The 51,302-nt window shown below is 43.7% G+C and overlaps 4 protein-coding genes and 1 pseudogene across 9 annotated transcripts; 1 reads left to right on the forward strand and 4 right to left on the reverse strand.

Annotated features, from left to right (window-relative positions):
- Nucleotides 1-1,960: 1,960 nt before the first annotated feature.
- On the reverse strand, nt 1,961-6,777 carry Polr1h (RNA polymerase I subunit H). Its single transcript, XM_034523939.2, has 5 exons — nt 6,609-6,777; nt 6,380-6,527; nt 6,086-6,186; nt 5,811-5,920; nt 1,961-2,577 (listed from the first exon to the last, which is right to left on the reverse strand). The coding sequence occupies exons 2-5, from the start codon at nt 6,513-6,515 to the stop codon at nt 2,553-2,555; spliced, it is 372 nt and encodes a 123-aa protein (XP_034379830.1). The 5' UTR covers nt 6,516-6,527; nt 6,609-6,777; the 3' UTR covers nt 1,961-2,552.
- An 11-nt stretch (nt 6,778-6,788) lies between these two features.
- LOC117724220 (RNA polymerase I subunit H-like) lies at nt 6,789-13,493 on the forward strand. Of its 6 annotated transcripts, none has more exons than XM_034523929.2 (3): nt 6,789-6,932; nt 12,215-12,290; nt 12,711-13,493. In XM_034523929.2, exons 1-3 carry the CDS (start codon nt 6,913-6,915, stop codon nt 13,467-13,469), a joined length of 855 nt encoding a protein of 284 aa, XP_034379820.1. In that variant the 5' UTR covers nt 6,789-6,912; the 3' UTR covers nt 13,470-13,493. The 6 variants fall into 6 exon arrangements, with proteins under 6 accessions (XP_034379820.1, XP_034379821.1, XP_076772986.1 ...); XM_034523930.2 differs by having other exon boundaries at nt 6,836-6,990; XM_076916871.1 differs by lacking the exon at nt 6,789-6,932 and adding an exon at nt 7,314-7,560.
- Nucleotides 13,494-22,017: 8,524 nt separating this feature from the next.
- Nucleotides 22,018-23,109, reverse strand: LOC117724288 (class I histocompatibility antigen, Gogo-B*0102 alpha chain pseudogene; annotated as a pseudogene).
- Nucleotides 23,110-32,266: 9,157 nt separating this feature from the next.
- On the reverse strand, nt 32,267-34,455 carry LOC117724289 (class I histocompatibility antigen, Gogo-B*0102 alpha chain-like). The gene is made up of 5 exons (XM_076916813.1): nt 34,352-34,455; nt 33,854-34,126; nt 33,392-33,667; nt 32,532-32,807; nt 32,267-32,409 (listed from the first exon to the last, which is right to left on the reverse strand). The coding sequence occupies exons 1-5, from the start codon at nt 34,434-34,436 to the stop codon at nt 32,267-32,269; spliced, it is 1,053 nt and encodes a 350-aa protein (XP_076772928.1). The 5' UTR covers nt 34,437-34,455.
- An 8,009-nt stretch (nt 34,456-42,464) lies between these two features.
- On the reverse strand, nt 42,465-47,133 carry LOC117724218 (saoe class I histocompatibility antigen, A alpha chain-like). Its single transcript, XM_034523928.2, has 5 exons — nt 46,838-47,133; nt 46,347-46,613; nt 45,864-46,142; nt 42,709-42,984; nt 42,465-42,595 (listed from the first exon to the last, which is right to left on the reverse strand). Exons 1-5 carry the CDS (start codon nt 46,908-46,910, stop codon nt 42,465-42,467), a joined length of 1,026 nt encoding a protein of 341 aa, XP_034379819.1. The 5' UTR covers nt 46,911-47,133.
- Nucleotides 47,134-51,302: the final 4,169 nt, after the last annotated feature.

Below are 51,302 nucleotides of genomic sequence, written 5' to 3' on the forward strand. Positions count from 1 at the left end.
TCACTCTGTAGACCAGGCTGGCCTCGAACTCAGAAATCCACCTGCCTCTGCCTCCCAAGTGCTGGGATTAAAGGCGTGCGCCACCACCGCCCGGCCAGTTTTTGTTTTCTTACAATGAGAAACTAGATTTAGATTATATGTATAATATGTGTAAGTGCTTTTTTAAAAAATTGGCCTTGTGATGGTTTACATTTAGGCTTGCTATGTTCGAGAGACCAAACCTGGGGTGGGGGTGGGGGAAGCCTCTAATTTGTAAGCTCCTAATTTGTACAAACTGTATCCTGGCAGCCCACCTATCTTTTATTTACCAGATATTGAAGCCTAATTTTTTTTTTCCCAAACAGGGCTTCTTTGTGTAGCCCTGAACCCTTTTGAAACTCGCTCTGTAAACCAGGCTGATCTCAAGCTTAGAAATTCACCTGTTTATGCCTCCCTGAGTGCTGGGATTAAAGACCACCACCAACACCCAACAATTATTTTTTAAATTATTATTAGGTTTTTTCCTCCTTACCTGCTTTACATCCTGCTCACTGCCTCCCTCCCGGGCACCCCCTCCTGCAATCCTCCCCCCATCCCCTTCTCCTGAGCTGGTGGGGTCCCCCTAGGTATCATCCTCCCCACCCCCACCCGACACCTCAAGTCTCTGGGATGCTAGGTGCTTCCTCTCCCACTGAGGCTAGACAAGGAAGCCCAGCTAGAGGAACCTATTCCACTTATAGGCAACAGCTTTTGGAATTGCCCCTGCTCCAGTTGTTTGGGACCCACATGCTGCACATCTGCTACATATGTGGGGGGAGGCCTAGGTCCAGCCCATGTATGTTCTTTGCTTGGTGGTTCAGATTCTAAGAGCTGTAAGGGTCCAGGTTAGTTGACTCAGTTGGTCTTCCTGAGTTCTTATTCCCTTTGGGGCTCGAAATCCTTCCTCCTATTCTTCTATGAGTCCCCAAGTTCCATCTGTTGTTTGGTTTTGGGTATCTGTATGAGTCAGCAGCTGGGTGAAGCCTCTCAGAGCAAAACATTCACTTGTACTCACTTATAAGTGGATATTAGCCACAAAACAGAGGAATCATGTTACACTCCACAGACCCGAAAATGCTAAACAAGAAGGCCTAAGTGAGGAAGCTTGACTTTCACTTAGAAGGGAGAATAGTCATCAGGCAGATGGAGGGAGGGAACTGGGAAGAAGGGTGAATGGGAAAGGGGTGGAGTCAGGATCTGGTATGGGGAAGGACAGGATATATTGGCTAGATGGCCATGAAAATTAATGGAAATCTGCAACTAACAGAGTTGAGGAGGTGGGGCAGGGGGGATGGCATCTCCAGGACGAGGCAGAGACCTGGGATAAGGGAGGTGCCCAAGAATCAACCTTAGCTGTGATTCACACTATACTGGGGATATGGAATCTGAAGAACCCACCTCTGGTAGCCAGGCCAGAACCCCAGTGGAGCAATAGAGATAACAACTCACCCACAAAACAACTTTCAACCCCAAATTTATCCTGTCTTTAGGAATTGTAAGAGGGGGGATGGAGCAGAGACTAAGGAAATGGCCAATCAATAACCCTGTCCAACTTGAGACCCATCGCACAGGCAAGCACCAATCCCTGACACTATTAACGATACTTTCTTATGCCTGCAGAAAAAAAAAATTCTTAAATTGACTGATTTTATAAAATTTGCTGTTCTGGCAAGATAATAGGCCATAAGACTAACTGCTATTTCTGCTTCTGTAGTCAAGCTTACCTGTTCTGCTCAATGGCTCAGACAACTGCAAAACATATGCTAAAATTAGACTCTGCCTACATGTAGACAGAATATATGTAATCTGGTGGTTTTTAACTTTATAAGCTTTGATGCTGCATCTTGGGAGCACTCTCAGTTGCTGTCCTGGTGCCATGAGTATTTAATAAAGCCTCTTATTAAAATTTATTTATGGTCCTGTTGAATCTATAACAGCCTCATTCCAGACTCCATTATTTTATTATAGTTTTTTTCTTTTTTATAGATATTTCTCTACTTCACCTAACTTTCCTTTGGAATAAGACCGATGGTTGCTTTTTCGTTTTTAGCCATCTTGTTAGGTGGCTCAGGCTGGCTCTGAACTCCTTATGTAGTTCATCTATCAGTGAGGTGCTGGGATTACGGGGCTTATGTCACCAGCCTGACCAGAATAAGAGATTAAGAGTAACACACATAACGTCAAGGTTTCATAGAAAAATAACTTCAGTTAACTCAACAAGGGAAAGGAGTATTCTGGGTCAATGATCTTTTTTTGTTGCTGTTGTTGTTTTTCGAGACAGGGTTTCTCTCTGTAGCCCTGGCTGTCCTGGAACTCACTCTGTAGACCAGGCTGGCCTCGAACCCAGAAATCCACCTGCCTCTGACTCCCAAGTGCTGGGTTTAAAGACGTGCGCCACTGCTGCCGGGTTGGGTTGATGATCTTATTCCGAGAACAAAGCATGGTAACCGGAGGAGACTGAGAAGGCATCAAAGACCAGTATCTTCACTTCCAAGAGGAGGAAAGGATAGTTGCCGAGTTGCCAGAAAAAAGGGTCAAGAATCTTCCTTTTCCTGAAACCTACAGAGGGAGAAGACTCGTTATATTTAACCAAACAGAATATCTAATAACCAATAACTAATATTACTTTGAAGTATGCAAACATTTCCCAGGACAGAAAATCACTAGCCAAGAAACAGAAAAGGCCAAACTGTACGTCATAAAAATTAAAATAATTTTTTTTTTTTTGTAGCTGGACGTGGTGGCACAGATCTTTCTCTCTCTCTCTCTCTCTCTCTCTCTCTCTCTCTCTCTATTTTTTTTTTTTTTTTTTTTTTGGTTTTTTTTTTTTTTTTTGAGACAGGGTTTCTCTGTGTAGCCCTGGCTGTCCTGGAACTCACTCTGTAGACCAGGCTGGCCTCGAACTCAAAAATCCGCCTGCCTCTGCCTCCCAAGTGCTGGGATTAAAGACGTACGCCACCACTGCCCGGCCTGATCTTTCTCAAAGAACCCTATGTGTGCTGGGAATGCTGCATTCACCTAAACTGTAAGAGACTCGGAGTTCAAGTTCTAAAACCAGCACACAGTCAAAAATTACAAAGCAAAAGAGTACCATGAAAAAGTCAGCAGAAACAGACAGTATCAGATCCCCAGAAACAGTGGATATCAGAATCACCACACACAGAGATATTAACATTTTTAATATATTTAACATACATTTAAAGAACAAAAGGAGCATTTTAAATGATTAATGGCAGCTGCAAAGGATCCAGGTTTGGTCATTAGCACTCACATGGTGGTTCACAACCATCTTTTAACTACAGTCCCAGGAATCTAACATCATTTCTGGCCTCTCTGGGTACCAGACATGTATATAGTGCACTTATATACATAAAAAAAAAAAAAAAAAAAAAAAAAAAAAACACCACTCATACACATAAAATAATAAGTGTTAAATGAAATGACTGAAAAATTTAAAATGACAAATGAGCTAACTGTTTGGATGATTCATGAAGTTTGAAAAAATTAGTAATAAATGAGGGGCTGAGGAGATGGATGGCTCAGCTGGCAAAGTGTCTGTTGCACAGACAAGAAAACTTGAGTTTGGATTCCTAGGATCCGTTTAAAAGTAAAAAGCTGGGTGTGGTGGTCCACACGTACAGAATGTGCTCTACTAGATCTGAGAAGCGTGGGACAACGGCAGAATGAATGTCCAAAACGTACTGGGTAACCAGCCTAGCCTGAGCTCCAGGATCAAGAGACTCTGCCTGGTAAGAAAATGTGGAGAACTGGAAGTGATGGCACACATCGTTAATTCTAGCAGTCTGGAGACAGAGGCAGATTGTTATCTAGGAGTTTGATGCCTAGCTGGTCTACAAAGAGTTCTAGGCCAGCCAAGAATATAGTGAAGCCCTGTCTCAAAACAGAAAGAAAAGAAAAGAAAAGAAAAGAGAAAAAAAGAAAAGAGAAGAAAAGAAAAGAGAGAGAAAGAAAGAAAGAAAGAAAGAAAAGAAAGAAAGAAAGAAAGAAAGAAAGGAGAGGTGGAGGGAAGGAGGGAGGGAGGAAAGAAGAGGGAGGGAAGGAAGAAGAAAGAGAAGGAAGAAAGGAAGGCAGGCAGGCAGGCAGGCAGGCAGGCAGGCAAGCAGGCAAGTGAAGGACGGGGAGAGAGAGAAGAAAAGACACTTAATGAAGCAACCCAATGTCTAATTCTGGCCATCATATGTACACTTGCATAAATACATGCATACAGCCACATGAACACAAATATATTACACCTACAACACTCTCACTGCCATAAACACATATAAATTGAAGACAAAATTAATGAGCTGTAAGAAAGACCTGGAGAAATTACTCTGAAGACAATATAAACAGAAATGAGGCCAGGCAGTGGTGGCGCACGCCTTTAAGCCCAGCACTTGGGAGGCAGAGGCAGGCAGATTTCTGAGTTCGAGGCCAGCCTGGTCTACAGAGTGAGTTCCAGGACAGCCAGGACTACACAGAAAAACCCTGTCTCGAAAAACCAAAGGAAAAAAAAAAAAGAAATGGGATGGAAAATAAAGAAGATGAGAGATGTGAAAGTCTAATAAGATATTCGAGGATATGAGAGACAAGCAATATTGGAATGGGATAATGGCTGATGCATTTCCAGACTGGCAAAAGATAAGTCAATTCTCAGCTTGGGAAACCTAAGGGGCTGGGACGTGGCTGAGTTGGTAGAGTGCTTAGAGTGTTTGGAAACAAAGCTCAGAGCTGGAGCCTCAGGACCATGAACAGCGATGGCGGCACACACCTGCCTGTAAGCCTCACATCTGAGAGGTGGAAGCAGGATATGAAGATCAAGAAGAAAAAACAAGTTTAACAACAATTCTAGAGAGAACAAATATTATAAGAGAGCTTGGGGTACAGCTGAGTGCAGAGTACTTCTTTCACACGCCTGAGGCCGTGAATTGTACCCCAGGAGGAAAGACAACAAAAAGCAAAAGCAAAAATACAGAAAGCCACACAATAATGTAGTACTACACAAACCAAGACAAAGAGTGCTCCAGACTATTCAGACCACTATTGCTTTGAATCACGATTATGTTGAGTCTCTCCTTCACAGCGGGAATTTTCAGCATCTTGTACCACTATGCAAAGCAATGCCTACTTCCTGTGTTTTAAATTTTCCTAGTAGTTTTTGTTTTTGTTTTGGTGACAGCCTCTGTTAGCTCAGGCTGGCCTTGAAAGCATCGGCCTTCTTTGGAGGCCCATGTCACCACACCCATCCAGCTTTCTTTTCACACATCTTAAAAGGTTTATATCACAAGAGTAAAGGGGAGCTGTTGAGATAGCTCAACACTCATTCTACAGAGGATCCAAGTTCAGTTCTCAGCACCCACATCCAACGGCTCAGAACTACCTGTAACTCCAGCTCCAGGGATCCAAGCTTTCTGGCATTGGTGGGCACCTGCACATTCAAATATGCACACACAAACACCTACACATAATTTTAAAAAATAAACATCTTTTTAACAAGCCAGATGCAGTGGCACCTGTTCAAATCTCAGTACTCAGGAAACAGAGGCAGGAAATTACTTCAAATCTGAGGTTAACCTGGACTGTATGGTTGAGAGTTCAAAGCTAGCCTGGGTATATAGTGAACTCCTGTCTTGAAAAACACCAAATAAGTAATAAAAATAAAAAGAGCTACAGACACTCCCCCACTCCCCCCCCCCCAATGGACTGGATCAAATGAAATAATACTAGTCTGTCATTGATTTTGTTGTTTTGCAAGCACTGAAAAGGGGCAGAGGGAGGGGAAATAGTCTCACTTGCAGTTGATACAGGTATAGAAGACAGTCTGTCCTTCATCAGCTGAGCGCATCTGTCTGGTGTGGTATGCCATCCCCTCATGACCACATCGAGGGCAGCGCCTATCAACCTAGGAAGAGATATTACAGTTATGGAAATCAAATCATATGTCTCTGCTTCCATACAGAAATCAAACTATTGCACTCGTTGGACATTCTCCTGGAACAGAGTGCAAAACCAGGTCTCCAGAATCACCCTTCCATTGCTCTTTTCGAGCTAGTCCTTATCAACTTACCACTGGTCCCTGGGATTCAGGTCCCTCATCCACAGACATCGGTATGGTAGCCCCCAGTTTGTTGAATACTACTGAGGTCTTCACAACCTTCCCTTCAAAATCTGCACAGGAAGTAACAGAAATAGCAAAAGAGGCATCGAATCCCTGCAACACTCTCCCAGATGAGTCACATCAGTTTTTTTCTCTCCGTCAGTGTCTCACCTCCCTAAGACCAACTAGTGCTGAGGTCACCCCCATCGTGGACCCTTCCGCCCGTACCCTTGGCTGAGTCTAGCTAGCATACCAGCCCCTCACCTCGCACATCGATGGAGAAGCTACAGCGAGGGCATATGACAGTATCCTGAGCTCCAGGCAGCGGCAGGACTGAGCCACAATCTGGGCAGAAATCCAAGTCTGATTGAAAGTTGGAGCAGGGGCGGGCCAGCTCCATGGCGGATGAGACCTGGAAAAGAGGAGTTTATTATTGAGGCACAGGAGTCTGGCCTTTAAGGTTGTTCCCTAAGGCTTCCCAGGCGGGAATTACCTGAGTCCTCCTCCCACTGGGTCCTCTGACAGCAGTGTTTGGAGTGCTAGGCGTCCTGAACCTCAGCTGTTGGGGAACCTTGTGCAGCCGAACATAGGCGGAAAGCTGATAGAGTACAGATCCCAGCTGCGGGCTAGAGCGCCCTATCCCCAAGGCGCCGGGCAACAAGTGCGCTCCGCATGCTAGAGCGTCTTCGGGTCTTGGCGGCCGTTGGGTCGTGACGTCATAATTAATGGCGCACATACTCGAGGCCGCTTAAAGGAGGGAGCCGAACCTCTAGCGGAAGGGCGTTTACGGTGGCACTATGACGTCGACTAAACCAAGGCGAGTAGCCAGTGTTAGGCGACCGCTCCGCACTAATGCTGGACTATTATTTGCTTTGGTAGGGAATCCTACACATAGTAAGGGAAGGGGGCGGGAACGTCCCCCTAAAACTATGATTTTTCCAGAGGAACTGATTTCGCTTGAATTGAGAGAACCGCAACTCTTGGCGGTTCCGGAGACCATTTTTGTTGCTTTTGTTTTCAATTTTGTTCTGTTTTGGTTTTTTGTCCTTTTGCGGCTGCTCAGTGGCCAAAAGCAAAGCTAAGAAGCATTCTTGTGCATTCTTTTAGGCCTTCCTGGCCGTTTGTCCCTCGGCTGCACCAGCTTCCGCGCGTCGGCTTTGGGCAATTTCGAGCACTTAAGTGAGTCAGCTTCGTAAGGCGTGAGGAATGGTGAGGGTGAAGGCAGAAGACACACGAGGCATTTGAGAGGGAGTTAGGGATTTGAAGGTGGTGCAACTGCTGAGACTAGGGCTCTCCTCTCCCTAGGCACTTGCCAGATGAGGGAGCTTAGTCATTAATCAAAAGCGCTTTTTGGATTTACTAGGGATTAGGCTTGGCTTTCACTTGCAGACCATCTTCCACTCCTCTAAGCTCGCGTTCACCTGTGTTTAAATACCTGCTATCCAGTAAGTGAACAATAGGGTAAATATAAAATCGTGTCTTTTCATTCACCAGAAGCCTACAAAATAAGGAAACAGTGTGTTGAAGAAGGACCAGCTTGAAGATAGTGTCCCCAGCCCTCCAGCAGCCAACCTGATTACCATGCTAAGTCTGGTCACATAACTACTTTCTGAAGGACATAAACTGTACTCTTTCATAGAAGAGACCCTCATCTGTCTTTCTGTGCAGTTAGTGTCAGATTAAACCATGGAGAAGTAGTTAAAAACCCTCAGCAAGATGCCAAAGAGGACAGACCTGCTGTTTTACTTAGGGGTGAAACTGTTGTCATTGTGATTCTTAAGCAAAGCTCTGCTGCCGAGACTATGATGGTTGGACGCTCTAAATTTTACCTGTGCCTTCTTTCAAAGTAGAAATTGAAATTAGCACCACTTTTCCTTTAAGGTTTGACATTCTTCAGACATCCACCAAGGTTTGACTGCTACCTTTACTGCACAAGCAGTATAAGGCATGATGTTCCTTTCCCATCAAAAGCTCTGTCTATCCAATACATATTTAGCACCCGTGCAAGGGTTAGAAGCTGAGACCAGACTCTGCATAGTTGAAATCTGTGTTCTCTCTTTAATACAGGTGAACAGTTAGAATATGGAGAAAGTGCACTAGTCAGTGGTTGAGCTGGGGATATAAAGTCTACAGGGCATCCCTCTAGACTCCATGGAGAAAAGGCACATGATTTAATAAAAGGATGCAGCATGTCTGCAGGGTTGAACATGCCTTTATCCTAGCACTAGGGAAGCTGATGCAGGAGGGTTGTGAGTTTGAAGCCATCTTGGGCTACAGAGGAAGAAGGTCCAAGCCAGCCTCAATATGTAGCAAAGTTTTGTTTCTAAAATAAATGTTTATGTGTGTGAGTGCACATGCATGTGCTGCCTGCTGGGATGGACTCCAGGGCTTTGGTAGGTAAACCCTTTACTACTGAATTAAATCCCTAACCCTGAGATAGTTATGAGGGAAAGATGCTTAGCTACTATGTGATAATGGTTAGAATTTTGAGACTTAGGATCATAGTACTATATTGGATGCCTTGTGGAAGAAATGAAAGTATGGGGCTGTAGAAATGGCTGAGTGGTGAAGAGCTCTGATGCTCTCAGAGGATCCTGGTTCATTTTCCAGCATCCATGCCACATGGGTACTCACAGCCATCTATAATTCCAGTTCTGGGAGATGGAATGCCTTCTTTATACCTTCACGGTGGCATGTAAATGGTTCACAAAAATGCACGCAATCAAAACACTCATATACATAAAAATATACATTTTATAAAGAAGAAATGCAAGTGAGGTGGTCATTATTATTTTTTGGAGGCAGGGTCTTATAGCTCAGGTTGACCTAGAACTCATAGTTCTCCTACCTAGCCTCCTAAATGTGATAATAGGTATGAAACCTCCATGTCAAGCTCTAGGATAGTAATTCTTTTAATCTCAAACAATAAGCAAATAATATCTAAGAAGGGCTTGAGAGATGACCTAGTAGTTAAGAGCACTTGTTCCTTTTCTAAGGAACCCAGGTTCAATTCCCACTGGCAGCTATAGCCAGCTATGACTGCTAACGATTGTAACTTCAGTCCCAGAGAATCTGATGCCCTCTTCTGGTTTCTGGGTGACTACATGCATGTGGTACACAGACACATGTGGACAAAACAGCACATTAAAAAGAGAAATAAAAGCAAGCCAGTGGTGGCGCAGCAGCTAAGGTAGCTGCCTGCACAGGGCAAGCCCGTGCCCTTTGCTCTCTCTCTCTCCCGGTTCAAATCCTGCTTACCCCGTGTGACTCTGCCTGAGTTTCATGAAAAGAGAGAGAGAGAGAGAGAGAGAGAGAGAGAGAGAGAGAGAGAGAGAGAAAGAATCTTAAAAGAATGTCTGAGAAGTCAGTGAGACAAAATACTAGGTATTAGAGCTCTCTAATATTACGAAGTTTATCACTTGTAGCTATACATTATAATACACACCTCTAAATGTCAACATCAAAATGTGACTATAGATAATCAATAATCGATCTTTACAAATATTTTTTGGATTTTTAGGATTACTTCTTTAAGTGTTGTCTGAATGTATATGTGTATACCACATGCATGCGTGCCTTGTGCCCATGGAGATCAGAAGGGGGAGTCTGATCCCCTGTTACTGGTGTTACAGATGGTCATGAGCTGTCTGTCATGTGGGTGCTGAGACTTGAACGTAGGTCCTCTGAAGGAGTAGCCAGTGCTCCTAATCACTGAGCCATCTTTCTACCCCAATAGTAATTGATTTCTTAAAAAAAAAAAAAAAAAAAAAAAAAAAAAAAAGTTAAATCTATTCTTGTCTCATATGATACCTCCCAACTGCTGTTTCTTCTCCCTCCTCTCCTCTCAATCCCTCCCCTCTCCCTTCAGAAAAAGGCAGGCCTCCCAGGGATATAAACCAAACATGGCATATCATGTTAAAATAAGACTAGGCAACATCCCCTCATATTAAGTTATTAAGATTGGACAAGGCAACCCAGTAAGAGGAAAAAGGGTCCCAAAATCAGCTAAAGAGTTAGAGATGCTCCTCACCCTATACACATACTGTTAGGTGACTCACAATAACACCTTGGTTATATAACCATATTTGCAGAGAACCTAGGTCAGACCCATACAGGAACCCTCATTGTTGGTTCAGTCTTTGTGAGCCCCGATGAGCCCTGGTTAGTTGATTCTGTGGGCCACTTTCTTGTGGTATCCTTGACCCCTCTGGGTCATCCTCCTCCTCTTCCATATAAGCTTCACTGAGCTCCACCTAATGTTTAGCTGTGGGTCTCTGTATCTGCTCCCATCAGTAGCTGGATGAATGCTCTCTGATGATGATGATACTAGGCTCCAGTCTAAAAGTATATCAAAGTATCATTAGGAATCCTTTCATTGACTTATTTTATTTATTTTGGTTTTGGTTTTTCGAAAGAAGGTCTGTCTGTGTAGTATTGGCTGTTTGGGAACTCGCGTTGTAGACCAGAACTGGCCTTCAATTCACAGAGATGCCTCTGCCTCCAATGTGCTGTAATTAAAGGTACCATCACCACTCAGTGACTTTTAAATTCTTTTTTCAATAGTACTTGGTTCTATCCTAGGTCTTTGGGCTATCCAGCCTCTGGTCTGTTGCCCTCCAGGCATCGTCAGACATGGGCTTTCTCTCCCATGATATGGTTTAAGATTTATGTATATGGGTGTTTTGTCTTCATATACATCTGCACAACAGACGAGGGCATTGGATCCCCTGGGACTACAGTTACAGACAGTTGTGAGCTGCTGTGTGGGTTCTGGGAATTGAACTCAGGGCCCATCAGCCAGTGCCCTTAAGCACTGAGCCATCTCTCCAGCCCCCAATAGTGATTGATTTTTAAGTGAGTTGTAAAAATGAAAACTCCACAGAGGAAGTGACGAAGTGTACTAGGAAGACTTAATAGAGACCAAGGGGCTTTTCTGTAAAGGGTAACTTACCTGTAAAGGGTAGGTAGCTGTTGTTTACTGAGAATTTTCCATGTGATCTGTTTATACTTAAGCCATATTTTTTTTTTATGACCCTAAGAGGCAGGCCCTTTATATCTGTCTTTTACAAATAAGGAAACTGACATGGAGCCGGGCAGTGGTGGCACACACCTTTAATCCCAGCACTTAGGAGGCAGAGGCAGGTGGATTTCTGAGTTCGAGGCCAGCCTAGTCTACAGAGTGAGTTCCAGGACAGTTAGGGCTACACAAAGAAACCCTAACTCTGAAAAACAAACAAACAAACAAACAAACAAACACTTACATGGAAGGTAGCTGGCTTTCCCTGCACCATATGGCTTTCCCTGCACCATATGTTGAGGAAATAGAAGAAGTATGGTTCAGTTTTATTCCTGCCAGTCCTCAAAGTCTTTGCTTTTGACTATAGTTTGAGGGTTTCCAACCTATGTGCTGGACAGCTTCAGTTGCTTAAATGTGACCTCACAGTAAACTGAGCTTTGAGCAGCAATGACTCATAAAAATTTGGTGGTCTTCATTGTGCTGCCATCAGCCTGATAAACAAACTCAGAGGGTCACAAAGCTCTGCAGAGTTTCAGCAGGGAATAGTCTCAAAATGGATTTAGGGTGAAGGATGATTGACCTTGTCAGTCAGGCAAGCAGAGGGCCAGATGATCAAACAGGAATAGAATTTCAGTACAAAACAAAGCAAAGATGTTGTATGTGCTGACAGAGGCACAGAAGGCCTGGCTGGACAAAGTGCAGAAAGACAATGAGCTGGCCAAACGAGAGACTAGAGTTATCTCAGAAGACAAAAAAGGCTTTGAAACTAAACAATCTGGTCTGGGTGCCCTTAAGCCATCCCTCACCAAAGAGCCTATTTCTTTTCTCTGTCCATGCCAAAGAAATGATTCTGAGTGGTTTACATTGAGTCCACAGGAGAGGTATGCTTTTAGTTCATACATAAGAAATGATCATTGTTTTGTTGTTTTTTGTTTTGTGACATGGGAAATGCAATGTTTTCTCAATGGAGAAATGGCCCTTGTTCTTGGCCAAAACATTGAGATCTTTGACTGGGATGATAGGTGAGCAAATATGTGGTATCTTCAACACTCTAATCTACCTTTGCCTTTTTTATCTTTTAGATTAGCTTGGGCAAAAGAATCCAGAGACCCTAGAATTTCAGAAGGTCAACAGTCTCCACTGGAGAAAAAGATCCTGGTAAATAATCTGTATACTCTACAGTTTGGAGCTACTTACAAAAGGGACCCGAGGCTTAAAATTCTTCTGTACAGGTGACCCTTTGAGGCATTACTCAGCTTTCAGTCTTGTAGAGTAAATTATTCCAGACCCATATACTTTAAAAACTAGTTATTTATTGTTGATGGGCACTATATACTTTGAGAACACCCAGGCTTGCCTGGGAGCATGGGGTGTAAAATTTAAACTGTTACTCTAAAGTAAATAAAAGGGGTGGGTGGATGTGTTTTTACCTGCTTTTGACTTTAGAGTTCTGGGATTAAGGTTCATGCTACCACTCCTGGCCCAAGACTCCTTCTTTATAATAGTACTGGGGAAAGCAAACTTCTTTTAAATGTGTTTAAAGGAAAAATTACAAAATTCTGAAACTCACTTTGACAGAGTTGTGGTGGTGTGCATACAACAGCAGCAAGGCACTTGGTAACTCAGAAATGCCACGAGGAGAACAGAGCCCTCTGCAGGGAGCAAGCTCGTTCTCTCGACTACTGGCTCGCAAAAGCAGAGTCGTATTATAATAAAAGAATAATGGACATGATGAAAAAAGACAAAGGTGGTGAAACAAAGACAAAAGTGGAAGAGAAACAACCACCACCACACACAGGGAAACAGAAACAGCATGATTGGGTGCCTGAGAGAGAGAAGAAGCAAATAGAAAGGCACATTCATAGAACAGGCCAGGCCAGAGAATTTAAGGACAAACCCTGGAGACAGCAGCAACTCTTCAGTGAATCTACACTACCCAAAATTATGCTAGAGAAGGATAGCATCCCGAAAGCACAGAAGATAAGACAGGCACGTGAGAGAGAGCTGCTCCAAATTAAAGATCACCAGAAGCGCATGATTCGAGGGAGGGAACTTCTACAGCAAAGGCTCGAAGAAAGAATCTTGAGAAAAAGCCTGAGCCAGATCCCACTTCCTGAGAAACACGTTCGAGTGAAGAAACAGAGAAAAGAGTTTGAGAGGGTAGTTGCATACCCACTTTTCCAGCCATCCAATACTAGTCGGATTAAAGTGGATATTCTTATGGAAAAATCTCAGGATGAAAAGGACTTGAGCACAATTATAAAACCTTTTGGAAGGAGATTCTTAGCTGTACCGCCCTTTTTGAGAACTCAAATAGGAAAAATAAAGGATCTGTAAAGTTTCAGAGCTTTGCTAATGGAACCATGTTTCTTTTTTCTTTCTTTCTTTTTTTGGGGTGTGTGTGTGTTGGTGGCAGGGGGGAGGGGAGTCCTGGCTGTCCTGGAACTCTCGGGCCTCAAACTCAGAGTTCTGCCTGCCTTTATCTCCCAAAGCCTGGGATTAAAGGTGTGCACCCCTACCACCTGGCTGAAAACATGTAAACTTTTTTTTTTTTTTTTTTTTTTTTTTTGGTTTTTCGAGACAGGGTTTCTCTGTGTAGTCCTGGCTGTCCTGATACTCGCTCTGGAACTCAGAAATCCACCTGCCTCTGCCTCCCAAGTGCTGGGATTAAAGGCGTGTGTCACCACTGCCCAGCACATATTTCTTATATGAATCTATTGTTTGTGTTCTGGTTGTCTGGGTTTTTTTTTTTTGTTTGTTTATTTGTTTTTGTTTTAAAGGTTTATTTATTTAATATATATGAGTAGTCTATCTGCAAGTACACATGCCAGAAGAGGGCATCAGATCACATTAAAGATGGTTGTAAGCCACCATGTGGTTGCTGGGAATTGAATTCAGGACCTCTGGAAGGGTAGCACCTACTCTTTACCACTGAGCCATCTCTCCTGCCCTGAGTAGTATGATTTTTATTATATACATACATATTTAGCAAATAGTTGGGCTTGAAAGTTTGCCTATTTTCTAATTTGTATTTGTTTAAATATCCTTTCAAAAGTGTTTAGATTATATTTATTTGTTATGTGTGAGTGGTGTGTATGTGTGCATTGCATCTGTTCATATGTGCATGCATCCATGTGTGCATGTGTGTGCATGCCTCTGTGTGTGTGTGTATGAGTTAATGTGGAGATTAGAAGTGGTCCTTTCCTTCTATCACCTGGGTCCTGGGGATTCAACTTAGGTCATCAGGCTTGGCAGCAAGAACCTTTACTTACTGAATCATTTTTCCAGCCCTGTTAAACATTGCTTCCTTATTTATAAAGTGGGAACAGCTTCTTAAGGGATTTATGGAGAATGAAGAACATTGTAGGACATTATTATGTACTGTTGTTTTGTAGATGTTAGCTCTCCCAGCTGGGAAGACCTAGTAGTTCAATAATGGTGAAGAAGGAATTTTTCTCATTCACCCAGATCTTTGGTTTCTCCTGCTTCCAACATTCAAAGTAATCTTAATAATGTTACTACAGTTCAATATAATTGTGGGAAGTGGCTCCGCACTTGCCATTGCAAGGTGGCACTTGGCATAGGCATTGCTTAAGAGAAAAGACAACTCCATATATGGAGTTTTATGTGCTGAGAGGTGTGGTTACCCGATCACCCCACCTCGCATCATTGAGAATGGCCAATCACCAGTGACTTCATGGCAGCTGCTGATAGGATCAAGGCAATGCTTATAAGGGGCTTCGGGAGCTGGGGAGGAGAAGGGAGAGAGAAGAAGCTCGCTGTACAGGGATAGCTGAATAAACCGCTTGAAGAAGAACACGGTTGTCGTTGCCTTATTCCGCTGGTCGGACATGGGCAGCGACATATAATCTTACACTTTGTTGGTTACTTTGCTACCTTCACTAGAGAAATACCAACCAGGCCATAAAATTCTGACTTGCAACATTTAATTTATTTATTTATATGCAAAGTTTAATTTTGAGACTCTATGTGCTATTCATGTGTTCATTACTGGAGATAAGGGGATGTTATGTGAGATGTTTCCTGGGGAGACATGAATAAATGTCTACTCACCTCAGATGAGGCACCAATAATAGACCAAAAACATCATTTCTACAAAAGAGCAACTTGGTAAACTAGTTAGTTATTTTGGTGACTTACCCAACCATGGATGATCAAAGACAGCTCTGTATCACCAAAAAGTCTACTTAGTATAGGTAATGACTTGTGAAAGCTGAAATCCTGGAGCCTTCTGCAGGGCTTGCAGGTATCAGACATTTCAGAGAGTCTCCATTCTTCAGTTGTAATTGCTTGGGGAGAGTTCTTGTGAATCTTGTAAATTTCAGGAACTTCCTGGATGCTGGGAACCTGCACAAGCCCCAAATAACATTTACCTGACTTGACTTTATGTTATTCTGAGGCCAGAAGCCACAGACCTCTGGTGATTAATACCCATTTGTTAAACAGTAGAGGATTAAGTAAAGAAGTTCTTTGCCCCCTCCCAGGTTCTTTGCAGCCCCACCCTGAGGCTGGGAGTTCACTAAGTCTTTGCTAGCTAAAGAAAGCCACATAAAGAAACAAACTTTGAAAAGAGATTCTAATCTTTATTTCTAAGGGAAAGAAAAAAGGGGGAACTAACTTTCTGTTGATCTTAAGAAACAACCTGACTCTAAAAAATTAACCTGTCTGAGCTCTCTGCTCTGCCCTTCTCTGCTTCCATTCTGCTTCTCTCCTGCTTCTGCTCTTATCGTCATTGTTCCTAGTTCTTGTACTTTTTTAGGATTCATGATCACATGCTATTCCATGCATCTTTTTTCAAATGTTCACAAGTTCAAACATAAATTTGAATCATAAATTGAATAAGAAGTAACAACAGAGATGTTTACATGTGTTTCCATTAAGACTAGTTATCTAACTAAACATGTATTATCTGCCATTATCTCCACAGGTTCATTAAACATTTAAGATGGTAATTTTTATGTCTAAGTTAGCAAGGTTTTGCCAAGGAGCAAATCATCTGCCTAGAGTCTCAATAGTATTGAAGTTTTGTATAGATTCAGTCAATATTTTCTCTTCTGTCCTTGCACCTACAATAATTGTTCATTCCATTTTACTACCTTTAGTTATCAGATAATAGTTTCACATAGCCTAAAAGGAATGTTTTCCTTATCATAAATCCATTTCAACCCTGCTTTCTATCTTAGTGCAATTAGCTCATGGCACACAAAGGTTTACAGAGCCCCGGTTGTACCTTTCATATTACAGAGGGCTCAAATTACTTATATAAACTTGGGGATTCTATGGAATCATTATTAGGAATTGTGAAATCATCAATTTGTCTACATAACATTACTACGAGAGAGTACATCTTCGTTGATCTGCAAAAAGTCTGCCAAATAGGGTGACCTAATCTCCAGGAATTGTTATATTAATTTAATAATGACAGAAAAGGCATATTAGCTCTAAGAATCAATCCTGAGATGAGATTTCTGAAAGCCTTGCAATTCAAAATTATCCATTGCAGACCAAGCAAAATGATGCGTCATCTCCAGAATGTCACTTGTACGCCGTCAGCCTTTCTTGGATGGCTCCTGACACCTGGGACACTGGGACTCTGTTGTATAATTAAGTCTTAATGAACCTCCCTCCAGAATTGAATGTTTTAATTCAGTAGAAACTTCTACCCAGTCCTGAAGAGATGTCCTTGCCCTCGAGTAGTGAAGGGCTCATGGTGTGACTCACCCTACCACTGGGTAGTATGTGGTGAGAGTTATGTACAGGTTTATACAAAGGAAGGACCCTGCCTGAGTGAGCAGGAGGAAGAGGAGAAAGAAGATTGGAGAAGGGTATCTAGGAGACATTATATTTCATCACTTCCTGTCACCCACTTCAGCAGCATATTCTCTTAGCATAGAACATGTCAGGTTTAAGCAAACTGAGCCTTTCACAGAAACATCTTCAGAGCTCATTGCAAACCATGACACGAAGTCAACATGTAGTGAGAATGTATTCACTAAGGTGACTTGCTACCAATTATTTTTCCATTCGATTCCTTTTCTCTGCCCTTTCTTTCTTCCTCCCCCTTTTCTCTTCTTTCTCTCTCTCTCTCTCTCTCTCTCTCTCTCTCTCTCTCTCTCTCTCTCTCTCTCTCTGTTTCAGAGAGGGTCTCTCTATTATGTAACCCTGGCTGTCCTGGAACTCACTAAGCAGACCAGGGTGACCTCAAACTCACAAGACATCCACCTGCCTCTGCCTCCCAAGTGCTGAGATTAAAGGTGTGTGTCATCACACCTTACTTCATTTTCCTTTTTAAACGAGAAATGTATTTATCTTATGCATATGTTTTTTTTGTGTGCATATATGTCTGTGCACCATGTGCATGCTTGGTATCCAGGGAGATTAGAAGCATAAGATCCACTGGAGCTGGAGTTACAGACAGTTGTGAGCCAGCCCATACAGGTGGTTGAAATTGAACTTGGGTCCTCTGGAAGAGTAACCAATGCTCTGAAACAACTCAGTCATCTCCTCAGCCCCACCAATTCATTCTCTTTATTATTACATTAATTTATTTTGTGAGTGTGTGGGGTGTGTGTGTGTGTGTGTGTGATGTCTGTACATGTTAGAGGATAGCATGTGGGAGACACTTCTCTCACCATCAGTTCCAGAGATTAAACTCAAGTCTCCAGCTTGGTAGGAAATGTCGTTACCTGCTGACCCAGCTCACCAGGTCATTTTTTAATACCAAAAGGTTGAGACAGTAGAAAGTCATAGTTGCTGAGTAGAGACCAGAGAAATACAACCTGAGTGTCCTAAAGTTGTACACTTAGTGACACTTCTGATACCCAGGGTCTGCACTGTTTGAATATCACTGGTTCTATCTTGTCTAACAGTACTTGCAGTAATACAAATGTCTTGTATCTGTGTTCTTCAGAAGAGTAGCTTCTTTCTGTATGTGGCCATTGGCCATTTAAGATGTGCCCAGTGTACCCAAGGAACTGAATGTTTAATTTGTTTTTTGGCAGGGTCTCCCTAATTTGGTTGAGTTTAACTTGCCACACGTGGCACTGCCCACCATAAGCAGTACAGCCAGGATAAATACTGTTTCTGCCTTCCGTATGGTGATTCCCCCATCTTCTGTACTTGACACTATCCTCTGGTATAAGAAGTTACTGCTTACTTCACATTAGACTGTTTTCCTTTGCAGTCCTGAGGTTCACTCATCTCTTAAAGAGTGCTATAGACAACTTCTTTAGTTGACTTTGACTGTTGAAGCAGGGATGTAGAATCTCCAAATTAAAAAAAAAAAAAATCCCAGTCCAGATTGACTCTCTGCTGAATTCTGTCAGACATTTACAGAATGACTAAGACAAATGATCCTCAAATTATTTCATAAAATAGAGAAGGAACATCAAGAAACTCATTTTGTGAAACTAGCCAAACTGAATAACTCTAAAATTTATATCCTAATTTCTCTGGTAAACATGGATAAAAAAAATTCTTTAAAAATACCAATAAAGCAAGTTTAACATATATTCCTAAAAATCATATACCATGGCCAAATTTGCCTCATTCTAGGGGCACAAGTATGGTTCAACATATGCCAATCAGCAAAAGTAACACATCAGGCAAACAGACTCAAAGGGAGAAGTCACATGATTATCTCAAACTCAGAAAGGCTCATAATGGAGTTGAATCTGTCCCTGTCCAAGCCAACTCAGTCAACAGAGTCTTGAGGGAGGAAGTGAGAATTAAATAAAAGACAGGGCTGAAGAGATGGCTTAGCTGTTAAGAGCACTGACTGCTCTTCCAGAGGTCCTGAGTTCAGTTCCCAACAACCACATGGTGACTCACAACCATTTGTGATGGGAACTGATGCCCTCTTCTGGTGTGTCTGAAGACAGTGACAGTGCACTTGTAAACATAAAATAAAATTTTTTTTAAAAAAGAAAAGACAATTAGACAACATTATAACATGACACCAGCTAGAGTTGAAGCTAAAGGGGGTTTATTTTTTTTCCAGTCTGCTTTTTTATCATTCTAGGTACACACAAAGAATATGGTCAGTCCAAAGGCATAAACAAAGTAGTCAAGGAACAAACAAGGCATAAACAAAAGTCACATGATTACTGTATTAAGGATCTTAACTGGCAGTGGTGGCGCACGCATTTAATCCCAGCACTTGGGAGGCAGAGGCAGGTGGATTTCTGAGTTCCAGGCCAGCCTGGTCTACAGAGTGACTTTCAGGATAGCCAGGACTATACAGAGAAACCCTGTCTCAAAAAATCAAATAATAATAATAATAATAATAATAATAATAATAATAATAATGTTGTTGTTATTATTATTATTATTATTATTATTATTATTATTATTATTATTATTATTTTATTATTTGGAGCCAGTGTGGCTTCATAGTAAAACTCTGTCATGGGTCAGACTGAAAAGTGGAGCATTACTACACCCTAGGAGCCCTGTGTGCTCTCCCCACTCACAGCCCTTTTCCTCACCCTAGAGACAACTCCTTCTGTTTTATAGCCATTGTTGCCTAGACTTGACAGATCCAAGAACATATTTCTAAATGATATTACTGTTTAAACTTACTTTATCACAATGGAATTTTACTAATGACTGACTTTTTTTCATGTTTTAATTCATCCCTGAAGGTGTGTAGAACTGTATTAATATGCTGCACACTAATTACCTGGTTGGTTTGTGTCATTTGCATTATTCATACTTTTTATTATTTATTTTAATTTTATGTATATGAGTGTTTTGCCTGCATGTATGTATGTGCACCATGTGTGCCCGGTACCCAAATGGGCTAGAAGAGGTCATCAAATCTCCTGGAACTAGAGTTGCAAATGGTCACGAGACACCATATGGTGCTGGGAATTGAACCAAGACATTCTGCAAGAACAGCCAATACTCTTAACTGCTGAACCATCTCTCCAGCCCCTGTTTCTTTTTTTCTTAAAGTTGTATGTAGAAAGCTGCCCTCAGCCTGCTTTAGCTACTCAGTGCCAGCAGCCATGCATCCCCAGCTGCCAAGTATGACACATTTCTACTGTTGACAGGAGCCCTTTATAAAAGTGTAATGTCTATGTAAGGTCTGAGGATACACAAACTTAAGTTGTGAGGGTATAAAAAATGTTTTAAGATATGTAAATGCAAGTTATAAAGGTATCAGAAAGTGTCTTAAAGTGGGTAAATGCAATTGTAAAAGTATAATGGTAGACACTATGCAGGAGAAGCTGTAGTAGGCAAATGAGCTTCCTGGAGACGACTCACCACTTTGCATGGTGGAGACGGCCTATCTCTGTGCACAGCTGCAATGGGTGTATCGTGGAAAGGCGTGGTCTCAGGGCTTTATCCCAGGACTGCTGCTTTCTGCTGCTGATTTGCCTTCTTATGTTCATCATTGCAGTATTCCTCATTTTTCTGGCATAGCATGATTGGGCAAAGAAAGACCTTTTCTGCCTATAATCTGTTATGATGGGTTCCTGGGTATTTGCCCACTCTGTTGGGCAAATTTCCTACAGATCAACATGAAGGTGAACTTTCATGAATGAATGCTGTTTAGATGAATTACTGACTTTACAGAGTTTCTGATTTGATTCAAATACTTTCTAGAAGAAGCTGAGACAGTTAGTTGATAGAAAGTTTAAGGTTAGAGTCAAAAGTAGCATGTGTCTCCTCTTTGTAGAATAGTGACAGCTGCATAGATTAGAAATTTCAGTGAGCTTTCATCTGCCACAAGCACACAAGTTACTCTAGGAAGAAAATTAGTGATCAAGGAAACTAGTGACCTTCATTCTAGGTCAGGTCCAGGGATGAGATCACAGGTACAACACCTTGATAAAGTAAGGAGTGGGTAATTCTATTACAAAAACAACAACAACAACAACAAACCAACCACAGCTTTGAACTTAGAATGAGCTTATGGAGTGAGAGAGCTAAAATTACAGCTTTAAACTTTTAACTAACAATCCTGCTATAACTCCCTTGTATTCTAATGCTAAACATTGGCTCTCAGGATCCCCAGACAACCCCTTACAGCAAGTGTCCTTATGTAAACCCTGCTTGCCTATTTAACTGGTTCATAAAAGGATAGAGACCTGGGATTGGGCAGTAAAGGGAGAAAGGTGGGACTTGAGGATAGAGTGAGGGAGTTGCCAGGAGAGGAGAAGAGAGGTAAAGGAGGCCATTATGGGAGGAAGTGGACAGTGAGCACCTGGCAAGGAAAAGTAGCAAATAACAAGGGACATTATGGCTGAAAAAATAAGTTAGAATAGTTCAAAACCTGGCCAATCTAGGTTTACTGCTTGTAAATAAAATACCTGGATTGTGTGTCTTTTTTAGTAGATAGAATGATTAATTTCATTTACACTCCCACTTGTGTAACATTTTGTCTGTTTTTGAATAAAGTAATATTTTTCTTCCACAGAGAACTTTATCCTGGGGGTGGAGGGGGGAATTTATAAAAACGATAAGACAAAAACCAAAGATGTTCCAGCTTGCTCCTTAGAGTTTTGCTCTATTCATCAATTATGTATATGTGTAATATATACATTTAGATATATTAAATGGTTAGAGCTAAAGTAGTTCAGGCAAAGGAAACCAGTTCCTTGTTCCTAAGGTGTGAGCAGAAATGCAAAGACATTGAATTTGGGGTTCATTTAAGACATGGAATTACAATATTTCTTACTGGATTAAATCTTGACTATAAAATACGTAAAGATGATACCAAAAGTATCTGGTCAGGAAAACCAGGAGCTCCCTTCCAACTCTGGAAGCAAAAGAGAGAGGTAGTATTTCAGCTGGTCCCATTTTCCTCCCTCCTTGGAAGTAAGTTCCCTACTCTGAGTACAGATAGAGGAGTTCCTTTTCAGGCCCTGATACCTGAGCGTTGTAGAGTCTCCTTCCCTATCTCCAAGTGTCTCAGTAGCCACGGAACACACAAGACTTTCAAGAAGTGATTGAAGGTCTCTGCTTCATGAACTGCCTCCCACTGTCGCTGGGTGATCTGAGCCATCCTATCTGCCACAGTCCATGTTCTCAGGTCCGAGTTCAGGCTGATATAATCGTGGCCATCAAAAGCATGTGAATAGTACCCACGGAGGAGGCGTCCGTCTGGCCCCAGGTCGCAACCCAGTAAACACTGGAAAGTGTGAGAGACTGCCACAGGCCAGAAAGTCAGTAACACGCACCCATGGAATTTTCACCTACACTGGAAACCAGCCCTAGGTCCACCATTCTCTTGGGTTCTGGGTCTCTGCAGATCCCGCAGCCTCTGGCCAAACCTAGGGTATGGGACCCTGGATGACTCAGATCAGTCTGTGGAGATGTGAAGAGGTAACTCACCATTTTCGCTCTGGTTATAGACCTGGATTGCGAATCTCAAGTTTTCTCGGGCATTGTGTGAATACCTCACTGCAAACTGTCTCTCAGTCTCCAAATACTCAGGCCCCATCTGCTTCATCCAGGGTCCCCGCACCTGGATCCTCTGAGTAGCTCCATCACTGTCAAAGCGCATAAACTGCATGTAGTCCACATAGCCAACACTGAAGACATGGGAATCTCGAAGACCCGGTTGAGACGCGGTCGTGGTTACCAAATACTTCATGGAGTGTGAACCTGTAGAGAGGACAGAGCGCAGTGAGACCCTCACCTCCTCCTCCTGGGATCTCCGGTGGGTGCTCGGGATGGGAGCGGTTCAGAGCACTGGGCTCCGAAGGTGGGATAAAGAAGGGAGCTAGAGTCTGGCTGGGCGATGAGAAGGAGCTGCTTCTCGGGTGCTGCCCAGAACTACTGGAGCCCATTGCCCTCATTCCTCCAGGCCAAGGCTGTTTCCCTCCAGACCCACACTCACCTGCAAAACTCTGGTTCATAGTCTGGGTCACAGGCAGGAATGCTGAAAGCACCAGGAGGATGGCACGCAGCGCCGGAGCACCCATCCTTGATGTGTGGAAAATCTGGAGAGACTGAGACTTTGTTCCTCTCTGTGGAGTTTATAGTGCTGTGGGTTGTGGGGAGATACCACAGTGACCATGAGTAGTTCTCCAAAATTCCTACATGTACTGGGAGTGAGAATATGGGTCCAGCTGGAAGGACAACTGACAGTGTGTAATCTACCCAGAGGGAATTCTGGGAGAACAAGGGACGTCCCAACCCACAGCTTTCCCGCCACAGACACCTTGAAGACAAAACCTCAGTCTGGGGACTTATGAAAACCCACTTCCTTATGTACTTGGTGCTCTTTGACACATCTACTCTCTCTGAGTCCTGTTAAGGAACTTTGTCCTATGAGATTCTCAATGTTTGGGATTCAGGATCTCTTGCTTGTGTTTACATATGATCAAGGACCTCAAAATGGTATGTGGGTTATATCTAACAACATTTACTGTGTCAAAAACTGACAGTTAAGCAGTTAAAAACTGCAGTTAAAAACAAAAACTGACAGTTAAGTTCCTGGTGGCCAACATCTGTAATCCCAGCATTTAGGAAGCTGTACTACAGCACAAGATTTTACATGAGTTTGAGGCCAACTTAAACTACACTGATATTTTTAAAAGATGTGTGTGTGTGTGTGTGTGTGTGTGTGTGTGTGTGTGTGTGTGTGTGTGTAATATTTTTCTCTCTTTTCCTTTCTTGTCAGACCCCAAAGAGTTTCTTGCCCCCGGGGCAGGGTCTTCAGGGGCAGGGAACCAACTAGTGCTACCAACACCAACCCCATCGTCGACTCCACACTTGCTTCCTTCCTCAGTTTACCCTGCAGTGCTGAAGCTGGCCTTGGACAATATAAGAATGTGATTAAAGAGATATGTAAATACTCAGGCTGGACACAGGAAGGTTTGCAGCTTGGTGGGATTTGTTCTTCTAGCTGGGCTTCCCTGTCTGGCCTCAGTGGGAGAGGATGCACCTAGCCCTGCAGAGACTTGATGTAGCAGGGTGGGAGGATCCGGGTGGTGTGGGGTGGGGACTCTTGCTCAGAGAAGAGGAGAGGGGATGGGGAAGTATTGTAGGAGGGGGTGACTGGGAGGGGGCAATGAGTAGGATGTAAAGAGAATAAGAAAAAATAAAAATAAAAAAGAGATAAGTAAAAATAAAATTATTTCAGATTTCTTTCCTTCTCCATGCTATTGTTGTACTAAGATTTTAAGATTTCAGATTTTAAATTTCCTTTGATTTTTCTAAGTATAGACTTAAAAGTGCCTCTCAATGTGCTAAAAACATCTGTCTAATCTATATACACTCAGTCTTATTGGATGGAGAAAAGTGTTCATGCTTTTGACTCCAAATCATTTTTAGGCCCCCATCCTTTTACTATGACTCAAAGGCAGGAGTCTACTGCCTTTTTTAACAATGTGAAGTTCAGTTCAGATTACAAACAGTGTTATATTAACATGTCTAAAACTCATCTCTTTGTAAACTTAAAAAATTCCTGCAAGCTTCAGAAAATCAACTTGAATCCACCTTTTACAGGTCAAAATACTCCAGATGAGTATTCTCAATAAACAGCCTGTCTCCTCACCTGCCTATTCTGCTCTTTCCTGAGAGTGTGGTCTTTCCCTTTCTCTGGTCTTGGGATTCCCCTCCATCAATTACTAGGACAAGGGGCCTAAAATTTTCAAATGTACAACTTAAGTAAAAAAATTCCCCCTAAACCCCTTAACCTAATATGCATCTGTTCCAGCAAAACACCAGCTCCACGTGTTCCTTCAACATCAGTATTCCGGAGAGCTTCATAGCAGTTAGCCAGGTGGTCCTGCTTCACAGATGCTGCCTTCACTCCCTAGCTCCAGATGGTCCTGCAGAGTCCAGTCAGCAAGCGAAACATCCCGGTCTTCCAGAATGTAGCTAGCTAGCATCCCAGCTTTACTGGGTCCACAAAGATGTCCATGCCCCCAGATAGCAGGAAGCAGTCTAAAGAGCAAGTCCTTCCCATTCCTGCCTCACCAGTCACCCTTCCTATTTCCTCACATTTTATAATAAAAAGGAGGAACTCTAGGAACCAAGTCCATCCCCAGCCCATCTTCAGTAACTCAGAAATACATTTTCATTGTTGGCATGAGTTTCATACCCTTTGTAAAAAACCCATTCCACCATCTTTATCACACTTCTCACTCTTGCACCTGTTCAGAGATGGCCTCCCACACCCCCAATGAATCTCCTGCATGAGGCCTGCTGTGTGATATGTTCTCTGTGGCATTACTTGGCCCTGGTCTGACAAAGTACTTCTCCCCTGAGAAAGTCTAACAGCACAGATAGAGTACTCTGAAGGAACCAGGATTGTCAATCACAGGAGAGCCAGCCTCCACCTCAATCCTCCTGAGCTTTGATATACAGACAGGGTGTGTAGCCAGACAGACTCTGTAGCCCTGGATGTCCTGGAACTCAGTGTGTAGACCAGGCTGGCCTCAAACTCAGAGATTCCCCTGCTTCTGCCTCTAGCATGCACAATCATCATCTGGCTCTTAAAATTAACCCTTTAAAAGAAAAATAAAAAAATAACAAGTAACTGGGCAGTGGTGGCGCAGGCCTTTAATCCCAGCACTTGGGAGGCAAAGGTAGGCGGGTTTCTGAGTTCGGGCCAGCCTGGTCTACAGAGTGAGTTCCAGGACAGCTAGGGCTACACAGAGAAGCCATATCTTGAAAAAATCAACCCCCCCCCCCAAACAAACAAAACAACAACAAAAAAACAACAAAAAAAAACCAATTAACATTTCATGTGGTTTTGGGTCATGTTTGCAGGATTTTCTCATTGCTCACCCACACAAGCCTACTCCTATAGTATTGTTTCATTTCCATTCTATTGTAGGTTTATACCCACAATGAAGAAGGCTGGGCATAGTGACAAACACCTATATACCCAACAGGTAGAGACAAACAGATTACTGGAAGTTCACCGTCAAGTCTAGCACAGGACTACATAGTTCTAAGCCAGCCTGGACTACATACTGAGACTCATATATGTGTGTGGTGGTTTAAATAGGTTTAGCCCCCATCAATCATGTGTCTGAATGCTTGGCCATAGAGAGTTGCACTATCAGGAGGTTTGGCCTTGTTAGAGGAAGTATGTCATGGTGAAGGTGAGCTTTGAGGTCTCCTAAACTCAAGCTCTGCCCAGTGTGCGATCAGAGCCTATTCCTGACTGCCTTTGGATTAAAGTGTAGAACTCTTGGTTCCTCCAGCACCATGTCTGCCTGCACATTGCCATGCTTTCCACGATGATAGTGGACTAAACTTTGAAACTATAAGCTAGCCTCAATTAAATGTTGTCCTTTATAAGCATTGCCTGGGTCAAGGTGTCTCTTCACAGGGATAAAACCCAAACTAAGACAATATGGACCATTAAATCAGATATTACCAAAATTCAGCATAGCACTCTCAAACTTTATAGTCAACTGGAAAAATCTAAAAAGAAATGGACAATTTTCTAGAAATGTGTTCCATGAATACTAAACTAAAAAGAAATAAACAACATAAACAGACATGTTAGGAGTGGTGTTTTTGAAGCAATGATGTGGATTCCAAAATCACTTGTGTCAAGAGGAGACAAAGGGTGTCTGTTTTGCCTACTCCTATTCAATATAGTTCTTGATGTCTTAAGAACATCAACACAAGAGAAAGGAAGAAAAGGGAAACTTGGAAGTAAAGGAGTCAAATGAACTTTATTTGTAAGTGACATGAACCTGTGTTTGAAATCTAAAATAATTTCAGCAAAGTAATAAGACATAAAGCCCCATACAAAAGCCAACAGCTGTTCAGTATACCAACAACAAACATGTATGGAAAACAAATCCAGACATAATTGCTCCAAAAAATACATAAAACTAGACTAAATATCTAGAAATAACTTAAGGGGGTTAAAGATCTACAATAAAGATTTAAAACACCAACTAAAGCTGGGCACTATGGATTACACAGGTAATCCAACACTCAACAGTAAGAAGAAGGAGAATTAATGCAACTTTGGGACCAGCCTGGTTTACATAAGTGAGTTTCAGGCCAGCAAGGCCTACATAGTCAGACCTTGTCTCAAAAATCAAATCAAACCATAAACAAACAAACAAACAAGTCATTGGAAGACATGGAAAGACCTCCTATGCTCATGAATAGGTAAAAATTAATATTGCAAATATGGCTATACTCCTGAAATCAATCTAGAAATTCAATGCAATCCCCAGTGGCATTCTGTAAAGAACTATAAAAAAATTCTAAATATATGGATGTAGAAAAAGGTCCCAACAACCAAAGAGTTCTTAGCAGAAAGAACAATACTAGGAGTGTTAAAATCCTGATTTCAAAATCTATTACAGAGACATAGTTTAAAACAACAAGAAGAAAAATATAAGGCATGGTACTGGCACAGAAGTGGACACAAACCAATGGAATGGAATAGAGAACTCAGATATAATCTATAGCTACAGTGTTATAACCACACTCCAGAACTAGGTGCTCCCCAATCCCCATTTATTGGCCAGCATCCCCGTTATCCCAATGCCCAATGCAGCAAGTTTCCACCTTTGCCATGGTCACATATGTGCATGTTTCATACCTCCCTATGAAGTCCAAGTAATTACTGTGCACTTTCTCTCTCTCCCTTCTTCTCTCTCCTCTTTCTCCTTCTCTTATCCCCACTCAAAGGCAACCTTTTTTGCACACTGCCAATAAATCTCTAAGGTAAGGTCTGTTGCTTGGTGTAATATTTGTGGCATTCTTTGACCCTCTCATCACTGAAAAAAAAAAAACACATACAGTTATCTTATTTTCAACCACAATACATAAAACATACATTGGGAGTGGGTTGGGGTGGAGGGGAGACAAACCTATTCAACAAATGGTGTTGGGAAAACTTGATATCCCCATGTAGAAGATCAAAACTACATTCCCTATCTCTCACCCTGTAGACAAATAAACTCAAAGACCTTAAATGCAACATGAAAGCCTGAAATCTGCTGGATGAAAACCTTAGACCATGACTTTTGGGAAAGGATTCATAGCTGAGGAGATAATACCAAGAGGTGACAAATAAGATTGCATGAAGTTGAAAAGCTTCTGCCAAGCAAAGTAAACCATTAGAGAGTAAAAAGACAGTTTAAGAATAGGAGAGCCAGGCAGTAGTGGTGCATGCTTTTAATCCCAGCACTGGGGAGGCAGAGGCAGGCAGATTTCTGAGTTTGAGGCCAGCCTGGTCTACAGTGTGAGTTCCAGGACAGCAAGGGCTATACAGAGAAACACTGTCTCAAAAAAATAAACAAATACATTTTTTAAAAGGAATAGGAGAAATTGTTACCAGCTATACATCTAAAAGTGTATTAATGTTTACAATGAATAAATAATTCAACAACAACAAACCAAGAGCAAGATGTTGCAGTGCATCTCTAGAAACACAGGAACTGGAAAACAGACACATGAGATTACAGTTCAGCTTCAGAGACTGTGTCTCAAAAACAAATAATAAACTAAATAAAATGAAGGATCATTCTGATTAAGAACAACAAATTGGGAATAAAGCAATTGGAAAGTCATTTATTAGTTACTAGGAAACCAGTTCCTTTTCAGTAAGGTATGAGCAGAAAAAAAGAGTCCAAAGACATTGAACTTGGGGTTCATTTAAAAGATGGACATTACAATATTTCTTACTTAGCCGGGCTGTGTTGGCACACGCCTTTAATCCCAGCACTTGGGAGGCAGAGGCAGGCAGATTTCTGAGTTCTAGGCCAGCCTGGTCAACTGAGTGAGTTCCAGGACAGCCAGGGCTACACAGAGAAACCCTGTCTCGAAAAAAAACCAAAAAAAAAAAAAAAAAACCCAACAACAATATTTCTTACTTAATTAAATATAGACTATAAAATAAGTAAAGGTGATGCCAAAAGTTTAGGACTGTACAAGTAGCAGAATACATTTTCTGTTTGAGGACAGGAACTGCACACAAAGAAAACATGTTGACAACTGAGACAGAAAAGTCTGGTAAAGTTTGGCTGCCTTGTTTGGGCAAGAGAAACTTATTTAGGTGGCAATATTAAATAGTATTTAAGCCAGGCAGTGGTGGCACACGTCTTTAATCCCAGCACTTGGGAGGCAGAAGCAGGCGAATTTCTGAGTTTGAGGCCAGCCTGGTCAGCAGAGTGAGTTCCAGGACAGCCAGGTCTACACAGAGAAACCCTGTCTCGAAAAACAAAAACAAAAACAAAATAGTATTTAAAACCTTGGAGATAAATAAAATCATAAAAGGATTGATTGATTGTAGACAAGAAAGAGAACAGGACTGCATCCTGGCCCTTCCTGTACTCAGTGATCTCATCAGAGCACACAGCTGGAACAGATCCTGCAGCTCAGGGGATCTGTCTACAAGTCCTGTAGACCAGGGAGTCCAAGATTCTCCTATGCACAGGAGTCCATTGACCATCTCAACAAGATTCAGAAAGAAACCAGGCTTGGAGACACAGGCCTTTATTCCCAGTACTCAGGACAGACATAGGCACCTCCTATAATAAGACCTCTCTGAGGTCAAGAACAGCCTGATTGTACTTCCAGTTCCAGGTCGTCAAAGATACATAGTGAGACTGTCTCAAATGAAAAACCAGGGCTGGAGAGATGGCTCAGTGGTTAAGAGCACTGGCTGTTCTTCCAGAGGTCTTGAGTTCAATTCCCAGCAACCACATGGTGGGTCACAGCCATCTGTAATGAGATCTGATGCTCTTTTCTGGTGTGTCTGAAGCCAGTGACAGTATACTTATATAAATAAAATAAATAATATAAAAAATCAAAAACCACAAACAAAACCAAAAAATTTAGGAAGTCTGGAAAAGAGTCAAGATTCTCTGTATAACCAAGTATGTACAGAGGCTGCTGGTGTTCAGATCACAGAACTGCAAGGATGTAAACAAAGATGTCCTGGGTTACGCATCAACCTCACATTTATGAAATGTAATGTAAGTACTTTTGGCTACCAGGTATGGAGATTCATATGTGTTTTTCTAGCATTCTAGAACAGGGAAAGAAGGGCTACAGAGACTCCAAGGCCCATATGGATTTGTGCGACCACTTTCATAATTGTGACACAATACCCAACATGAACAAATTAAAGAAAAGTTTATTGTGGTTCATGGTTTAAGAGGGAACAGTCCATCTGAGCACAAGGCATGATGAGCACATGGCAGCAGCAGGATGTAGCTGGGATTCTTCGGACTTGAGTTGATCAGGAGGCAGAAAGCAGAGATCCTCTTAACTGGCTTTCTCTTGTCCTTTTATCCTTGGGCCCCAACCCAAGAGATGATCTCACTCACATTCAGGGTGGGCCTTCCATTCTCAACTTATCTCTGGAAACAATCGTACAGATGTGACTAGAATTGCATCTCCCAGGAGATTCCAAATCCAGTCAAGTTGACAATGAAGGTTCATCATTACAGCTACATAGTGAGTTCCAAGCCAGCCTGGGGTACAGTGTGGGATGCTGTTAACAAACAATCAAACAAACAGACAGACAAAGTCCGGGGCTACATGCCAAACAGTCTAAATGGGGGAGCTGGAAAGAGTCTTTGGTATTTTAGGACAAGATTGTGGCCACTGATGTTAGTGGTGAGAACAGTATCTGTGATGGAAACAGGTTTTATATGGGCATTACATTTTTGAATCAGTGGTGGGAGTGGGGGTTAGGGATGGGGGTGCAGCTGAGAATGAAAAGGGAGGGAGTTGTCCTGTTGATGGATACATGTTGTCCTCTCTCCCATGAGGTGTAATAATTACATAAGGAGAGTCTGACTGGCTACTATCTGAAAGTTCCCCAGGCTGATGTCTTACTTTGAAGTACAAATAATAGAATCCAAATTCTTATCATTTAAAAAATAAAGGAATTCACTATATTATATTGGAGTGCTGGTGTCCAAGGATAAAAGGAAGAACAGGAGAAAGCCAGATCAGAACAAACACGACCATCAACATCAGTTCTCACATGGGATCCTGGGGCACAGGGATCATTGATCTCCTTACTGACACCCTGGCACTGGTCTCTGTGGCTGGGACAGCTTACATCGAATCTGTGTCAATGTCACCCTTGCCAGATTCATTCTCTGCAGTTCCAGCTTTTTCTTATCACCATGGGCTGGGTCAAAGTCCAGCCGGGTCAAGGTCCAGCATGTGGTCATTCATCTGGTGGAGCTGAGGACTCATGTGGTACCCAGCTGTAGAAATGTTTGGGAAAGTGAAGATGCTCTCTGTTTCCTTCCTATACTCTTACTAGGTGTTTCCCTAGTGTGTAAAGAGAGTCAAGAGCTGGGACAAGATGGTACTGTAAGACTCTGAGGAGCCTTAGCTTACTGGGGATCCCCTGAGGGAACAACACAGAGCTGAGGATCAAAGTAAAATCAAGAGAACTTTTACTGTTCCAGCATGCTGGGGTCATCCTGCATCCAAAAGGAGAGGCGATGACCCAAGGCAGCTAGTTCAGTGGACCTTTACACAGTTTCCAGGGGTAGCATAGAGAAACAGCAGCTAGGCACACTATGATTGGCAGAACAGCCTGACTTTTAAACTGATTGGTCTTTAGGGAATGAGGTGGCAGTGACTTCCTTTGTCTGTGGGTGGTCAGTTGTCCATCCTGTGGAATGTGTCCATGTCCTCTGGGCCTCCCCCACCCACAGGTGGGTCCCCACTCCCTGTGGTCTGAAGAATGTTAATTACCCTCTCTCTTCCAGAGGGACAAGTGTTCCAAAGCTCCTGAGCTGACCTCTTCAGTACAAGGTAGAAATAGAATGACCAAAGTAGATTCCTGGGAAAGTTATCTGAGTAACTCCGCATAAGGCAAGAGAATGACTGGTGGGATTCAGGATGATGATGTCCTAGAGGAATGCCCTCCCCAGAGCCCTGGACTTTACAAAGGACCAGTGCAGCCAGGCATGGTGGCACACACCTTTAATTCTAGTACTCAGGTGGATCTCAAGAGTTTAAGAGCAGTCTGGTCTACAGAGTCAGATCCAGGATAGCCAGAGGTATGTAGAGAGGTCCTGTCTCAATAACAAAGACAACAAAGGGTGCTACACAGAGCCCTAGGTTGGGTAAGCACTCATACATAGCTGCATCTTAATGTAATAAAATGGTCAACAAACACATTTCCATGTGTGGATTCAAATCTACTGAAAACCCTCAGACCCAATCCCTTTCCTACCTGCACTCTTCTTCCTCATCATCACAATGGCAATCAGAGCTCCAACGATGACAACCCCAAGGAGAACTACACCAACAGCTGTTCCAACCACAGGCCAAGGAGGTGGTTCTAGGAAGAGAGAAAGGGGAAGAGAGGGAAGAGTTGAAGGGCCCTAACCCCCAGCTCCTAGCACAGACCCTACTCAGGAGTCTTTCCTTGATAACAGGCTCTGTGCTCAAACTTCTCCTTACCCCATCTCAGGGTGAGGGGCTCAGGCAGCCCCTCATGCTCCACTCGGCATGTGTATTTCTTCTCCTCCCCAGAAGGCACCACCACAGCTGCCCACTTCTGGAAGGTCCCATCCCCTGAAGGCCTGGTCTCCACAGTGTCCATGTCCTGGGTCAGGTCCTCCTCATCCCTCTGCCAGGTCAGGGTGATGTCAGCAGGGTAGAAGCCCAGGGCCCAGCACCTCAGGGTGACATCACCTTCAGGTCTGGGGTGATGGGCCACATGTGCCTTTGGGGGATCTGAAAAAATGGAAAATTCAAGCATTGTGTATTGTTTCGGGGATTTAAGCAATATTCGTGTCTCTGTCCTGGCAATGGACAGGAGAATCAAGGTGAGAAGGGATGCAAACCCCAAACAAGTAGTCTACACTTAGGCATCAGTATAATCTATTCCTTGGGTAAAAATCTAATATTATAGGAAAGCAGTGCAAAGTAGAAAACTCCCAAATTTTCTACCATGAAAAGAGGATATCTGGGAGGAGGGCATAGAGACTCAGCACCACTTAAGTCAGACCTCCAAAGATATTGGGTGTGAGCAGAGAACCTAGCATATGGGAGGCCATAGTTCACAATGGCCTGCAGGTTGAAGGGAGTGGCTATTGGTTATTTCAGGAGTCTTCTATCTTATCCTCCTGAGAGACACTGAACTGTCCTGAAGGAGGGATGAGCCCCGGGACAGTCACTATCTGACATTGGGTCAGGAAAACCAGGAGCTCCCTTCCAACTCTGGAAGCAAAAGAGAGAGGTAGTATTTCAGCTGGTCCCATTTTCCTCCCTCCTTGGAAGTAAGTTCCCTACTCTGAGTACAGATAGAGGCCTGATACCTGAGCGTTGTAGAGTCTCCTTCCCTATCTCCAAGTGTCTCAGTAGCCACTGAACACAAAAGACCTTCAAGAAGTAGCTGAAGGCCTCTGCTACACCATGTGCCTCCCACTGTCGCTGGGTGATCTGAGCCGTCCTGTCTGCCACAGTCCATGTTCTCAGGTCCGAGTTCAGGCTGATATAATCGTGGCCATCAAAAGCATGTGAATAGTACCCACGGAGGAGGCGTCCATCTGGCCCCAGGTCGCAACCCAGTAAACACTGGAAAGTGTGAGAGACTGCCACAGGCCAGAAAGTCAGTAACACGCACCCATGGAATTTTCACCTACACTGGAAACCAGCCCTAGGTCCACCATTCTCTTGGGTTCTGGGTCTCTGCAGATCCCGCAGCCTCTGGCCAAACCTAGGGTCTGGGACCCTGGATGACTCAGATCAGTCTGTGGAGATGTGAAGGGGTCACTCACCATTATCACTCTGGTTATAGACCTGGATTGCGAATCTCAGGTTTTCTTGGGCCCTGTGTGAATGCCTCTCTGAAGCCTTTCTCTCCATTTCTAAATACTCAGGCCCCATCTGCTTCATCCAGGGTCCCCGCGCCTGGATCCTCTGAGTAGCTCCATGACTGTCAAATCGCATAAACTGCATGTAGTCCACATAGCCAACAATGAAGACATGGGAATCTCGAAGACCCGGTCGAGACATGGTAGTGGTTACCAAGTACTTCATGGAGTGTGAACCTGTAGACAGAGCACGGAGAGACCCAGACCTCCTGCGGTCTCCGGTGGGTGCACAGGCTGGTAGGGGTTCAGGGCACCTGGCTCTGAAGGTGGGATGGAGAAGGAAGCTGGAGAGTCTGGCTGGGTGATGAGAAGAGGGACTTCCCTGTTCCTGCCCAGAGCTACCTGCTCCCATCTCCCTCTTTCCTCCAGGCAGAGGCTGTTTCCCTCCAGACCCACACTCACCTGCAAAACTCTTGTTCTTGGTCTGGGTCAGAGGCAGGAATGCTGAAAGCACCAGGAGGATGGCACACAGCGCCAGAGCACCCATCCTTGATGTGTGGAAAATCTGGAGAGACTGAGACTTTGTTCCTCTCTGTAGAGTTTATAGTGCTGTGGGTTGTGGGGAGATATACCACAGTGACTGTGAGTAGTTCTCCAAAATTCCTACATGTACTGGGAGTGAGAACAAGGGTCCAGCTGAAAGGACAGCACAACTGACACAGTTTGTAAGCTACCCAGAGGGAATTCTTGGGGGACAAGGGACTTCCCAACCCATGGCTTTCCCACCACAGACACCTTGAAAACAAAACCTCAGTCTGGGGACTTATGAAAACCCGCTTCCTCCTGTACTTGGTGCTCTCTGACACATCTACTCTCTCAGTCCTGTTAAGGAGCTTTGTCCTATGAGATTCTCAATGTTTGGGATTCAGGATCTCTTGTTTGTGCTCACACATGATCAAGGATCTCAAAATTTCATGTGAGTTATATCTAACAACATTTACTGTGTCAAAAACTGACAGTTAAGCAGTTCCTGGTGGCCAACATCTGTAATCCCAGCATTTAGGAGGCTGTGCTTCCGCAGGAGATTGGACATAAGTTTGAGGCCAACTTAAACTACACTACACTGACATTTTAAGAAGATGTGTGTGTGTGTGTGTGTGTGTGTGTGTGTGTGTGTGTGTGAGAGAGAGAGAGAGAGAGAGAGAGAGAGAGAGAGAAATTTTTCTCTCTTTTTCTTTCTTGTCAGACCCCAAAGAGTTTCTTCCCCAGGCAGGGTCTTCAGGAACAGGGAACCAACTACTGCTACCAACACCAATCCCCAATTGCCGACTCCACACTTGCTTCCTTCCTCAGTTTACCCTGCAGTGCTGAAGCTGGCCTTGGACAGTATAAGAATGTGATTAAAGAGATATGTAAGTACTCGGGCTGGATACAGGCAGGTTTGCAGCTTGGTGGGATTTGTTCTTCTAGCTGGGCTTCCCTGTCTGGCCTCAGTGTACTTTGAGGTACAAATAATAGAATCCAAATTCTTATCATATAAAAAAATAAAGGAATTCAATATATGATATTGGAGTGTTAAAAACTGAAACTGAAGCCTGGAGGTGTTGGCACACTCTGGAGGTGGCAGCACACTCCTTTTAGTCCCAGCTCTTTAAAGTCATGGGCAGGTAGATCTGTGTTTGAGGATCTGTGGTCTAAAGTGAGTTTTAGGACAGCCAGGTACACAGGAAAAAAAACATGTCTGAAAAACCAAAAACCCAACCCACCCAACCTGAAAACACACACACACACACACACACACACACACACACACACACGACAAAATAACAACACCCCCAATCCCCCACCATAGATCTTAGTGGTTGGTCATGACTGATGCCTGTACACCCAGCATTTTGGAGACTGTGCTGAGGCAGGAAGTTTGACCTGACTGTAAGGCCAGTGTGGACTACATGCAACTGACATTTTTAAATTTATTTTTATTTATGTGTATCTGTGTGAGTTTGTGTGAGTGTATACTGAGAATATGAGGATGCCTGTGGAGGCCAGAAGAGGGGGTTAGATTCCCTGAAAGTAGAGTTAGGAGAAATTGTGAACTGGGAGTCCTGGGTGCTGGGAACCAAACTGGGGTCATCTATGAGATTCCAAGGCACTGTTAACCACCTCTCCAGCCCCTGGAAACTCTGTCTAAAAAGACATTTCACAAGTGCAACTTCCTCTTATTCTGCAAGTGAGTGGTGGTGGAGAATGTAATAACTCCTAACTAGTTTTATTTCACAACCTTGATTCATACTGAGCTCCCAACAGACTAGCTCACCATCAAGCACAATACAGTAAATACGGCAAATAAATTCCAGAAGCTTTTTATTTTGGCTTCATGAATCCTATGAAAGTATCTAAGTAACTTCGTGGTTTTATTGAGCTTCAAGAACTACTGCTTTTAGTTGGACTTAGTGATACATGCCTTTATTCGCACCACTTTAAGAGGCTGAGGCAGGGGGCTTGCTGAGACTTAAAGAATAGCATGGGCTTTATAAAAGCTTCTATAGCCCTTTCTGGGTAGGATAAGAATGCAAAATGTCAGGGGATAGTCTATATGACTTTTCAAGAAGGTCAATGGACTTGGAGAACATCAGTGGACTTTTGGGTCCAGAGAACAGGCTGGTGTGTAAACTTCAAAGATTACTCTCTTTGGAACAATGAATGGGACTAAAGCAGATAATGATAGTTGACAAAAGTCTGTCCAGGATGCTGACCAGCCTCCCTCCATAAGAGTCATTTAACAAAACTGAGGGAGAGGACCAGATAGGTGTTTTCTGTTTTTGTGGGTCAGAATATTAGGTTGGTTAGTGGATAGCAGAGTAAAGCCTTTGCCACCAAATCTCTTTACTCAAAATAATCACCCTGCCAGAAACCTGTATTTTGAAGTGGCAGCTTCTAGACTCTGTCACTTCCACTATCTGAAGTTCCTTTTGAAGTTTCACACAGAAGTTGGTAGTGAGAAAAGGAAAATCAAATCAGTAATCAAATGGCAATAAATTTTCAGAGAGAGACAAGAACATACATTAGTATAAGAATAAACAGAAAAGAATAAATCTAAACACACTTCCCCAATACCCACTAAACCAACATCCCATTCTTAATTCAGTCACAAATGGTTTAGCCTTATGCGTACGATGAATATATATCTCCTGTTTTAAGAAATTCAGGTCAAATCTAAGTCTGGAGGCTTATACCTGAAGTTCTAGCCCTTGGAAGGTAAGGTTAGCCACCTGTGCATATGTGCATGGTGTGTGTGTGTGTGTGTGTGTGTGTGTGTGTCTGTGATTGGTGGGGGTAGGGAATCAATGAATGACTCACAAAGACAAAAATTTTTTTTAAGTACTTAAAAGCCTTCTCTTTAGGAGAACTCTATGGGGAAGAAATTAGACAGATCCTGATGCATAATGTTGGGAAATGGCTGTCTACCTCATGGTGCTGCCTGCCTCTAGGGCTTGGGAATTGGCCCTGGCAGTCTATGATCACCTGCAGGGATGGTGCTCCAGTTGTCCGGATACCATTTTTCCAGAAGAACAGCTGGGACAAAATCAACCCTGAGCATTTTAAAGTGAGCTTTGGAGCGCCCTACGGTATCTCATGTTCTAAGTTACAGCAGGTTTTTGCACACTGATGTTTAGATTTAGAATCTTCATGGCTTCATTAAGTTAGAGGTTTCTGAACTATGAGAGCCCGGGCATGACTGGAGCCTTGGGTAAAAGCTATAGAATCCAAACCATAAGTATTGATGAAAATACCAATGGAAATTCACAATATACCTGGGATATCCCAGCTCCTGGCTAATTTTCTCACTTAACAAATCAAAGAGAAATGGCAAGCCAGGGCCTTACGGAATCTAAAAGAAAGACAAACAGGGGATGATCCTTATGAGCTAGGCTTATCAACATGAGAGGATAAAAAGAATCCTGGCACTCCACTATGTTTCTAATTGGTGGATTTGATGTGTGGGCCCATTTTTCATCTTCCTTAACTGAAAAAGATTGGAGTAAGAGGTGAGAAAATGCAATTAGACATCCCGTTGAAAGGGAAATTTTCTGTGTCTGGTGAGAGGCAGTGTTGGGTTTCTAAAGGGAAAGCACTGTTCCTTTCCTAGACAGCACCCATGGTCTGTGGTCAGTGACAATCGCACCTCACGTGTGAATCCCACACTGGATTATACTTCCTGTAAGACGTCATTTTCTCCAGAGTTTTGTTGTTGTTGTTGGGGGTTTTTTTGTTTTGTTTTTCGAGACAGGGTTTCTCTGTGTAGTGCTGGCTGTCCTGGAGCTCAATCTGTAGACCAGGCTGGCTCGAACTCAGAAATCCACCTGCCTTTGCCTCCCAAGTGCTGGGATTAAAGGCATGCGCCACCACTGCCCAGTCCGACCTTGTGATTCTTAAGGATAGACCTTGAATCTAACCTTAAATTACTTTATTAGCGCGCCTAACCCCCACCCCAAAGACCCCAATTCATTCTGTATCATTGGCAAACACCTATGAGAGGCGGAGGCAGAAAGATAAGGAATTCAAGACCATCCTCAACTACATAGTGAGAGCTTGAAGCCAACCTGGGCCAAAACAAATGTGGAGAGCTTTGGATCCGCTTGGCAGGAATCTGACATTGGCCAAGGACAAGGAAATGGACTTCAGGCAGGAATCTGACACTGGGCCATGACAAGGAAGTAAGTTCAAGCAGGAATCTAATTTTAGGCTAAACAGGGAAGTAATTTCAGTCAGGAATCTAAATCTTAGGCTAGAACTTCAGTAGGCTTCAGGCATGAATATGACTGTTGGCTAGGACAGGGAAGTAGGCTCAGATACTTTGGTCGTCCTGATGCACCCTTAGAAACAGTGATCAAGGGAGCTTGTTGCCTTGCTTGTTCCTTGACTGTTTGCATCTATTGTACTGCTAGTTCCTCAACCTAGAACTGACCTAAATACTTGTATGTAATTAAAATGGTATAAAAGCAGGTTTTGGAAAAAATAAACTTGCCTCAGCCTCAGAACTGACTAGGGTCATGCTACAATGTTATCTAATTGTCTTTTTTCTTTTTAATCCTCACTCCTGCGCTGGAGAACCTGTTGACTGACTGAGCTGGCCTGGTCAAACAAAACAAAACACAAAAGGGGGAGCCCAAGAGGTCCTAGCAACAGGACAGCCAGTATGACAGTGGAGCTGAGGGATGACAAAGGAGAGGGTAAGATGAAGGAGACCCAGGTAGAGACTGTACACCAGGCAGGCGGGATCCAAACCAGGAAGGAAGGGGGCTGTGGGACATTTGTCCCCCAGAAAGAACTCTTTTTTTGTTTGTTTTTCGAGACAGGGTTTCTCTGTGTAGCCCTGGCTGTCCTGGAACTCACTCTGTAGACCAGGCTAGCCTCAAACAAGAAAGAACTTTCAATCTTTGTGCCTCAGCCTCCTGGGTGCTAGTCTTACAGACATTTGTCACCAGGCCTGAATCTCATTGAACATATCAAATGAGATCTGGACCCTAGGAAATGAATGTTTGAGACTGGTTTTATAACATGTACAATGTGAACAAAGCATATTTGTTTGTACTGCTATGGCAAAATACCAGGGACTGGTTAGCTCATACAGGACACAAGTTTATTTCTCATAGTTCTAGAGACTGGTAAACCCTAGGTCAAGGCTATGGCTAATTCAGTACCTGGTGAGTGCTCACTTACTGATACATGGACATTGTCTCTTTGCTAAGTCCTCAAATGGGAAATAAGCTCTCTGGTTTCTCTGTTGTGAGAGGACCAATCCCATTCATAAAGGCTCCCTCATCCTGCCCTCATTATTTCCAAAGTCTTTAACCTCAAATACAGTCACATCCAGGATTAGGTTTAAAATGTGAACTTTTGGATATAACCAGTCTGGCAGGGATGCAGATAGTCTAAAGACAATACACCCTTCCTTTCAAACGCGTGGCTGTGAATTAAGGAACCTCCAAGATTTGGAATTGTACCAGGAATCTCACGCTGAGAGACAGACACTGAAACCTGGTGCCAGCCAGAGGAACCTGTCCTCAGAAAAGATATTTCATATACTTCTAATGAAGTGTCCGGTCACCTTGTGATGTGAGACTACAGACCAGACAATGATGGGTTAATGATGAAGCTAGATCACAGCCTGACTATGCATATCTCGTCTTGTGTTTAAACATTGTTCTTATGTGAGTAGTCAGAAGGTAGCCTTGCAAACTGATAGACCTCTGTCCTTCTTATCAGTGTGGCCATATTGAATAAATCTCCTTTCCTCCTCCTGTTTCAAGGTATTTGAATCTTTTAAATACCTTGTTAAACAGTCAGCTGACCATGGCTTGTTAGGGCTATGAGGGGGCACAGGTTCTGACCGTAATTCAGGCCAGGCTAGCCTGAATCCCCAACTCACCAGCCTGGCCACCCTAACCCTAACCCTAGTCCTTGCTTTGTAGACCAGGTTATTAGCTTCGTATTACAGAGATCTGCCTCCAAAAAGTAGGATTAAAGACATGTTTTATAGTGGAGGTTGGTGGGAGGTACAGGGAAGAGGGGAGGGAGGGTTGGGTTGTTTTATGTGAGAAAAGAATAAAGCCAAAAAAGCCAGGCGGTGGTGGCGCACGCCTTTAATCCCAGCACTTGGGAGGCAGAGGCAGGTGGATTTCTGAGTTCGAGGCCAGCCTGGTCTACAGAGTGAGTTCCAGGACAGCCAGGGCTACACAGAGAAACCCTGTCTCAAAAAAAAAAAAAAAAAAAAAAAAAAAAAAAAAAGCATAGAAAGTCTTAACTTTCCTGTATACATGAGTCCCCTGGACATCTCAACAAGATTCAGGGTCTGAGCTGAGATTCTGTATAATAATCTTGGGCTGAGCCTGCTGATGTTCAGACCACACATCTTCAAGAACATAGATCACGGCTGGTAACATTAGTCATTCTAGAAGCAGATTTATCCCCTACACCTGCAATACCAGCACTCAGATGAAGGCAGAAAGATTTATGGGAGTAGACGTTGTATCACTCACTTCTCTCATTAATATATAAACAAAAGAAAACAAAACAAAGTCTGAAAGAAGCAACCTAAGGTAAGAATGGTTTGCTTTGGTTTTTGATTTAAGAAGGTACAGTCCATCCTGGCAGGAGAGGCAAGGTGGAGTTCACGGAGCTGGAACATGTGGCTGGGATGACTCAGTTCTCCATGCACCAGCAGCAGACTGTGGAGATGCTGGCTCTCATCTGGCTTCCTCCTCTTCCTCCCTTGTCTTCAGTCTGGGCCCCTAAATCATAGGTTGGTATCACCCACATACAAACAGCTTTCCTTTCCTCAGTTAATCTCTGGAAACATCAGAGACAGTTCCAGAATTGCAAGTCCCGGGAGATTCTAAATCCAGTCAAGCTGACAATGAAGATTAGCCATCACAGCTAACTAGTGAATTCCAGTCCATGCTGGGGTACAGTGTGAGAACCTGCCAAAAAAGGGGAAGAAAAAAATGTAATACATGGCCTCCCTGCTTTACAGTCTAAGTCAGTGGGGGTCTGGGAAGAGGTATGAGGATTCTGTAACAAGGTTTGAGGCCACTGATGTCAACCATCGGATCAGTACCCACAACAAGGAACAGTCCCAAGTGGGAATACAGTATACAGTATTTTACCCTGACAACATAAGGACATATGGACCTGTCATCAGCCCTGAGTTATTTTCTCTCTCACTGAGTATAGCCTCAGGTACAAGATCCAATAAGCAATTTACATGATGAAAGTCTCTTGCTGGTTGCTATCTGAAAATTCCACAGACTTACAGACACAAATAGTGTAATCTAAATTCTTATCATTTAAACATAACAAAATTTTATATGGGACATTAGAGGCTTATAGATTTTTTTTAATTTTAGAAATATCCAAAACCCCAAGCTTGAGTCTTCATATTCAGGGAAAGAACACAAAAACCAAACAATACCAGGTCCTATGCAAGATACAGGACTTCTGCCACAGTGGAGCCCAGGACTCGGCTGTGCCCAGCTGCAGGACTGTTTAACCAAATGGCAGAGGGACTAGGTTTCTGTTTCCTTCCTAGACTTTCAGTGCTGGCTGGGACTTGAGGTCAAGGGTTGGAAATAAAATGATAAAAATGATAAAGTTAACATCCTTTTCTACCTCTGGAAGGATAAAGGCAGCGAAAAGGATGCAGAGCAATTCGGTTCCAGAGGAAACTCCTGGTCATAGACCTCGGGCTATAATCCAGGGGTGTGGTTGCAGACAGACCTGGAACAGGGTCAGGAAACATGATGAAATGATTTGTACAGGAAAAAAAAAATGGAGTACCCTTCCAGAGGCCTGTTCCTTCCTCCTGGAGACTCTGCCTCAGAGTCGTGTCCACATCAATACATTCCTCAGCGTGAAGCCCCTGTCCTCTATTTCCAGGTGTTCCTTACAGAGTTAGTTTTAAAAATGGTCCTTAAGTGGCTAAAGCACACGAATGAATACACTTTATAGTAACAAAACAGAAGATGGGCACATTTGTATCCAGGGCTTGAAATTTCTCAGTAAGACCCAAATCTCAAACACCATCCTTACCTGTACTCTTCCTCCTCATCACAATGACAGCCACAGCTCCAGTGACCAAAACTCCAAAAAGAACCAGACCAGCAGTGATCCCAGTGATAGGTGTGGTAGGGGAGGGAGGAGGCTCTGAGAGAGAGGCGGGGACGGGAGTATAGATGTGAGGGACATGTTCAAGGTCTGCAGAAGGGCTCCTGCTTTCCCCCAAGGACAGACACTATGCCTACACACACACCCTTTACCCCATTTCAGGATGAGGGGCTCAGGCAGCCCCTCATGCTCCACACGGCATGTGTATCTATGTTCTTCTCCTGAAGGCACCACCACAGCTGCCCACTTCTGGAAGGTTCCATCCCCGGAAGGCCTGGTCTCCACAAGGTCCATGTCCTGGGTCAGGTCCTCCTTATCCCTCTGCCAGGTCAGGATGATGTCAGCAGGGTAAAAGTCCAAGGCCCAGCACCTCAGGGTGACATCACCTTCAAGTGTAGGGTGATGGGTCACATTTGTTTTGGGAGGGTCTGAGGAGAAGAGTCAGAGGAGAACAACCTTCTGTTCTTTCCTATGGACTATATGAGCATTAGTCATGTGATCATTAGTCATGTGATCATTAGTCATGTGATCATCCCCACAGTTGAAAATTTAAACAGCAGCTCTTAAACAGCATGGACTTAAGATGAAGAAACATCTATTCCTTGCATCTATTCCTGATCTGTAATGAGATCAAAATGGAACTGGCACTCACTCTTCAGGGTTAGTACCACTTCATCCCCAAAAAGATGGAGTCACTATTATGCTTTGAATGGAAAATGTTTCCCCATGGCTCAGGTGTTTGATACTTTGTATCTGGTGATGCTAATGATTCTAGTGGAATATTTAGGATGCAGTAGCTGAAGGGAGTTGGTTACTGGGAGGTGGGCCTTGAAAGTTATAAACTTGTCCTCTGCTGCCTGGTTTGCCCAGAGGTGAGCAAGGTTCCAGGTTGAGGCCTTGAGCTACTCCCACCCCTGTGTGCTTCCCTGTGAATTGTTAGTTGATGGTTGGAGAACCGGAGTAAGTTCTTCCTCCCTGAAGGTGCTTCTCTTCAGGTACTTTGTCACAGGGATGAGAGAAGCAACAATACAGTCCTTGAAAGAAGGCGGATCCTGTGGGATCTGGAAATCAGGGAGGCTTCTTCTGCTCCAGACCAATGAGAAAAGGGTGTCTGGTAACTTTCTGGAGAGGCATATGCAACTATCTGTTCATCCCAGATGGGGCACCCATGGCAAATGTCTTAGTACTGTTCAATTGCTGTGACAAGATGCCATGACCAAGGCAAGTTATAAAAGGAAGGGGGCAAGCTAACTAGAAATCTTTTGAAAGCAGGGCAGTGGTGGCGCATGCCTTTAAGCCCAGCACTTGGGAGGCAGAGGCAGACAGATTTCTGAGTTCGAGGCCAGCTTGGTCTACAGTATGAGTTCCAGGACAGCCAGGGCTACACAGAGAAACCCTGTCTAAAAAAAAAAAAAAAAAAAAAAAAAAAAAGAAAAAAGAAAAATCTTTTGAAATCTCAAAGCCCACTGCCAGTGACAAACTCTTCCAACATGGGCACACACCCAATCCTTCACACACAGTCCACTCTGAAAACCAAACATTCAAATATGAGGGGTGGGATGCGAGTGTGTGTGTGTGTGTGTGTGTGTGTGTGTGTGTGTGTACATGTGCAGCACATATTGTATCGCCTCAGACTATGCAGCCTTTGTTTCATAGAGTAAGGAGCAGTGACAGCACTCAATTTCTCTATGTCTACTCAGGTCCCACCTGCATCTGTGCCCCATAGCCTCGAGAGCCCTGTGTATGGGCTGTTCAGTTTTTTAAAAAGCTTTTGTTTCAAGAAGTTCAGAGGCAGAAGACTCCAGATTATCAAGGTTTCCCATACTGAATCATTAGTAAGGTCCCATATGCATGCTGAATCATAGGGTTTTCCTCTGAATTAAAGCTTGGCCTGAGGGGTATTCTGTTACTTTTACTTCACTTTCCTTTTCTTTACTGTCTTATTCTTACCACAGTTTCCAAGTCTTTGGATTCTAGGAGCGCAGATGTAATTTCTACTCTTTCCTTTATGCCTCTTTCCCCTTCCACCCCCCAGTCATAAGAAATGGTAAGCCAGCACCTCAATTCTGACTTTCCCCCTTTCTGTTTACCACTCCAATTTGAAGTTAGCACAAAAAGGTAGCATTTGCATGTCTCTTTCCCCATTGTAATTCCTCCCTTAGGTGGGCAAAGTCTTTCTGGAAAGATGGCTTAGCCCCAGTTGCAAGCCTCAACTGCCCTGCAGCAAAAGTCACACAACTGCTGTCACTGTCTGCTTAGGATCCTGCCCTACAGGTGTTATTTCAGAAATTGCTGTTGGTGTTGGGATAGATCTCATGCCATGTTGAGGAAGACAACCACCCTGGTATTCCCGTATAGGTTATCCATACACCTTCAGATGAAGCAGTCCCAGATGCCAGTCCTATCTTCACGCCAAGGGCAATGCAACTCTTAGCTGCCATTCCACACCACATGGAGAAGAGCCACATCAGTAATTTCCCCCATGGATGGTTTGACTTCAATTTCATGTCTTATATCCCATAGCAAGAACCATGAGACTGATCCTCCCAAGCCCATTTTGGTCCTGCTGTGTTCCCACTCAGGTGCAGTGTTTTACTACTTTCTCTGGAGAGTTATGATAGATATCTATTCACCCCAGAAAGGACTCCAGCGACAACCAAATGAAGGATTCCATCCAAGCCCATTTTTAACATCCAACACTAGTTTGGCAATCCCATAAATGTATTGAAGGTTACTTATAGACACTTGAGTGAGGAGATACTTAATACTCATAAACACCTACAACACTGAAAAGCCCACTCCAGAATGAATGACAACTCACAAAAGCTGCCTCACTGGAGTGTACACACACACACACCCCATTCTGGCTAGCTGTCTCACTGGAGTGTACACACACACACACACACACACACACACCATCCTGGCTATCCTGAAGTTTGCTATGTAGACAAAGCTGGCCTCCAACTCACCCATCTGCCTGCCTCTGCCTCTTCAATGATGAGATTAAAGGCATCGGCCACTACATGCATACCATCAATTAACCTAGTTCCTATAGACACTAGTATCTCTGTAGATCAGGTGTTGTTTGTACTGGATTCCTTGTGATTGGGGAACATAGGAGGGTGTGAATGACTAGAATCTCCAGTGAGGGTAATCACAGCTATTTTGATTTTGAAACAGTGACTACAGCATGTACCTTGCTGAGCCTGGGGGGCAGTATTTCACAATAGGTGGTTTAGGAATCGGTCCTGTTCTCTTTCCTTCTCATAAACTCTGCTGTAGGGCCAGTAGAAGCTACCCCTCATACCTGCACGCTGCAGTATCTCCTTCCCTTTATCCAGGTATTTGAGAAGCCACTTTATACACTTGCCCTCCAAGAAAGACCTCCACGATGTAGCAACACCAGATGCCTCCCACTTGCGCCTGGTGATTTGAGCCTCCACGGTATCCACAGCAACCCAGGAGCGCAGGTCCTCAGACAGAGAGATGTAATCCTGGCAGTCATAAGCGACGTGCTTATATCCACGGAGGAAGCGATGGTCTGGCCCTATGTCACAGCCGAATAGCCACTGGACAGTGTGAGACTCTGTTGAAGCCAAAGAGGTCCTAGGTTAGTCCCACTCACTGCACATAGCTTGCGCGTGAGGTCAAAGCCTATTACAAACTGAAATGAAACCACAGTAAACTTTTGCAGGCTTCTCCAGGGCGGCAGGAACTTGCAGATTTCACCAACCCAAGGTATACCGTAGGAATATGCGGAGACTGTAGACTAGCCTTCGGAGTCACTCACCATTCTCTCTCTGGCTATGGTAGCCGAACAGGGTCCACAGTTCGATTCGGCCAAGTATTAAGATCCCCCTTCCGAGGCGTGTCAACTCCTCCAAATGCTCAGGGTCCTGCGCTAAAAATGGCACCCGCGGCTCCACCCGCTGACTCGCCAAGTCGCTGTTGAAGCTCACGATCTGTGTGTCGTCCACGTAGCCCACGACGGTGAACCGAGGTTTGCGGTAGCCAGGATCGTACAAGGTGGTGGTGAAATACCTCAGGGAGTGTGAGCCTAGGGGTGGTGAGGGGTCAACCTAGGTGGACCTGGGGACAGGTGGACCCGCTGGGAGGAGAGCTAGGACTCCGGACACGGATTGGAGAAGGAAACCTGGCAGGGGCTGCCTAATTCTAGGAGGGGAGGGAGGGTTGCGACGGCCAAGATGTAGCTATCCCAGTGCTGTCGCTAGTCAGCTCCCTCCCTCCTCCTTGCAGAAACGGCTTCACTTTCCACCCCGCACTCACCCGCGTGAGATGGGACCAGGGCAGTCACTAGCAAGAGAAAGAGGGTGCACGGCACCACGGACCTCATCCTCCGTGTTTGGAGAACTTGAAGAGGTTGGGTCTTTGTTCCTCTCTATGGAGTTTTATAGCGTTGTGGGTATGTGGGGACAGATCACCGTGACTCTTAGTGGTTCCACGAAATTACCACATACAACAGAAGTGAGCACGTGGATGTCCAAACATTACTGGGGAAAGGGAGTTCCCATTTGTGGGTTTCTGGCTGTCCTGGACCTCACTCTGTAGACCAGGCTGGCCTCGAACTCAGAAATCCGCCTGCTTCTACCTCCCAAGTGCTGGAATTAAAGGCATGCACCACCACTGCCCGACTTCTTAGAGTGTTCTTGATTTAAAAAAAGAAAGAGAGAGAGAGAGAGAGAGAGAGAGAGAGAGAGAGAGAGAGAGAGAGAGAGAGAGAGAGAGAAATGCCAATAACAAAGCCAGACTCACTCAGAAGGACACTCCAGATCCATTTTATTAGTTGGAGGACGGGTGGGGGTGGAGACAATAGCCCTGGCAAGTCATAATCTTAGCAGGGGCTGTCTGGAGTGACAGAGAGAAGAGTAACACTTTGTGAGTTAGGGTCAGCAATGGAGGAATGTAAACAGCTGTAGAAAGGAGGAAAGAAAAAGGTTAACCTTTTGAGTTATAAATCAGAAAAGCAACAGACTCAGCAGTGAATATCCAGAAGGAACAGGATTGAGGGAGGGACTCCAGGAACGTATTAAGCATATTATCTCATTCAGGACATTATTAGTCCATTATCTCATTCAGGACATTATTAGTCCATTTACTTTGCATGTTTTCAAATGACCAGCTTTCCAGAAGGGCTGTCTGCTGGCCAGGTGATTAACAGGTCTAGTTAGATTAGCTCCTAAAAAGATGGAGTGGGGGGCACTAGTATGTAATATTCTAATCTTTGGTACAGAACAGAATGGATAGTCTCCACCCTGGTCAGATGTGGACATTAGATTCCATTCTTTTGACCAAAAGCAAGTTACCCCCCAAAACCCTACCTTCTCATATGGTAAGTGGATGTGTGTGAAAGGTCGATTCTTAATGACCCCTGAGCCAGGTGATGCTTGTCTAGCTGCCTAACAGCGCCAGACACTCCTGAGAGCTGACGGCTTCTGAGCTAGAGAGATGAACTCTGGGGCCACAAGGGAGCTTAGACAGCTTGAAAGCAAGACCTGAAGGTACTTTGCCTACAACTCCTCCTCCTGCACCTAGACCCCTTTACCACAGTGTCTCCCAGAGTCCTGGTGGAGAGCTGTGTGTGTCAGGAAGTCCCAACATTTTGGTTTCAGGATCTCTGTATGTTCTCACAGATTACTGAGGACCTCAAACAGATTTTATGCAGGGTACATCCATCCATCTTTCTCCGGTTAAAAAGCAAAACAGGCTGGACAGATGGCTCAGCAGTTAGGAGCATGTGTTGAGTTCAGTTCCCAGCTCACAACTGCTCACAGCTGTTAAGTTTCCAACCCAGGACAAATGGCTAAGGTGCCTGTTTAACATACCAAAGTGGAGTGGCCTCCAGATTCTTCCTGCATTCCTTAGTTCCTACAGGCAACAGGGTGTGGCTGGAGCACCCCGACCCCCTCTCCAGCCCAGGGGCTTGGCGCTTCTCCACTCCACCCCACCCCACCCCCAACCCTCTTACAATCCAGGCATTTCCAGGCATTTTGGCTACCTGACTTTTCTGTACCTCTGAGCTTCTGGCTGCTGTTCCTAGTTTTCCTCTTCTCTCCCTTCTCCTCCCCCTCTCCAGACACGGCCCAGCTCAGTCACATCCACTCTGGACTTTTCCAGATGTCTCTGCTTCTAGCTATGTTCTCCCTTTTATCTACAATACATTTTCCCTCACTACACCAAGGAGCAGTCATATCCTTTCCTTTTTATTTCTTCTTTTCATTCAACAGCCACCTATAACTCAAGCTCTAGGGGAATCCCTGCAAAGTCTTTGAATATACTTTGAATAAACTTGACCTCATCTCTCCTGTAAACCCTTCCTGCTCAGTGAGTCTCCTGTCATGTAGCTCTGTTAGATCCACTGAGCAGCCTTCACTTTCTATGTGCTTTGCATGCATGGATGTATGTGTACCACATGAATAAAGTGCCCACAGAAGCCATCAGATCCCCCTGGACTGGTACTACAGATGGTTGTAAGCCACCATGTGGGTGCTTGGCATTGATCCCAAGGTCTTCAGGAAGAGCAGCCAGGTTCCTAACTGCTGAACCATCTCTCCAGTTCAATGGGCCAGCTCTAGGAGCCTGCTTTTAGACTTTAAGGAAACCAATAAAATTATAGGTTACTGTTGGGGACCGCACTAGTCCCAAGTTGGGGTGGCCAAAATAAATGTTGCAGCCCAGGCAAAATGTTGAGGCCCGGGCCGACCCACGTTTGGGCAGCCACTGTATCCCGGCCCACCAAGCTGCCGCTCCAGTCTTCAGGTCGGGGTTCAGCAAGAGCGAGGGTTGAGGACGGACTCGAAGAATGGAGACCAGACAGAGTGTAATTCAATCCTGTTTATTCTTCAGTCTCTCTTCCTCTAAGTGTCTCTTGTCTGATTTCCCTCTATAGTCTCCCTAATGTTTTCTCTCTGCTGTGTCTCCCAAATGTCTTCTCTCTGCTGTGTCTCCCAAATGTCTGATCTCTGCTGTGTCTCCCTAATGTCTGATTTTGATCTGTTCTGTCTCTGCCTTTTATATGTCTTGCTTCTAAGCCACGCCTCTAAGTTACACCTTTAATCATGCCCTTAGGTCTTGTCTCTAACTCTGATCTCTATACTTCTAAATCATACTCTTAAATTACACACCTTTAATCTCACACACCTTTAATCTCAAGGTATCTAAACCAAGATTATCAGAGTGTTCTCAGCTGTTGTAGGCTATTGTAATTTAAATCTCATGTCAGGGTATATGGCTCAAGATGGCTGCAAAGCTGATAGCCGCTTTCTGCTAAAAGTTGGCCCCCAACAGGTTACTTACAAATGGGAAACAAAGAAGCAAAAAATATATTAAAAGTTCTGTTTTACTGTATTCTCTGCTTTTGTTTGTTTTCTTTATGAAAAAGTTTGTCTGGGTCTATGGAATGAACATTAAAGGTGTTTTCCTGAAGAAAGCTTTGGTTAGGATCTACACAACATATTTTATTCCCTCCCCCCACATACACATAAAAAGTTTTCAAAATTAATGTAATATTTTTCAAAATACTTAAAATATGGTGCATTATAGTCCATGACAGAAGAACCAGCATGTGAGAAGTTAGGCTGAGGAAGAAGGTTTGACATGAGCTTGAGGCTAGCCTGGGTTATATGAGACCCTTTCTCAACCAAAGAAATATAGATGAGGCTGGACAATAGTGGCACATACCAACCTGACCTACTGAGTGAATTCCAGGACAGAAAGGGCTACACAGAGAAACCCTGTCTTAAAGAACCAAACCAAACAACACAAACAAACAGGAAGAAAGATAATCATGCTTGCATTTTCTACAATGTCACAATTGAATTTCAATAAATTCAGTAAATGAATTCCATTTCCATGGTGGGAATTTGGCAGGTAACATTGCTTTCCTTGGTAATCTGATTGAAGCAAATCTGTATCCATTTATTCCAATCTTAATTACTAATAATCATTCAAAAATGACACATCACACAGTAAACATATGTATAGATGAGGGTCACAGAATAGATGCGAAGATGAAGGAGGTTTCAGTAGCATTTCATGATGCTTCAGAAGTGTGCTTATAGAAATGTAAAATTGTGGGGGGGGAGGGGGGGACCTAGAGAGATGGCCCAGGTTAAGAGCATCTTGGTTTGATTCTCAGCACTCAGGCTGTGGCTCACAAGCACCTGTAACTCCAGTTCCAGGGGATCTCACACCCTCTTCTGGCCTCTGCAGGCACCAGGAACACACCTGGTGCACAGACATACATGCAAGCAAAATATTCATACACAGAAAAGAAAATAAACTTAAATAAATATTATTATTTATTTATATGGAAGACCCCCAGACTTGGGAGACCCTTACTCAAGTCTTGGGAAATCACGGCCACCCAAATATCACAAGACACCGTACCTGGATGCAGTCAGCAGAGGTTTATTAGGGAGAGTTGGCCAGCCAAGGTCAAACTGCTTGCCCACACAGGAGCAGAATTTGACAAAAGACCAGCAAGCTGAGGGGCATTTTATAGCATGGGGTGGGGAAAGGGAGGAATTTTCGCACGGTTACACATGATTGGTTGCTTTACAATTTTGAACATCAGCAGGCTGTACCAGTCAGTGGGGGCAGAGGGCAGTTCCTGTAGGCGGAAGCTTATCTAGGTTAAATTACAGCTTTCTGGAACACTGGGAAGACCTGGGGGGGGGGGGGGATGGGTAACCATGGAAACATAACATAAAAACAGTGGCCTGCTTTG

Source organism: Arvicanthis niloticus, chromosome 20 (genome assembly GCF_011762505.2).
Source record: "Arvicanthis niloticus isolate mArvNil1 chromosome 20, mArvNil1.pat.X, whole genome shotgun sequence".
NCBI classification, from domain to species: Eukaryota; Metazoa; Chordata; class Mammalia; order Rodentia; family Muridae; genus Arvicanthis; species Arvicanthis niloticus.

Coding starts and splice junctions, on each gene's coding strand:
- Polr1h (XM_034523939.2), bottom strand. CDS start 6,515: ATGGAGCTGGCCCGCCCCTGCTCCAACTTTCAATCAGACTTGGATTTC. Junction 5,921..6,085: donor CTGAATCCCAGGGACCAGTG/GTAAGTTGATAA, acceptor ATCTCTTCCTAG/GTTGATAGGCGCTGCCCTCG. Junction 2,578..5,810: donor TATACCTGTATCAACTGCAA/GTGAGACTATTT, acceptor CTCCCTCTGTAG/GTTTCAGGAAAAGGAAGATT.
- LOC117724220 (XM_076916874.1), top strand. CDS start 11,784: ATGTTGTATGTGCTGACAGAGGCACAGAAGGCCTGGCTGGACAAAGTG. Junction 12,014..12,214: donor ACATTGAGTCCACAGGAGAG/GTATGCTTTTAG, acceptor TTTATCTTTTAG/ATTAGCTTGGGCAAAAGAAT. Junction 12,291..12,710: donor CACTGGAGAAAAAGATCCTG/GTAAATAATCTG, acceptor TCACTTTGACAG/AGTTGTGGTGGTGTGCATAC.
- LOC117724289 (XM_076916813.1), bottom strand. CDS start 34,436: ATGGGTGCTCTGGCGCTGTGTGCCATCCTCCTGGTGCTTTCAGCATTC. Junction 33,668..33,853: donor CTATAACCAGAGTGATAATG/GTGAGTGACCCC, acceptor GGCCTGTGGCAG/TCTCTCACACTTTCCAGTGT. Junction 32,410..32,531: donor GCCCCTCACCCTGAGATGGG/GTAAGGAGAAGT, acceptor CTCTCTTCCTAG/AACCACCTCCTTGGCCTGTG.
- LOC117724218 (XM_034523928.2), bottom strand. CDS start 46,910: ATGAGGTCCGTGGTGCCGTGCACCCTCTTTCTCTTGCTAGTGACTGCC. Junction 46,143..46,346: donor CCATAGCCAGAGAGAGAATG/GTGAGTGACTCC, acceptor TGGCTTCAACAG/AGTCTCACACTGTCCAGTGG. Junction 42,596..42,708: donor GCCCCTCATCCTGAAATGGG/GTAAAGGGTGTG, acceptor CCTCTCTCTCAG/AGCCTCCTCCCTCCCCTACC.